This window comes from Glycine soja, chromosome 6 (assembly GCF_004193775.1).
Source record: "Glycine soja cultivar W05 chromosome 6, ASM419377v2, whole genome shotgun sequence".
Classification (NCBI taxonomy): Eukaryota; Viridiplantae; Streptophyta; class Magnoliopsida; order Fabales; family Fabaceae; genus Glycine; species Glycine soja.
The window spans coordinates 18,313,314-18,385,402 of NC_041007.1; the positions used below are offsets into that span (position 1 = coordinate 18,313,314).

General features: G+C 35.0%; 5 protein-coding genes, 2 long non-coding RNA genes and 1 pseudogene across 10 annotated transcripts in view; 1 reads left to right on the forward strand and 7 right to left on the reverse strand.

The window, feature by feature from the left end:
• Positions 1-99, reverse strand: part of LOC114415923 — a 460-nt gene extending 361 nt beyond the window's left edge. Inside the window, exon 1 of the mRNA XM_028380785.1 lies at positions 1-99. This exon is cut by the window's left edge and continues 9 nt beyond it. Within this exon, the coding sequence (XP_028236586.1) occupies positions 1-99 (99 nt within the window).
• A 2,192-nt stretch (positions 100-2,291) lies between these two features.
• On the reverse strand, positions 2,292-3,998 carry LOC114415925. The gene is made up of 3 exons (XM_028380787.1): positions 2,957-3,998; positions 2,699-2,734; positions 2,292-2,614 (listed from the first exon to the last, which is right to left on the reverse strand). Exons 1-3 carry the CDS (start codon positions 3,996-3,998, stop codon positions 2,292-2,294), a joined length of 1,401 nt encoding a protein of 466 aa, XP_028236588.1.
• A 5,978-nt stretch (positions 3,999-9,976) lies between these two features.
• Positions 9,977-12,200, reverse strand: LOC114416597 (exocyst complex component EXO70B1-like). Its single transcript, XM_028381521.1, has 3 exons — positions 12,045-12,200; positions 11,746-11,810; positions 9,977-11,582 (listed from the first exon to the last, which is right to left on the reverse strand). The coding sequence occupies exons 2-3, from the start codon at positions 11,750-11,752 to the stop codon at positions 10,159-10,161; spliced, it is 1,431 nt and encodes a 476-aa protein (XP_028237322.1). The 5' UTR covers positions 11,753-11,810; positions 12,045-12,200; the 3' UTR covers positions 9,977-10,158.
• A 2,654-nt stretch (positions 12,201-14,854) lies between these two features.
• LOC114416598 lies at positions 14,855-16,157 on the reverse strand. Of its 3 annotated transcripts, none has more exons than XR_003667506.1 (4): positions 15,823-16,157; positions 15,577-15,694; positions 15,331-15,482; positions 14,855-15,085 (listed from the first exon to the last, which is right to left on the reverse strand). It is a non-coding gene; the product is annotated as an uncharacterized LOC114416598 (long non-coding RNA). The 3 variants fall into 3 exon arrangements; XR_003667505.1 differs by having other exon boundaries at positions 15,893-16,156; XR_003667504.1 differs by having other exon boundaries at positions 15,809-16,156.
• Positions 16,158-16,506: 349 nt separating this feature from the next.
• Positions 16,507-23,357, reverse strand: LOC114415926 (annotated as a pseudogene).
• A 117-nt stretch (positions 23,358-23,474) lies between these two features.
• On the reverse strand, positions 23,475-24,982 carry LOC114416599. The gene is made up of 5 exons (XR_003667507.1): positions 24,845-24,982; positions 24,286-24,360; positions 24,085-24,190; positions 23,886-23,957; positions 23,475-23,811 (listed from the first exon to the last, which is right to left on the reverse strand). It is a non-coding gene; the product is annotated as an uncharacterized LOC114416599 (long non-coding RNA).
• A 2,626-nt stretch (positions 24,983-27,608) lies between these two features.
• On the reverse strand, positions 27,609-29,997 carry LOC114416600 (exocyst complex component EXO70B1-like). 2 transcript variants are annotated; one of them, XM_028381523.1, is made up of 2 exons: positions 29,833-29,975; positions 27,609-29,458 (listed from the first exon to the last, which is right to left on the reverse strand). In XM_028381523.1, exon 2 carries the CDS (start codon positions 29,434-29,436, stop codon positions 27,913-27,915), a length of 1,524 nt encoding a protein of 507 aa, XP_028237324.1. In that variant the 5' UTR covers positions 29,437-29,458; positions 29,833-29,975; the 3' UTR covers positions 27,609-27,912. The 2 variants fall into 2 exon arrangements, with proteins under 2 accessions (XP_028237324.1, XP_028237323.1); XM_028381522.1 differs by having other exon boundaries at positions 27,609-29,997.
• Positions 29,998-53,889: 23,892 nt separating this feature from the next.
• Positions 53,890-54,990, forward strand: LOC114415927 (uncharacterized mitochondrial protein AtMg00810-like). The gene has a single exon (XM_028380789.1). The coding sequence runs from the start codon at positions 53,890-53,892 to the stop codon at positions 54,988-54,990; it is 1,101 nt and encodes a 366-aa protein (XP_028236590.1).
• Positions 54,991-72,089: the final 17,099 nt, after the last annotated feature.

Below are 72,089 nucleotides of genomic sequence, written 5' to 3' on the forward strand. Positions count from 1 at the left end.
CGGAGTGACTCTCAGAAATACATGATCACCTATAGCAAATTCAAGATCCTTTCTTCTCTTATCATAGTAGCTCTTCTGCCTACTTTGGGCTGCTCTCATCCTTTCTTGGATCAACTTAACCTTTTCAGTGGTCTGCTAAACTACCTCAGGTCCTAAGGTAATGCTCTCACTGGAATCTACCCAACATAAAGGTGTCCTACATCTTCTACCATATAATGCCTCGTAAGGCGCCATACCTATACTAGAGTGAAAACTATTGTTGTATGTAAACTCTAAAAAGGGTAAGAAACTATCCCAACTACCCCTCTGCTCTAACACACAGGCTCTCAAGAGGTCCTCTAAGGATTGGATGGTGCGCTCAGTTTGACCGTCAGTCTGTGGGTGGTAAGCAGAACTCAACCTAAGCTTGGTCCCCAAGGCTTTATGAAGACTCTCCCAAAATCTAGAGGTAAATCTGGGATCTCTATCAAAGACTATGCCAGAAGGAACACCGTGTAGTCTAACTATCTCACTGACGTACAAGCTAGTCAACCTCTCTAAAGAATATCTGATGTTAATTGGAATGAAGTGAGCAGATTTGGTCAACCTGTCTACAATAACCCAAATGGAATCTAAACCTTTGGGGGTTCTAAGTAACCCCACCACGAAATCCATGGAGATGCTATCCCACTTCCACTCAGGTATCTCTAAAGGTTGCAACTTCCCTGAAGGCTTCTGGTGTTCTATCTTAGCTTTCTGACACACTAGGCATGCAAGGACAAACTCATTAACTTCTTTCTTCAGACCCGGCCACCAAAAAATCTGCCTAAGGTCCTGGTACATCTTAGTCGCTCCCGGGTGGATACTCAGACTACTTCTATGGCCCTCTTCCAAAATCGTTCTTCTAAGTTTGGGTACACTAGGAACACACACCCTATCTTGAAACCTCAAGACTCCATCAGTTCCCACTCTAAAACTATTCTCTCTCCTTGTGACTATGGACTCTAACTGGGCTGACAAGAATGGGTCAGACTTCTGACCCTCACGGATCTCGCTCAAGAGTTCGCTGGTGACTCTCAACATACCCAACTTAATGCTACTAGAGGTGATCTCACATGCCAAACTCATGTCTCTAAACTGCTCTAAGAGGTCCAACTCTCTAACCATCAAAGCAGACATTTGAAGGGATTTCCTACTTAAGGCATCTGCTACTACATTGGCTTTACTTGGGTGATAGCTAAGCTCAAAATCGTAATCCTTAAGGAACTCTAACCATCTCCTCTGCCTCATGTTAAGCTCTTTTTGATCAAACAAATATCTAAGGCTCTTATGGTCACTAAACACCTCAAATTTAGATCCATAAAGGTAATGCCTCCAAAGCTTAAGAGCAAAAACTACGGCTGCTAACTCAAGATCGTGTGTGGGATAATTTCTTTCATGTATCTTAAGCTGTCGAGAAGCATAGGCCACTACCTGTCCCCGTTGCATAAGCACTCCACCCAAACCCATCTTGGACACATCACAATACACCACAAAAGGTTCACTCGGGTCAGGTAACACTAAAACTGGTGTAGTGGTTAACCTTTCCTTAAAGGTACAGAAACTTCTCTCACACTGGGCATCCCACACAAAAACTTGACCCTTACAAGTAAGCTTAGTCAAAGGTAAGGCAAGCTTAGAAAAACCCTCTATGAATCTACGATAGTATCCTGCTAAGCCAAGAAAGCTTCTAATCTCAAACATTGACTTAGGACTCTCCCAACTCATCACCGCCTCTACCTTGGAAAGATCTACTGGTATCCCTCCCTTAGATATAATGTGCCCTAAGAAGCTCACCTCCTCTAGCCAAAAATCACACTTGGAAAACTTAGCATACAGTCTATTGTCTTTAAGGGTTTGCAACACAACTCTCAAATGCTCCTCATGTTCCTCTCTAGTCTTAGAATACACTAAGATATCATCTATGAAGACCACTACAAAACTATCTAGGTAGGGGTGAAAGATCCTATTCATATAATCCATGAACACACCAGGGGCGTTGGTCACACCAAAAGGCATAACCAAGTACTCATAATGACCGTAACGGGTCCTAAAGGCAGTCTTCCGAACATCTCAGGCTTCACTCTAATCTGGTGGTAACCTGATCTAAGATCTATCTTACTGAATACACAAGCCCCTACTAATTGGTCCATCAAGTCATCTATCCTAGGCAAAGGGTACCTATTCTTAATCGTTACCTTATTCAACTGACGATAATCTACACATAGCCTCATGGTCCCATCCTTCTTCTTAACTAACAACACCGGTGCTCCCTAGGGTGACACACTAGGCCTCACAAACTGTTTCTCTAAGAGTTCCTCTAACTGTTTCTTAAGCTCACTTAACTCTACAGGGGACATCCTATAAGGTGTTATGGATATGGGTCCAGTACCGGGCACTAGGTCTATCGAGAACTCGACCTCTCTCTCAGGTGGTAATCCTGACACCTCCTCAAACACCTCTGGAAACTCTCTCACCAATGGTATATCACTCACAGGGGTTTTGGTCTCAACACTCATACTAGCTAAGATCATGTATACCTGTGCATCCTCCCTTAAAGATGCCTCAACTTGGTTAGCAGACAAAAACATATCACCTTCACTCACACCAGACTCAGGAAAGACAATAGATTTCTCAAAACAATTTAATAAGACATGATTGGAAGATAACCAGTGCATACCAAGAATAACATCAATCTGACTCAAAGGTAGAACAACTAAGTCAATAAGAAATTGTCTATCAAAAAATAAGACAGGACATTGCAAACACACATCGGAAGTTAAAACAGACCCACTAGTAGGTGTATTCACAATCAAGTCAAATTTCAAGGAAGACACAGGCAAGGTAAGTTTTTCAACACAGACACGAGAAATAAATGAATGGGTCGCACCTGAATCATACAATACAACCAAGGGAACTTGACTTATGAAACACATACCTTGGATGAGTTCATCAGACTGTGCGGCATCAGCACCACTAAGAGCAAACACTCTCCCTATGGTCCTTGGTCGTCCACTTTGGTTATTCAGACTTCCACTCCTCTTCTCCCTCCTCGGATATGGGCAACTGGTACTGAGGTGGCCCTTACCTTGGTAGTTAAAGCAAGTCACCTCTCTATCTGTGCACTCACGAGCAATATGCCCAAGTCGACCACATTTCCCACACCTGAGTGGTGTAGTAACAATAGCAGGAGCACCACTACCACCACTACTTCTACCCGCAGACTGAGACACCCTGTTAATTGGCTGAGAACTCCCACCAACTAGTTGAAGTCCTCCACTGGTCCTCTGTCCTCCAGAATGGTTTCCATATTTCCCGGGAGGGGCAGAATATGGCTTAGCACGATTGTGAGTCACAAGCTTCTTATCTTTCCCATGACTAGCATTGGCATTCCTGTAAAAAGCAATCTTCTCCCGCTGATCTTCATCAAAGATTCTACACATGTTGGTCAACTGTGCAAAGTTATGAATACTGTGATAATTTACCATCATCTTTACTTCTGGTCGAAGGCCATTGACAAATTTCACGCATTTGGACCTCTCCCCAGCTTCCCCCTGATAATGAGGAAAATACCTTACAAGGTTCTCAAACCTCGTCGCACACTCTGCCACCGTCATACTTTCCTGTTTCAGCTCGAGAAACTCCATCTCCTTCCTATTCTTCACATCTTCTGGAAAATACTTCTCCAGAAAAGTTTGTCTGAAAGTCTCCCATTGGACAACAACACCACCTGCTCCCTCTAAACGTGGGCGAGTGTTCTCCCACCAGTACTCCGCCTCATCTACTAGCATGTGAGTAGCAAACAACACCTTTTGATGGTCCTGACACTCCATCACCCGGAAGATCTTCTCAATCTCCCTCAGCCAAGCCTCAGCACCCTCAGGATCATAACCCCCTTTGAAAATAGGTGAGTTGTTCCTCTGAAAGCGATCTAACCCATGGTACATAGTTGCTCCTCCACCGCCTCCCTGATTGGCCATAACTTGCGCCAAGTTGTTCAAGGCCTCGGTAAGAAGTCATTCTCGCTCATTTCTCGCAGCCATTACTTCCTATGTCATGCAAGAAACAAAACTTTGAAGAAAAAAAAAATAAAAATATACCAACACAATAGAGTACACCTCTAATCAAACAAAACAAACACAACACATCAGAGTACACAAGGAAACACAGAAAGCTCATAACACACATGGCCGAAAGGTTCGACCTGCTCTGATACCACTAAATGCGACACCCTCTACCCTTACAATTATAACTAACTAATTAAATAAATCATACAAAATTTATTTAAAAGATTATAAACACATAATAATAAAAGAAGGAAAAAAAAACATGCAAAATTAATTAATAATTTTTCTTTTTAAACACATTTAATTTAAATCAATTCAAAAGGATAAAGGTTCACATCCACTTAGTGAAAACATAATAGATTTTTTTTTTAATAAAAGGTAAGATTATCTCGGCTCAAAACAAGGCCGTCCACTCTAAATAAATAATAAAAAGAAACTAAAGTAGAAAAGTATAACGCAATTATTTTATTCAGTAAATCATAACATGTGAAAATCATAATATGCGAAGTAAAATCCTATGCCCCAATGTCACACTTATCAGAGCATATCCCTATCACAGACTAATTCTCTCCATCTCTAGCATGTGACTCATCATATGAGGGCTCACCTGAAACAAAGTGGCAATCAGCCCAAACACAAACACACACCGGGAGTGAGTTATCACATTCGTATATAATAAAACATTAGAGCATGTGAAACATATAATACTTAAAGCTGAATTTATATAAATAACATTACTGCACAAAATCGCACACATTATTCACACCCATTCAAGTTTACACACTCCATAAAATAACATCAACCACAATTGTTAACTCAATGAAATTCAAACACAAGCGTTATGCAACAAAAATTATACCAAGACTCAAGCCTATATGCAATGTGGTACCATGTCAGTGAAAAACAACATTGGGGCGCTTAGGAGTACATGACAAAGCACACCACACAATGGGTATACTCGGTCACTCTCACTAAGTAACATCATAAGGTGACCAGTCAGGGTTACTCTGTTTTGCGAGAATGCCCCAACCACATGGGATCAACATGGGTTTAAAGGAGCACTCAAGCCGAGGATCTTTACCCCCAAGGCCTAGACTCCGAAGAATCCGTTTGGGCCTCACCTTCCTGATTCAGGTCCAACCCCTAAAATATTTTTTTTTTGCACGCAGACACTGTTTATGAGTTATATAATACCCACGACCTCACACTTATATTTCAAACATATTTAACAAATTGCGATATAGTTTAACCCTTCAGGATCCTAACTAGGAATCCTACAATTTCCTTTAACACTGCGCATAAAAGTTCTCTCAAGGAAAACACTGGTCGGGTTACTGTATAACTCATAACTCACATGACAAGTAATATCACTACAAATATCAATCACACACTCATTCACAACCATATTTCATGTCTAGAGTTTAACATTTCACACTTTAACTAATTACAAAATATACTCAACAATTAAATAACAATATATCATAACAATAATAACATACAATATTTAACTTCAAGGCTTATAAACAGATAACTATAAAATACACGTAACATATATATATATATATATATATATATATATATATATATATAACATATAAAAAGTATTAAATATATATTAATATAAAATAATCACAATAATATCAAATATATCATTAAGTAAATATAAATTATATATAACAATAAAATATATACTCTTATTGATTTCTATGAACAACATGTATACCTATATTCTAAATATATTTCAACTAAGTTACCAACATCAAGAAAATTCCTAATTACAACGTGAATACAACTTTAGTTAATTTCTTTAAATGATTTTAGCCAGTTCAATTATCCAATAATCCCTACACATATGAATTTCATGACAATCCCTACACATATGAATTTCCTGACGAGAAATCACCCACATGAAATAAAATATAAAGTTTGTAAAAAAAAAAACAGTATCAATATATATGTACACGTATACACTGCGGTGTGAAAAAAAATAAAAAAAAATAAAAAGAACAAGATTGAAAGGCCAACATATTTGATATAAACAAAATCACCACCACACAATTTTTATGCTAATTATAAAGAATTCTAATTTCTAAGGTACACACCTAACACAGGAACACATCAATTCTACAACAAACTCGCAACAGAACACCAATTGGTTCATCAAACACACTCAATCCGCGATTAAACATGAAAACATAATTAAATTCATAAACACCCCAAAATAACCCAAAAATTGATCCTCTAGGGATCCCTACACATGTTCATTCTAATCCCCAAGCGTGAGTAACTCATTCCTTACCTTGATGTAGTCGCTTAAATATTCTCTGTTAGCAATGGTGGCGTCTTTGGTGCTCTCTAGAGCTCCTCCTCTGGTTGCTCTGTTAGGGTTCTTATGCGTCAGAAAAGAAGAAAGGAACAGAATGTGTTTTCTAAAAAACTGCTCTAGGTTAACATTTGACTTATATAGTGGGAATTTATGACCTAATAATTTTTTATTTTATTTTTACTTATTTATTTATTTATTAATTTATTAATTTCTTATTTACTTATTAAAGTTACGGCTATTACACCTCGCAAGGAGACAATAAAATTGAGGCTTCAATCCCTTCTTTTTCTCCCTAACGTTTGTATATCCTAGTAGAGAAAACATAGGGAAAACTTGAGGAATCTCATGGAATCTCTAGAGACTCGACTATTGCTGCTAGACTACACACGTGAGGCCACTTAGATGTGACAGATAAGTTTATCGCAATTGGTGTTAGAATGAACATGTGTAGGGATTTTTAGAGGATCAAATTGAGATTTATTTTGGGATGTTTAATGTATTATAATTTTGACTTTATGATTATAATCACGAGATTATGTTTGACGGGCTAATTCATGCCCTAATGTGAATTGGTTGATAAAATTAAGTGTTCTTGGTGTTTTCGTGTTTTTGAACCTGTGATTTTAATTCCTTTGATTTTGATATGATTATGTGAAATTATTTAAGGGGTTTTACTCCCTATGTTGTGAGAAAAAATTGTGTATAATTCGTTTGTGTTTTGGACAAGATTTACTAGATTAACGTGAGAATTAGATTGTTGGAAACATTCTTTGTCATGTTTTGGCCTCATAAGCTTATTTCGTGTTGGTGATTATAACACACACACACGCACGCACGCACACACACACACACATTCAAATAATAAATTTAAATTAAAGGAAATTAATATATTAAGATTTAACGATAAATACCTTCAATGCATTTTTAGTTTAATTATTTACTAACTCTTTTTAATTGAAAATAATATAGTCTGATTTAATATATACATGTTTTGTGTCATGTAAATATTAATATTGTGTGATGTTTATTTAATTCATGAGGTGTGATAACATGTTGTATTGGAATTATACCATTGTAATTCAGATTCGTCATATGTGATAAATTGAGTATGTGTTGAATTGTAAGATACATGTGTATTGAGATTTTGTGCGCATTGAGTTATGAGCTATAAATTGTTCAATCACACAACTATAAGAATCTTTAAGGGCGACGAGTTAATGCGTGATGAGTATTGTGATGGGATCTACTGTGGGAACCCGACGAGTTGAATCACTTTAAGGCGCAACAAGTTAAAATGATTTTGAAAACAATTGAGTGGTTATGTGTATTGCATAGTTTTAAACTCCAGTGGCACATGTGTGATTTTAAATGCCTATTTTAATGATACAATTAGTCATATGAACATAACATATTGATATTATTACTATGTGATATGTATATGATGCATGAGGCGTGATAACGTGATGTCTTGAGATTATGAAAGTGTGACGAACTATGTATAAGTGACAAGTTGAGTATGTGTTAAATTATGAGATCACTTGTGTATTGGGATATTGTGTGCATTGAGTTGAGCTATGAATCGTGCAATCACACGACTGTATGACCCTTTAAAGGCGACGAGTTAATACTCGATGAATATTATGATGTGATCCATTGTAGAAATCCGACGAGTTGAATCACTTTGAGGCGTGTTAACTCATTGACAAGTACACCAAATTATCACAAATAGTAAAATTAAAGCAGAAGTCCAAGTGTCGAATCCACATGAATTTTGTTTATACTTAAGAAGGTGAATATATAATTTTTCAAGCAATAAATAAATTGATTTAAAAGGTTGCGAAGAAAACAATAAATTAAATTGGCAGAGCATTAAATTAAAATAAACAAGGTAAGAAATTAAACATGAATTTAAATTAATTAATCAAAAATAAAAAAGATGAGAAAAACCAATATTATAGAAGTTAAATTCAGAAGATGAGAATTTTGGAAACTTAGCCTACCAATGCTACTCTTGATGCAATATTAATGATTTTTCTCTAATTATGTTTATTCTAATTTTACACCTGCATCTACTCATATACTCTAACCAAGATCCCTCGAGGGGAGAGCCTAACTTATCTATTTTTTCTCCCAAATTCATTTGCTGAGATAAAATAGTTAAATTGCATTAAGAGTAAAGATGTATTCCAAGCTAAATAACAGTCATATAGGAAATTGCTATGCTGGATCTAATGTGTGCATGCACCATTTGTACAACATGTGGCAAAGGCAATACATGAACAATGACCATGATGATTATCGTTCTTGGATTTAACCAATCTTAAACATGGAAACAAATTAAAGAGGAATCCTTACATAGCAGGGCCGTGTACAGACATTTTGGGGCCTAAGGCGAAAATGTTAAAGAGGTCTTTTTTTTACAAGAATTTTAAAGAGACTTAGTATATTATATAAAATATCAATTTTTATATTAATCTTCTAGCATTTTTAGCTGCAAAATCATTTATCAGAGTTTTATAATCAAGCAATTCTAACACTTCACTTTCACCATTGTCAGTATTATCTCTAGGTGGTTGTTCTACACCGTTATCAGTATTATCTATAGGTAGTTGGTCTATAACATTTTCCTCGTTGTCAGTATGATCTATCAGTGGTTGTTCTATCACATTTTCACCTATTGAACTTGCTTCTGCGTCATTTTTATGAATAATAACAAATTTATCAAGGGCACCACGTTGAGATTCAATTAGCTTTTCAACTTTTTGTTTTTTCTTCAATTTTTCATAACCAGATTCATACTTTCTATTTGACATTTTCTTTTGTAAATAATCAAAATAAAAAAATTAACTAAATATTAAAGAAATCTAAATAAACTAAACTCTAAAATAAATATAGAAAATGATGATCGATGAACAGAACGATAGAACCTGGAATTGGAAACAGACAGAGATTTTGTTGTTTAGATGTTGTGTCAGGCGCAAGGGTGCTACGTGATACGTGTTGTATTGCTGCGTACCCAGAGTCATGCCCGTGAAATGAATCGTTCCACCAATCCACCGAGATGGAGATGAAAGGCTCTGTACGCGGGACGCCGGGATGTATGTGGTTTATAGGCATTCAGAATCCAGAGAGGTTGAGCCGCACCGACAAAGTTTGATCAATAGACAATAGGTTTCCTTCAAGTGAAGACGAAGAATAGATTTTTTTTTTATGAACAGAAGATAAGGAGATGAAAAAACGTGAAAAATACAGTCTGGAGAGTGAGATATGTTAGTTAGGAAATTGAGATGGGTTAAAGGAAAGTTAATAGGGATTTACTTTTTTGGGATAAATAAAATACTTTAAATGACAATAATTGTAATATTGGTTAATTTTTAAAAAGATGATATTGATTGACTAATTTTTAGGGAAGAGAGAGATTCTAAATTATTTTATTTTGATCAGTTAAAATTTGTTAATAGTTAGTAATAAAAAAAATTTAAGGACCTAAAAAATTTTTTTTTTGGGTCTTAGACTGATGCCTAATTTGCCTAAGACATTGCATGGCCCTGTTACACAGTTGGGATTTTGTGTTGAGACATACAGTGGAATAAATGTACGACAATGGCACAAATCCTTTGAGAAACAAATTGTGTCTCCTTTGAATAAATGTACAACTATGTTTGCAATGAATGATGATGATATTTTTGTATTCTAAATCAATGCAAACTTGTGTCTCCTTTCCGTCTCTTCTGGCATCAGATTCATCTACTCTCTTACAAGAAACAAATTGTTGAGTCTATCTTGAACGTCAAACATTCCATACTCAATGTGCTCATAAGCTTGGTTACCAAGAAAATCCTGCAACCTCCCAATGAAGTTTCCATATGCTGGCAACAACATCTTTTCTATGGATTCTATTATTTTTCTCCTTAGCTCCTCAGTGAAGACAAACCACGTAGACTGAATGTTGCATATATCGTCAAAGTGTCCGTTGAAGGAACGAAGCTTGTTTTTCATTAACTGTGCCGCAACATTAGGCTCTGACTCATTGATGTCCAGCTTCAAAATATCCAAGATCTTATTCCATGAGTTTCTCAGATAGAGTTGAAGGTTTTCTTTGATACTAGTTGTGTTTTTTTTAATCCAGTCATTTCCAAGAATATGTCTCAATCCACGCTGCATTGCCCTTCGTTGTATGTAGCTTCGATTGTTGATGATGAAAACGTAACCCAAAATAGGATCATGGTAATTTTGGGAGTTGGCTTCCAAACTGCTGTCTAACAGGTCTGTTATCAGTGGAAACTTTCTTTCTTCATCAGTCATGGGGTTCAAAGAACCTCGCCAATCCTTATCTATTTTGTCAGCGTAGTCCAACACATCAAGGGTAATCTGATGAACCCTGCCGCCGGGAACAATGGCTTTCTCCTTAACACCGTAAGTAAGAGTTAACAATTCCCCGAACTTACGTATTCCGTGTAATGCTGAGTAAATGTTCAAATCCATCAACAACTTGTCCCGCAATGCAGGGTAACTGGCCAAACTCTTCCGAAACCTGAACCTATGTATTCCGGGTAATGCAGGGTACTTATCCTCAAGGGGAATGGACCCTTCAAAGACGCATTCACAGAGTCTTCTTTCATTGGGTAATAGTATCCTATCAGCTAAGCACAAAGCTTTTATAAAAAACTCGGTCTTAATCGTGTTGCCAATTTTGAGCTCTATCAACGCTGATAGTATCTCACTCAGAAACTCCCTCCGCCAAGTAATGTACACGTCAATGCATTCCTCCCTTAACCCTGCTGTCACCATCAGCCTTACACATTCACGAAGGTCATTGATAATAACTGATGGCAGAGAATCCACCACCAAGTTGTCATCGCAATGCAATTGCAGATCTGGAGTCTGGACAAGACTAGCTTTGAGGTATTCCTCAGCATGCTTGAAAATTGTTAAAATAACATTTTCATTCTCCTTCTTTAGGGCCTCTATGCAACCCATGAACTGTGTCACAATACTATTGTTATCACTATCATTAATTCTTTGTTGTGATTCAGTGACTAACAATCCTAGATCCTCAATTTGTGGAGGGGAATCAGCCTCTTGTGCCACAGATACAATAGCCTGGGGGGAATCCACTTGAGTAACACTAGAACTAGGTTTAGCATCTCTCAGAGGAGTTTTCTTTGAACCAAACATCCTCTCTCAATCTCTCTCTAAAAAAACAGTGATCTAGATCCTCAATTTGTGGAGGGGAATCAGCCTCTTGTGCCACAGATACAATAGCCTGGGGGGAATCCACTTGAGTAACACTAGAACTAGGTTTAGCATCTCTCAGAGGAGTTTTCTTTGAACCAAACATCCTCTCTCAATCTCTCTCTAAAAAAACAGTGATCTTGTGTATCAATTAGGTCCTGGAACTTCAAAACAAGCAAAAATCCAAAGATCAAATTCAAGTTCTTTAGCATAAACCCTCCACTAAAAATTGAATTTTGAAATTAAGATGAATCCAAATTCATATCAATTAAAGTGGAATTACGTAAATTGAAGTTCAAAGAAATGTATAATCGCAGAACTGAAAGTGAAAACTAGATAAGAATGATAAAAAGAAAGGCCAGAACAGAACATAGTTGTAGAAAGAGAAAGGAAGGTACCTGCTGATGAAAAAAATGTAATTACACGAAGGAAGGAGGGAAGTATAGACAACGAATATGAGGCTAAGAGGGTTGGATGGTTTCAACGCGGAAGCTCTGCAAAATCCCGTTGAAAATTCACGTGATTGCTCACCGCTGATGTATGCGCTCGTTTGAATTAATATGACAGTTGTCAGCGATGACATTTTCTTTAAATCATCAATATTATATTATTAGTCAGTAACCCGTGCATACGCACGAGTTACTCGATTAATCAAACTTCAAAGGTTGATGTTCATGTGAATTTGAAACCCGTGCATACGCACGAGTTACTCGATTAACCAAACTTCAATGGGATTACTTGATTTAGGGACTTCAAAGGTTGATGTTTATGCGAATTTAAAATCTGTGCATACGCATAGAATACTTGATTAAGGAAACTTGATGTTCATGCAAAACAATTGTTTCAGATGACAAACTTAACAAACTATATTAAGATGAATCTCATAAGGCTCAAACATAGTAAACAAAATAAATGTTTAAAACTAAAAGGGTTAAAAAGTAAAAAGAAAGTGTAATTAAATATAGAATTGAAATTTCAAATAAGTCAAATAATTTTTTTTATAAATGATAGCATGTCAATTATAATATAAATTACTCCATATTTACATTTTTCAGGTCACATAACAATTGTTAATTTACACTTAAACACTGAATTTCAAACACCTCAACAATGACCACAGTATTTCCTCTAATTACCTGCAATAAAAGAGAAAAATTATCAATTTTAAATCCATGTTCATGTTCTATTAACTGCAGTGTCTTACCAACTTAAATTTAAAAGACAATGCAAAAGAATAGGTCTCACCACCATTCCTATGGGATTTTTCTCATTGTCATTCACTTCACCACCAAAAAATTCAAGTGAAAGATGGGAGGAAAGCTAATGTCTTAAAATCCCGTGAAAAAACATGAAACAAACAATAATAACTAAATAATAATGATAACACATAATAATAATAATAATAATAATAATAATAATAATAATAATAAAATAAATTAATTAATTAAATACAAAAAGAGAAAGTAAGGAAAATTTCTACTTTTTATTGCACTAGCAACGTGATTTGTCTCTCGTGTGAATCTCAGTATTAAAGTTGGTAGAGTATTTTCAATTATAATAAATAAGAAATTCAGAGTATAATTTGTTTTCACTCATAAATATAAAGAGAAATAACTAAAATACACAGAAAATAAAAAATATATTATGTACATAAAAATGCAGGAAGCAATCAGCAAGATAAAAATAAAAAAAATATTAATTAACTGAAAAAGAAAAAGGTGATTTAAAAAATAAAACATAAAAAAGGATATATAATAAGTTGAAAAGTTAATAAGATAAAAAAATAAACACACTTGCTAAAGTTAAATCAACAACACATAATAATAATAATAATAATAATAATAATAATAATAATAATAATAATAATAACAAAATAAATAAATAAATTAATTAATTAAATACAAAAAGAGAAAGTAAGGAAAATTTCTAATTTTCATTGCATTATCGACGTGATTTGTCTCCTGTGTGAATCTCAGCATTAAAGTTGATAGAGTATTTTCAATTACAATAAATAAAAAAATTCAGAGTATAATTTGTTTTCACCCATAAATATAAAGAGAAATAACTAAAATACACAGAAAATCAAAAATATATTATGTAAATAAAAATGCAGGAAGCAATCAGCAAGATAAAAATAGAAACATTATTAATTAACTGAAAAAGAAAAAGGTGACTAACCCTTTATTCTTTTTATATAAAAATTTTCAAACCCCACCAGAAAAAGAAAAACTACTTGACATATCCTATTTTATACATCCAGTTTACCAAAACATGGGTTTTCAATTTAATTATAACCCATTAAGTATTGTAATCAAGTGACACAGGCATCCTCTTGATGATTTCATTTTCATCCAGAAAAGGGAAAACTACATTGCAATATGAAACTCTCTTTCACTCTCAGAGATCAAATTAACTTATATATGATCAATACAACATATATTGTAAAATAGCAATTATATATAATATTTTGTTTATTTCTTATTTCGCTGATCTTACTATTACACCCTTCATCCACAATTTCTGTAATTTGGCCAAAGGTGACGCACGGTAGACAACAAGTTATCAAACCTGCATTATTGATAATTACGAATTAATCATTGAATCATGTAAGAAATCAATTTTAATTTTTTATTGAATTGTATTGTACTAATTATGTAGCAAAAAAAATGTACAACTTAGGAGCGAGAGATGATGTTTCTATTTCCTCAATGTCTCGGAGCTACATATATTATATTATATCGATCATATAAATACATATAGATATAGATTTTACATGTCTTGAGGTCTTCTCCACAGCCACAAAATTTTCCCTTGTCAATATATTTATACCTACCCAACAGATTGGATAATTATTCTTAAAGAAAGAAATGAAAGAAAAGAAGCACTATTAATTAATGAAATAAGACAAAATGAAAGTTTGTTAGAGAAAAGAATATATATAGACAACAATAGGATATTGTAAAGTGGCTGGAAAAAGGCCAATTCTTATTCTCTGACATTAAGCCAAATAGATAATAAATAATGCATTGTGAATGTGAAATGCAGGAAAAATAGCATGTCTGATAAAATTCTTACTTTCTTTCCCACCCATTATTTTTTATTGATCGAACTATAAACTGGTTGTGTGTTTCAAGCTGTTTATTTTTTATTATCTTGTTAGAAAATTAGACTAAGGTTTCAAATCAATCGAACTATGACTATTTTTTTTTATTAATGCAATCTGTTTTCAAAATATTACATGAGACATTTATATTGAAGCTAGAGAAATTAAATGATTTCTATGATTCTATTCCTCCATTCTCTTGTTCTCCAAAAGAGGGACAACGGCGAGTATGATTCTGAGTCATCATAGACTTCACACTCTTCCTTTGCTTGCTCTTGGCTTTTCCCCCAAATAACAGCATAAAAACCAATAACCGCTATGGCTGCTCCAAGCACACTGTACATAAACAAAACCATACTTACATAATTGTATTCCTTCTAAGATTAAAGTATTTTTAAGTTGCATTCACACACATGCAAACAAAAGGTCCCCCTTTCATAATTGTAGTCCTTAGACTAAAGTATTTTTTAAATTGCATTCATTCACACGAAAACAAAATGCTCTCATTAATAAAATCATAAGTCCATAAGTTGACACACCTCCAATTTTTCTTATGATTGAGACATGAAAGAAACGTATACCTTCCAAGATAGATAGAGCCACCAAGAAAGCCAATTCCCATGATGACTGCAAAGATGATTCCAATTGGCTTAAACATTGCAACATAGAGAGGGCCCTTCTTGCTCATGACCCATATATGAACAATAATTCGAAGGGATACACCAAAAATTGCCTACATTCAGAAGCAGATCAAGTTAATCGAAATTCAGAGTAAGAAATAGAAGACTCATGCTGATATAGGAAATAGTATCACTATTTATTCTTACTTGCAATGCAATAGCTATCAAATTCACATCAAATCCTAATCTCAAAGCTTTTGGATCCGTTACCGAAATCAGTCAAGGTGGGATAGATAGAAAAAAGAAGTGGCAACCTTATTGTCTCCTGCATTAAAAACAAAAAAAAAAAAGAAAAAAGAAGCAAGTGAAACAATGGAACAATTTTGAAACATAAAGAAATTACTTAATTGCTGGTAATTTTAATTAAAAAAAATATCACCTTTGAAATCTTACATATGTTGGTAGCATCTATTATATCTTACTGTATATGTTGTATATGTTCTCGTATAAGGCTCAGAGATACCCGAGACGCAAAGCAACAAAGATCTTTATGGATTCCATCAGCCATCCTCTAACGTGAAAGAAACCGTGCATAACCAATATATCCAACTAAAACATGGAAGAATGTGCAGAACCTATATATCAAAATGAATAAAGAAGAAGAAGAAAAATATAGCAGCAATACAAATAAATCAATGATATAAACAGTGTTTGAGTAGATGACATAAACTATACAGGAATGAGAACCGAATGAGGACCAATCCATATACAGAATCTACACATACTAATCTAAAAGCTATAATTGTTTGAAGGGTGCGTGAGAAAATTCCTTGCTCTTTAACTAAGGCAAAAATTTCACAGCATCATTCGACCTCGTTTTCAAACTGAAATACTAATTTAACTACTTACAAACACAAACCAAATTAAACATCAATTTTTTGTCGGATAAGAGGTAAATTAAATATCTAAGTTTAAATTTGTGTGTAAACTTATGAGTATTAATTACTATCTATCTATAAATTCAATTGTATAAATATTATCAGCAATGCTATGTAGCACGAAAGTTTTCTGCACAAACACTATAAGAAAATAAAAGCTGAAATGTGATTGGTTGAGTTTAGATGAACAATTTTGTAATCAAATCCTTTGACACAAATTAACGGTGGGGAGCAGTGGTAAAACATTTCGTGCTAGAACGAATTCGTACTGATAAACATTTTCCAAATATTATATAGTGAGATATAATGGAACTTTGGAAATTAATGATAGCAAGCTAAGATTTAGTGAAACTTACCATGGCAGAGAGAGGTGAGAAATACATAACAATGTTTAAGCCTGCTCCCATAACACCAACACCACCACCACGAGCTTCTCTTTGCAATGCTAATTGAGTACCACGAGCTTCTCTTTGCAATGCTAATTGAGTATGTCGAAATTGCCACATCCAAAATCACAGCCAAAATGACAGTTCTACCCTGAAATCAGATTCAAATTAATCTATCACCACTTAACAATAAACTGGATTTTGTAAGGTGAATTAATTAGAAATTGGCTTATATAGTTATAATATAATTAATTCATTAATATAGTACATATTGATTTTCTCTGCTAATAAAACTAAGAATATTAATGATTAACATTTGTTGTTAAAAAAAAGAAATATATACTACACACCCTTATCCCTTTTGGAGCATATATGAGAAATAGAATAACATAGATTGTCTCCACCACAATGCCAAAGCCATCGACAGTAGCCACGAGGTACTCTCTAGCCTTTATGATTCCATAGTAAGTCCATAAGGAACAATTAAGCAATGTGCAAATGTAAGGAAGGCTTGAGAAATCTTCCGTAGATCCGTGCTTCTTTATTTTCCAAAACGTAGGTCTGCATCCTTTTGTTTAATTTATGTATCATCCAGTAGCAATAAATATGAGATATATTATAATCTAGAATGCAAATTAAGCAATGAAAAGTGAACTCTGCAATATTAGTTGATAGACTATTTACTAATAAACAAAAATTTGTATTTTGAATATTTGTTTATTATCACCTACATGATGTGCTGGTGCTTCCAAATGATAGAATAAGTGTGGAAGTTTCTGGTGGGGTCGAACCAGAGATAGAACATGTATTTGAAGACAGGGATAAATCATGTTCTTCCATGAATAATCAATGCTAAAGCAACCTAAAAGAAGAAGAAAAAACATACACACATACAAAAAAGTCTACAGTATCACTGTATTAGCTCATATGAAGAAGGAAATAAACTAATACACTACTAAAAAAACTATTTTCTACGACATTGTATTTACGACGGTCTTTAAAGAACCGCCTTTATAGTATATTAATGACATTTAGGTAAATATCATGAATATTTTAAAGACGGTCATCCTGAAACCGTGTTTGAATACTTGAAAACAAGGACGTTTTCCTAAAACCACGTTGTTATTTTTATTTTCTCACTTTCTCTCTCTTCTCTTTTATCGGGTAGTGTAGTGACTCTTTCTCTCATTCTGTCGTTCCTGCTTCTTCGTCTCCTCAACTTCTTCTCTCGTGCTGAGGGAGCTCACACGTGGCAGCTCAACTTCTTCATCGTGTCAGTCTCTTTGTCTTTTTCTTCTCACACTCACGCCTCAAACCTCACTCTCTTTGATCCGCTTGCGGTAGCGTGAGAGAGATAGAGGCAATGGCATATAGCCTGAGCTGGCCATCACCCACATCTAGGTTTTTTCATTCATTATCTTGCCCCTCACATTCGACCCCACAACCGCTGTTTCATATTCTGCCTTCAAATCTTTCTCACCAACCAATTACAAAGGTACTCTCTCTCTCTCTCTCTGTATATGATACTGATTTCTACCTCCGTAATCTGATGCTAGTCCTTTTATACGGTCTCTATGTATCTCGATGTGTACATGCATGAAATAAATTGAAAAAAAATGAACTTGTTTGACCTATAATTCATTCACACATAAATTTCTCAACAATTCTTTGTACCCAAATAAAAATTCTGGGTTGTCTTTTATTATTTTGATTCATAACTTGATCTATCTGTAATCTATTATTTATTTTGGGTGAATGAGTGAATTTTGGTTGATAAGCTCTTCAAACTTTGCTTTGAATTCGTTCAGAGATCTCGTTGATAGGAAAAGTTGATATGGTTTTGTTTGAATCTTCTCACCAATTCATAACCCCTTATTTTTTTTTTTGGGTCCTAGGCTGTTTTCTGGATTTCTTGGTGGTTGTTTTTGAAAGTGGTTTTGTGGGTTTTTTTTCTTTTTTTCCCTCGTGCCTTCTTGCCCTGACCCACTTTCACTGATTATTCATGTGCTTGTCGTTTGCTATGTTGTTTTTGGGGTAAAATATGGCCGTGACTGTGAGCAATCTTAAGCCTTTTTTTTTTTGCTTTGTATCTTACAAGGATTTTCTTTCTTCTGGAGTTCTCTGGATCTTTCATTTCTGGATACTTTCTCTCTCATTAACTTTGTTAGTTTCGAATTTATTGGTGAATTGGTGGGATTGTATTTTGTTTGCTTTAGTTCTGTGGTGTTTAGTAGTATCCAAACTTTTTGAATCCATCTTTTACCCCTTTTCATTGTTGTTTTTATGTTTTTTTAACCTTCCAAACTTTTACATACAAAAAACAAAACTTCTTGTTTTACCCTTCTACAGTTTGAACTTCTTCAGGATTGTTTTGATGTTTTCATTCCAAAGAAAAATAAACTTACATGGTCTGGTTTTCACTGCAGCATATCATTGAAATCCTTTTGGGATTGGAACTTGATATGATCATTTGTAGTTAGCGTGTTTGGATTTTAAGAAGCTAAACCAACTGGTAGTAGCTAGCGTGTTTGGATCTTATATTTTCTCTTAGTTAAAATGCTAATGTGAGAACAAAAATTCAAAAGAATTTATTTACCTTCTAAATGAACTTGAACTCTTGCCTTCCTTGGGAATATTTGTTTTCCAAGTTCTTTTCTGCATATAAGTAGATTTAAAAGAATGAAATATAGGTAAAAGAAATTCTCATTCCCGTTGGGTCCCTTGATTCTCTCAGGTGCCCTGCATGCAGGAATTATAAGGTATATTGTTTGCTAAAAATGATAATTATTTTTTGGGCTTTTTTTAATGAACATTTAAACTAATAACTATTATCTCACTGAAATTTTAATGCAGCCTCACTACGTGGGAGAGAGCACACTTGACCCTCTTAAGTAAGTAGTGTTTCAACTTTCAACCAATTTCAGGTGTTTAAGAGTGTGCGCATGATAGCAACTTTAAGAAAATATATTATGTTATTGATATTTGTTATAATTAGTGTTGAGATATAATTCTGATATGATTGTTTCCTTATTTACATTAGGATTGTTTCCTTATTTATGTTGTTGATTTAGTTTTCTAGTTACTATTTTTTATTTAATTGATTAATATTTAGCTTGATTATTATTGTCCCTACAATTAAGGGATTAGATTATTACTGTAATTAAACATTGGTTATTATAAATAAACAGCCAAGGGGACATTCATGTCCTTTACTGCATACTTGATCACTTTGGCTCTAGGTAGAGCCAAGGTAAGAAAATATGTATATTCTTATATTATTAAGTCTTTTATTACTCTTTTCCTTCTAAAATTATGTTATTAAGATATTTTATACATGTCAAGAAAAATCATAAATAAATAAAAAAATAATAACTAATAATTTTATAAAATTATTCTTATATTATCGTTAATTCAATTATAAATTTTATCATCTATCATTAATATTATAAGGATAGAAGTAAAAAAAATATTTTATTATCTGTCATGTTCTTTGTGAGACAACTGCATATTAGTCAGCACTATCAGTGGCGATATTGGCTATTTCCACTGTTAGTTTTTGGTCTCCTAGTCAAAGAATAATTAATCTTTCTACTCCTGCTGAAGTTGGGGGATGCTCGTGCTGAAGTTCCAGAAAAGAAAGCCAAAGAAAAATATATAGCACCTCACTTGAGAGCTCGTGCTGGCAATGAACCTGAAGAACATACTCAAATTCGAATACGTGTGCGAGGTAGGGAGGAGGGGCTTGTTTTAACTTTTTCATTTCTAACTTTATATCATTGATTTTTTTTTTCTTTCTACTTGAACTTGTTTCTTCAGGCCTTCTTAACAGGCTTTCTGAATCTAATGTTGAGTCAATTACTGGGGAATTGTCCTTGATCTTTCAGGTATGTCACTCATAGTCTTGCAAATGAATGCTTGTTTTATATCTTGTAACAAAATTTATATGCTTTTGTTTTGAAATGGATAAAAGGAGAGGTGAGAAAGAGGATGAAAATGATTCTAGGAAGGGTTAAAAATTATCCTTTTATTCCTGCTATTGCACTTAAATTTTCGTAATTGAAAAGAGATTTTCTTTTTAAATTATCTGTGAGGCCATGCCCATTTCTAAAGATTACTCTTATAGAAGGAATTTGTTGTAGTTTGCCTTGTCAAATTTGAATTAGTTAGGAAGTAAAGTACAAAGATCTTTTGCTAATTCCAGCATGGAGGTTAAAGTCACTTCAGGGCATAGATTGATAACTTTCATGAATTAGAACCAGATTGGTAGATTTTTTTTTTATTGAATTGAATCATCTTGGTTATCTTCTCCACAAAAAGAATGAGTGATCATTGTAAAATCATTTGTGCTGCTACTCTCTCCCTACTAGTTATGCTTTAAATTGAATCATATAGGATATTGGGAACTGCTGGTGCAACGATTGTTCAAAGGAGTTACTATTCCAACTACTTGATTTGTGGACTCAACATACATATTATATGCCTACTTTCATTTTCTCAGATCTTGACTGAGGAAGTCTTGGCATCATGTTCTAGTGGTCCTCGTGGCAATCAACAGTTAAGGATTTTTGCCTTACTATTTTACTCTTACCTCCCTCAGTGATCTTGCTAAATCCTTGATTTTTTTGTTTTTTGTATTGGAGGCAATTTGTTGAGCTCTATTTTGGTTTTAGGGGAATGTCAGAAAATAAATGAAGATATTATTATTGTCAAGATTGAGCTCTATTCTGTGTAGTTTAGAATAATTAATCTTGGGTGTCAAGATTGAGATCATTGTTATTATTGTAAACATTGTGTAGGGATTTAGAAAGTATTATTTGATCTTTGGATATGGCAAATTCTTCCTCCTTGATCTTGTGTTAAAAATAATTAAAAATAATATTCAATTTAAAGACGGTGCTTACATCAGCACCGTCTTTGAAAGTTGCTCACTTTCAAAGACGGTGTTTTTGGGACCCGTCGTTGAAATTTTTAAGCTTCGACGACATCACATTCAACGACGTTCGAAAAACGTCGTTGTATCTCCTATTTGACCGTCGTAGAATCGCTTTTTTCCAGTAGTGATAATTTGAATTAGTCTATTTTTCTTATAGTAAAAGCAAGGTAAATGAGTATACAAAAAAAAAAAGATAAGAAACATGATAATAGCACAAAACAATTTTTTAATTTGGAAAAAAATAGAAAATATATTGGAATATGGACAAAATTTAAATACAATAAAAGTATTATTTTGTGATCAGAATTAGAGTTTTACTTCACTAATCTAATCGGTGTGTTGACATTTATTACGAACCTATATTACCCAAATTATCCAGGTAAAACTGTAATTTAGATTAAAAAAAAATACTGATGGGTCATCAACTTTTATAAGTTTATGTTGACATTTGTTAATTTATGTTGAGCAGGAACATGAGAAAGATGTTGCCCAAATAATACCTTAAAGCTTACACAGGAGAAAGAAACATGAGAATTGAGATGATGCTGCCTCCATCAAATTAACAAAGAACAGACAATATTTATATATGAAGCACCCCTTTTTGGGGCATTAATCAAGATTGGTCACCAACTTGGCAAAACCGTGAAAGAATGATCACCTATGACTCCAACAAAGAAACTTGCATCTGCCATGATATTTTGCAGACCAAGAAGCAATAAGGTTATTTTCCAAATGGGGTGGTTTCAAGACATTGTTGGGTTAGTGAAAGGGTTTCATTTTTTATCTAGCAATCAAAATCTTAATCGAGGGTTGTGAGAGGATTTATCAGCATTGCATAACCACTGCATTGTCATATAAAAGTTTGCCTCGTCATACAGATGTCCATGGAATTAATAATGAAAATGAGATGCTCCCTATCAAACTTGGTAGAGAAGAATACTTATTCACATATAATAATCCCCCTTATCATTTCATTCACCCAGTATGCGTTCTGCCCAAATTCAGTTATTTTATTTTTCACATTTAGCATGGGGATCATTCTGATTTTAGTTTGATTTAGTCATTTATATTGAAAACAAACCTGAACAGCAGATATACTGATGGCCCCATCCATAACTCCAGGACGAATTCCTAGACCCTGAAACCAAATGACAAAGTGACAGAAAAACAGTAAGCCAAGGTGCAGAGCATGGATGTCATTTTTATTTTGTCAATAATAAAGTGATCAAGATAGATTAGTTCAAACATAAAAACTCAAGTGTAAGTTTCCCTGCATATAGCAAAGCTTTTCACATAGAATTTTGCAAGCAATACCTTTCTCCATAAGTCAATACCTGCCTTTCTATATCCTCTGATGCAATCATCTGCAAAAGCAATGAGTTTTGAAACACATGACGTACTATATGAAATCAAACCAACCCAATTCCCCTTTCTAGATGTGACAAAGAAATCCATAATAGATCATAATATAGAAGGAAGCAAAGATGCAAGAGAGACACATTATTTTTAATTCAGGTGCGGAGGGAAGAGTAAATGAAAGAAATTCCATATCATTCAAACTACCAGTGAGAGTTAGAGAGAGCATACTCTGGACTCTAAATTCATTACAACTGCATACTCCGTGGATGTCTTGGCATGGTCAAGCTGTACCTGTGTAACTGCCATTGCAGGAAGCCTATATTTAATTTGGCACATACCAGGATTCACAGCAAGAGAAAAAAAGCAACCCAGATTAAACCTTGTCCCGGTGATGCAATTGCTATTAATTCTCTGGCTGCTAAATCCACAGCTTTTGGCACAAAATCAGAGGCCTATATCGATGCATAAGAAAAAGCACTCAATTTTGATAAAAATAAATAAAGATTTGGTTAGAGGAATGAAATTGAAATTAAGGCAGATTAATAAAAATAAATAAAGATTTTAGGTATTAGATAATGTTTATCCATGTAGCACTATATATTAATGCTGCCTGAATTGTATATACTCAAGGAAATACATTTTATTTGGAAGTTGAAAACTACAAATGAACAACCTCTATTGCCATACACCCTCCTTGACCAAGATTTGGTTGCATTGGATGTGCTGCATCACCTCTGTATAATCATATGTTCTCATGTTTCTGATATGAGTGCAATCACTTCATCACACCAATTACCAAAGAGATCCAAAAGCCTATTCTTCTTACCTGCTGTAACTCAGACAAATGAATTTGTTTCAATTACAATAACAATTGATACACACAACAAAAGGTAAACATACCTTTTGGGAAAGGGTCACTTGAAGGGGGTTCCCCATGGAAAGCATACCACTGCATCTTGCCATGGCCAACATCTGAAGCAACAAAGTACTGGTTCAAGCCCAAGAACACCGATACCTTCATGTAATCACCAAAACAGAAACTTTAAATAGTAGAACAGTTTATAACATTGTCCCAACATTTTATTTGGGAATGAAGTACCCTACCTAACGGTATCAATATATGGGGGCACATAGCTTGTTAATCCACTATAGCATGTGAAACCCGAGTAATTTGCTTCTTGCCGCCCAAAGAGTTTTGAACGCACCTAAGAAAAAAAAAGAATAGATTGAATGGTAAAAGCAAGAAAAAGAAGAAACTCATTTGTTAATAAAGCTAGAAGGGAAGGATGGTATATTTTACTTCTGACCATATTCCATCTGCTCTTATTAAAATATCACCTTCATGTTGCTCTCCATTTTCAAGGATCACTCTAACCTGATGTGAATGAAAAGATTATTCAAAATTGGAAAACCACTAACATAAGTCTTAATCAATCAGAAATTAGTTGTGCAGAGAAACTTAAACCTTGTTAGGTTCCTGAATAAAATATTAAGCATCAAATTTTGATGCTGCAAAAGAAAAATGAACAGTAAAACAATTTCCAACACAAACAACAAAGCCACAGACACCCTGATCCAAATAAAAATCACAAAAAACACAAAAAGATACTGTGAGGTGCAGAGCTTGCATGCAAATTCAGATAATTAAGAATTGAGGAAAATGCATAAAAACTCATAGACTTTCCCATAAAAGTCTGAACAAAATAAAAAAATATGAGTTTTAGAAAAAAAACAACAACGAAGCATAAAAAAACACAAAAAATCAGACAAAAAACGGTGATGATCATGCTTTCTAGGCATTATAAATGAAGTAGTCGGTAAAAGACATTGATTCGTGTCAATGAAGTATGAATACTCACAATCTGCAGCTTGACGGTTTTTCCTTCCAGCTCCACGATTCTGATTTTCTGAAAATAAAATAAAAATGAGTGTTGGGCCATAAATAGAAATAACAAAAGAGAAGAAGAGTGATAATTACGAAATCAACTCCAATAGTACTTACGTGGCTGTCGACCTAGGAGTCATCCTGAAACGAAATGAAGAAACAAAGGAACTGAACAAAAAGAGAGATTAGGAGAAGCAAATAAAGTGATGACTCCCAGCGAATCTGAGAAGCAAGCAAGATTTTCCAACGGAAGAGTCGCCGATTAGGAGAAGCTTGATCAGATAATCGTTGAAACCAAACCAAACCCCAAATTAAACTCGGAGGCTAAATTTATAGTCTAAAGCCAAGCACAGAAAGGGAAACTCGGTTGAGTGCAGGAACGACGGCGAGATAATGCATGGCTACCCAACCCATCCTCAAAGCCAAACCAAAATCGTAAAAAAAATAAAAATAGAATGAAGATGAGAAGAGAAACAAAACAGAAAATGCTCAGACTTTGTGTAAAGAAGAGAAGAGATGAAGAGAGAGAAAACATCTTAACGTGGCAGAAAAAAGGCAACACAGCAGGCAGGTGGCACAAATCAAAGCAACAGGTGACACAAAACCAAAGCAAAGCTGGAGGGCTATAAAATGACCAAAAAAACAAAAAATTGGACAGCTGTCAATCTCTCAGCCATGGGTATTTTAGTATATTCCACATACTTCGTATATAGATATTGATATTGATTAGGCTTAATTTTAAAATTCGTTTCTTATTTTACAAATTTCACTCAATTCGTTTATTATTTTTTAATTCAGTATCTTACATAAAAAAATAAAACTTATATATATATATATATATATATATATTAATTTATTCAAAAATAAAATTTAATTTTATATATTTTATTTTAAAAGATAATATATAAGATAATAAAAATATAATAAATTAAAAAAAAATTTAAACTATTTTCACATCAATAAATATTACCAACTACCCAAATAGACAAATAGGTACAGTGATAAAAGAGTTTGTTTCTTATTTTAAAAATAAAGACCATGATTCTTACTTTAAAGGTTAAAATTAGCTCTAAACTAAGATAATGTATTTTAAGATATAAGATAACTTAAATAATGAATTAAAAAATAGAAATATCGATTTAGTGTAATAAACAAATAAGGATCAAATTTTACAATTAAGCCTTTTATATAAAGTCAGTGCATAATTTTTTTTTCACTTTTTATATTTACAATATCATTTTAATATAATTAATACATACATAATTTTCATATATTATATTTACAATATCATTATATTATTTTTAAGTGATATATAAAGTTTTCAGTTATTTTATTTTTATACCTGCGCATTACCCTGGATGACAATCTAGTTTATAATTTACAATAAACAAATGTATGAAGATCGCAAAACTTAAATTTTAGTATTCAAGTAGAAACTTACACAGTTAACCCGAAGAAAATCTGGTGGATTACTAATTTTAAAGCTAATGACAAGATTATTTTACGGGTACCATATATTTGATAATGATAATACTGAGAATTTTAAAAATACAGCCTAATAAACAATATTAACATATCTATATGATTTAGGGGTTGCTCTTATTCATTACAGAGGTAGTGAATGAAAAAAAGAATTGAAGAAGAGTATAATCTTTTAACATACGGAATTTTGGAAAACCATCAATCTATATTGACCAAAGTAAAAGTCTCTTTATATCATAAAATGAACAAAGTTGAGGAAGAAAGAAATTTGAGGGATTAAGAATTATTGATAGAGTTCAAAAGTCCGCAGAGTTGAATTCAGAGACGCTAACATGTCAACTCCACTGCTTTAGTTTCAGATTTTATAAAATTAACGTATACAACAAGTATTTGAAGACCTCAATTTGATAAACAGCTAGAAATTGATGAATTGAACATCACCAATTTTAAATTTTAAACTCTTCCCAATAAAATATAAAACTTAACACCCTCCAGAGAAATCATTTTGGCACGGGAGTTATTCAAAGCTGAAGCAGAATGGTTAACATTGTAGGCGTAACAAATTGTTCTAAAACTACTCTATTTTTGTAAATTGTTTTTTTTATTACTTTCATAGAAAAAAGTCATATAATTGCAATATTTATGGCATCCTTATTGACTGGAAATTGATTTTTTTTTTTGCTCCTCTTGACTAGGAAATTTTTTCAGATTTGTCATTGCCAAAGTTTAAAATGATACCACTTCAAGTCTGCCGGTGCTTAACAACAAAAAAAGCTTAAAATGATGGAAATACTGGGAGCAGAGATTAATATATTTGCTATCTAAATATCCAAAGTTTTTTATTTTTTACTAAGCATGCTTTATGGAGATTGTGGACTTTATGTCATGTGTACTTGAAGTGCTTTGCTTTGCTCTAACCTCACGTTTTAAGATTCCACTAAGTGTGATAGGTTCTATTGTTTCAGTTATCATGTTGTATCGAAATAAATCAGTTCGTAGGAATTTTTCACTGAGCCCTCATGATATGTTGTTGGTTTTGATGGTTGCATATTTGTTCTAATGTCTCCTTTTTCAGACAATGAAAGCATGCACATAAAATCAGGAATGTTAAGCTTAAATTTCAATAATGCATTTGGATTAATGGCACAGATTAAATAGGCCACTTGAACGGTAATGGTACAACTCTTGATGTGCTACCTTTACTCGGAAAGACACCTATGTTAACCCTTACTACCAAATAACAGTCATACAGGAAATTGCTATATATACAGGATTTAATGCGTGCATGCACCATTTGTACAACATGTGGCAAAGGCAATACATGAACAATCACCATGATGATTATCGTTCTTGGATTTAACCAATCTTAAACATGGAAACAAATTAAAGAGGAATCCTTACACAGTTGGGATTTTGTGTTGAGACATACAGTGGAATAAATGTACAACAATGGCACAAATCCTTTGCAACTATGTTTGCAATGAATGATGATGATATTTTTGTATTCTAAATCAATGCAAACTTGTGTCTCCTTTCCTTCTCTTCTGGCATCAGATTCATCTACTCTCTTACAAGAAACAAATTGTTGAGTCTATCTTGAATGTCAAACATTCCATACTCAATGTGCTCATAAGCTTGGTTACCAATAAAATCCTGCAACCTCCCAATGAAGTTTCCATATTCTGGCAACAAGATCTTTTCTATGGATTGTATTATTTTTCTCCTTAGCTCCTTAGTGAAGACAAACCACGTAGACTGAATGTTGCATATATCGTCGAAGTGTTCGTTGAAGGAACGAAGCTTGTTTTTCATTAACTGTGCCGCAACATTAGGCTCTGACTCATTGATGTCCAGCTTCAAAATATCCAAGATCTTATTCCATGAGCTTCTCAGATAGAGTTGAAGGTTTTCTTTGATACTAGTTGTGTTTTTTCGAATCCAGTCATTTCCAAGAATGTGTCTCAATCCACCCCGCATTGCCCTTCGCCGTATGTAGCTTCGATTGTTGATGATGAAAACGTAACTCAAAATAGGATCATGGTAATTTTGGGAGTTGGCTTCCAAACTGCTGTCTAACAGGTTTGTTATCATGGCTATGTTATTCAGTGGAAACTTTCCTTCCAAACTGCAGTCTAACAGGTCTGTTAACTGTTCATCTATAATCCCAGCGTAGTCCAGCACATCAAGGGTAATCTGATGAACCCTGCCGCCGGGAACAATGGCTTTCTCCTTAACACCGTAAGTAAGACTTAACAATTCCCCGAACTTACTTCCATGTATTCTTCCGGGCAATCCAGGATAACTGTCCAACTTCTTCCGAAACCCGAACCTATGTATTCCGGGTAATGCAGGGTACTTATCCTCAAGGGGAATGGACCCTTCAAAGACGCATTCACATAGTCTTCTTTCATTGGGTAATAATATCCTATCAGCTACGCACAAAGCTTTTATATAAAACCGGGCAATTTTGAGCTTTATCAACCATGATAGCATCTCACCCAGAAACTCCCTCCGCCAAGTAATGTACACGTCAATGCATTCCTCCTTTAACCCTGCTGTCACCATCAGCCTTACACATTCACGAAGGTCATTGATAATAACTGATGGCAGAGAATCCACCACCAAGTTGTCATCACAATGCAATTGCAGCACTGGAGTCTGGACAAGACTAGCTTTGAGGTATTCCTCAGCATGCTTGAAAATTGTGAAAATAACTTTCTCTTTCTCCTTCTTAAGCGCCTCTATGCAACCCATGAACTGTGTCACAATACTATTGTTATCACTATCATTATTTCTTTGTTGTGATTCAGTGACTTGGAATCCTAGATCCTCAATTTCTGGAGAGGAAATAGCTTCCTGTGCCATGATAACAATAGCTTGGGACGTATCTACTTGAGTAGTGCTAGAACTGGTTCTGGTTCCCTGTGATTCTGAATGTGAACCAAATTCAATGACTACATGATGATGATTTTGATCTTGGAGTCCATGATACCCACTTCTCGCAGCAACCAAAGAGGAACGAAGAATGACGAGGGAATAACTGAAACTTCCTCCAACAATGACTAACCATGACTTTATTTTCATGAGTTGTATTGTTAGGACTCCACTGAAAAAGTGTAAGAGATCAACCTCAAAACCAAAATGACTCAATCTTGATACAGCCAAAGACATGATTGCAAATGCAGCACATGAAACAAGGCTATATGCGTCTGGTTTCCCTTTCACTTCTTTATCGAAGAAAAAAGCATACACAGAAGTGATCATCAAAATAAAAAAGGCCATGTGAGCTTCCACCCGAGGAGAGGTGGAGCACTCCCAAACCTTTGCAAACAAGACAGTAAGGCAGATAATGAAACTAAAACCAATGTAAAGTAATATCTTCCACCATGTCCACTTTCCAAATAGATTATTGAAAGAAGAGCTGAAAGCGTAACAGAGCAGTCCAACAACAGATGAAAAGAAACACACAAATCTCCATACCTTTGGCTTCTGCAGCCAACTCTGAATATTGATCATGATCAACATGAAGACCATGCCTCTTTCTCAAGCTAGCAAAGTTTGTATTCTGGAAAATAGAAGCTGATAGCCACCACCAGTTTTAACTCGGGATAAGATAAATCCTTCATCTTTTCATAGAAATTTCAAGGAAAGGGAATGGAAAGAGAAAGCTACGGTTGACTTAGTGCTTTGCATGATGAGGACGAATTAATATGTGTAACATCCATTTTTCATGAAATATATTAAAAATAATTTTATTTTAAATAAATAGAATTTTAAGAAAATAACAAATTTTTTGTAATTAAATAAATAAGAAAAATAGTTTAATTAATTATAATAATAATTTTAGGGAAACTAAAATAAATATATGTTTTTTAAAAAATATATTTTTATTTATTCATTTGAGAGGGACTAAAATAGATTTTCTTCATATAAAATGATAAAATAAAAAAAATAAACAATATTTCCAAAATATCTTAGTTATAAATAGAGACGTAATATGTCACTTTTTATGTTTACTACAAGTCTCCGCGCTCTCTCTTCCCCTCAAATCCGTTTTCCCTTCTTCCTTTCTCAAAATTCTTTCTTTTTCCGCATATACTAAAACTTGTCTCAGTGAAACCGTTGGATCCTTGTGAAATTTGAACTTGTGGTTCGGTACTTATTTTTTCACATACCTACCGTTGGGATTTTTGAGATAATATCTGTGGTGGAAGAAATGTTCCTCGCACTGAACTTTCTCTTTTCCTGTAGACACCTAAAACCTGTCCCAGTAAAATTATGATCCCGGACTTGTCAACCGTTGGATCATCATGAAATTTGAACACCACCTTTGGAACCCATTTTGTCACATTCTCACTGGTGGGATTTTTGAAATAATGTTTTTGTAGAGATAAATTAGTTTCACACTTTGACAGTAAAATGGAGGCTACAATCTTTTCCCATTCTCTCTAACGCTTGGAAATCCTAACAGAGCAAACAGAGGAAAAACTTGAGGAATCTTATGAAACTACTAAAAATGTTGCTATCATTGTTAGACTACACACGTGAGCTTGCTTAGAGGTAACAAATGAGTTTATTGCAATTGGGATTAGAATGAACATGTGTAAGGATCCTTAGGGGATCAAATTAAGGTTTATTTTGAAATGTTTATTGTATTGTACATGTTTGATTATATTTGCGAGATTGTTATATTGGGATCATGAAATTGTGATTGAAATTTTGTGTAAGTGATAATTTGAATTCGTGATGAATTGTGAGATAACATGTTGCATTAAGATCATAAAATTGTTATTGAGATGAAGTATAAGTGCAAAATTGAACATGTGTTAATTTGTGATATACATGTAAACATGAGATTTGGTTGTGAATAAGTGTGTGATTAATACTTGATGATGCAATACTTGTGTTGTGAGCTGTGAATTATACAATAACCCAACTAGTGTTTACCTTGAGAAAAGTGTTTATGCGTAGTGTTAAAGGGAAAATGTAGGATTCCTACTTAGCAACCTAAAGTGTTAAATTGTAGCACAAGGTGTTAAACGTGTTTCAAACATGAATGTGAGGTCGTGGGTATTGTATAATTCATGAGTAGTATCTATGTGCAAAAATTGTTTTAGGGGTTGGACCTGAACTAAGAAAGTGAGGCCCTAACAGATTCTTCGAAGTCTAGGCCTTGAGGGTAAAGACACTCGATTTAAATGCTCCTTTAAGCCTATGTTGATCCCATATGGTTGGAGCATTCTCGCAAAACAGAATGATCCTGACTAGTCACCTTATGATTTTACTTAATAAGAATGACCTAACATACCCATTGTGGTGTGTCTTGTTATGTACTCCTAAGCGCCCCAGGTTGGTTTTTCATTGACATGGTACCACATTGCATATAGGCTTGAGTCTTAGTATAATTGTTGCATAATGTTTGCTAATTGTTTATTATGAAATTGATGAGTGTTATTACGTCTTGACCTGAGTGTGTGATTCATGTGTAATGTGATTGGTGATTGAAAACTGAATTTTGAATGATAAAGTGGTAAAGTGACGTTGATTGTATTAAGTTGAACTATGTTATAAATACTTCTATAATTTATTTTGATTACGTTTTTGTTTATTTGTATTTTTTTAGAAATGTGATAACTCACTTCCTATGTGCTATTTGTGTTTGAATCCTGTGATGATCTCGAACCTTGTGTTCGTGGGAGCAGATAACTAGGTATATGACTTTAAAAAACCTCGTGTTCGAGGACGCTGAAACACAATGTTTTGTTAGGATTGACATTGGGGATGAGTTTTATTTTAATTGCATGATGTTATTTTATTTTACCTCACTAATTTAACAAAATTTCTTTTATAAACTTTGACGGTCTTGTTTTGAGCCAGATATGCTTTTAATAAGTTTTATTTGATAATAGTGAAATGAATGTAAATCTTTTACTTACATAAATTTGTTTATCTTTATTTTTATATTTTTTATTTATTTATATGTATGTCGGGATAGAGGAATTCATACTATAAATAAAGATAAACCGGTCGTCAGGTCTACCTCCATAATTTGACCAGTTCAATCCTAAGTTGCTGATGTCATTAGGTGCCAGCTACGTTGCTGATATCATGAGGTTTAAATACATTTGCAATTGGCTAAATTTTACCCTATTTTTTTCAGTTTAATTCCTTATGTTTTGAAAGGTTGAATTGTGTTTGTTAAAGTCTTTTCACAAATATTTTATAAAGACACAATGAAGGAAGACAAACAAAGCAACTCACAAATTTGAACACTTTCAACAACACAAACCAAAGGTATGGTCCTATGGATGAAGTATAGTTTTGTAAATCTGGTTTTGAAAAATTTGGTAAACACTGCAGAGTTAGCTGCAAACAGGTTGAATCCAAGATCGAGATTAATTGTTTTGTAAAAATGGATAATGTGATCGAAGAGAATCTTCAGGATTATCCTAAAAAGTTTGAGTTGTTGAAAAGTGATACTAAAAAATTGTACAAAATTAATGATAAGTAAAAGAGAGCATTAAGAACTTGCAGAAAGTAATGAACAAAATGGGAAAAAGAATTATAAGCAATGAACAATATTCAAAGGTAAGGTTAGCTTTCCCTTTTGGCCTTCATCTCTCACTTACAAGAAACGAACAGTGGAGTCTATTTTGGATGTCCAATACTCTATCATCAATGTAGTCATAAACACACTTACCATGTGTGTCTTGGAACCTCCCAGTGAGGTTTTCATATGCTGGCAAAAGGTGTATCTTATTGATCTTATTGTTTATCCTTAGCTGCTAGCTCATCCAGCACAAATCATATATGTTGACTGAGCATTGCATATGTCATAAAAAGTGTCGTTGAACTTGATGATATCATAAATTAATTAGATGAAGATATGTTATTTTTTCAAACAAAAGTTATTTTGAATTTTAAAGCCTTTTCACAACACTTTTGAATGTTTTGTCTATTATTTAATTTTATCTTTCAATGTATAAATTACAACAAAGGTCACAGAACGTAAATTTTAGTATTCTAGTAGAAGTTTACACTGTTAATCAAAAAAGAAAATCTGGGTAGATGACCAAATTTTTAAGTTAAGACATCATTATTTTACCGGTATTATATATGATAATGATATAACATTGAGCTATGTTAAAATACAGCTATGTTAAAACTTTTCTTCTTTATCAACCATGGTGCCAAACAAACCATTCCAATCCCGAATTGTCATATCAGTATAATCCAACACATCAAGGCTAATCTGATGAAGCCTGCCACAAGGAACAGTGATTTTCTCATAAGATAGATACACAAGACCCCCAAGTTGCCCAAACTCTTCAGAATCCTGAACCAATCTATTCTAGGTAATTCAGGGTAAATGTCCAAACTCATCAGAGATCCGAATCTATCTATTCTGGGTAATGAACGTGAAACGTCCAAACTCTTCAAAAAATCAAACCAATCAGTTTCGGGTAATGCAGGGTAACTGCCCTCTATTCTGGGTAATGCAGGGTACTTGTCCTAGAAACTGCACCACGATACGATTGCCTTGTTGTGATTGAGTGACTAGGAATTCTAGATCCTCTTGTTCTGTAATAAAAGATCCAAGCAATTCCTCTTGAATAGCACTAAAACTGGTTGTTAGTGATTTTGAATGCGAACCAAATTCAATTACTACATGATCTTGGTCTTTGAATTCATGATACCTACTTGTTAGAGCATCCACTACATGATTTTGGTCTTGGAATTCATGATAAGCATCCAAAGTGGAACAAAAGAATAATGAGAGAATAACTGAAACTTCCCCCAACAATGAATAACCATAATTTAATTTTGATGAGTTGTAATGTTAGAACTCCCCTGAAAAAGTACAGGAGATCAATCTTAAATCCCAAGTGACTCAGTCGTGTCGAGGCTAAAGACATAGTAGCAAATGTAGCACTAGAAACCAAGCTATATGAACAACCAAATAAGAAGCTATGCTAACGCGCTAAAAGGTAAAAGGTAAGGGATAAACTCTTTTGCTTTATTCATTCATGCATTAACATATTTATACATGAAATTAATACTAGCTGCAGAAGGAATGATATTTTGTTACAAGCCAAGATGCTGTCCCCCGATACCCAACACAACTAACAACCTCACTCATAATCATGCAAGTGTGTGGGCCTCGTGTGAGTGCGTGCAGATTTGCGTTTGGGCCCTTGGTGTTCATCTATACGTGGCTCCTGTGTAATGGGTTGCAGTGGTGAATTGCTATCAATACCCCCAGTCCGAAAACAGACCTTGTCCTCAAGGTCATAAATGTCTTTAAGCTGTGGCCAATACTTCCAGGTGTAACATCCCAATTTTTCGTAAATAAATTTAAAAAGCTTTTTAGTAAATAAATAAATAAATAAATAAATATAGAGCAAATAATAGACTGAGTACCCTAGGTATAAATAGTTATGTTAAGTCAGCTGCCTCCTTTTTTGCTTCATTTTCGTTTTTCCCCTTCTCCTCTCAAAACCCTTTTTTTTTTCCCGCAGCCCACCAAACCTGTCTCAGAAACACGACGATCTCGAACCCGTTCACCGTTGGATCGTCGTGAAATTTGAGTATCATGTTCGCAACCCAATTCCGAACATTCTCACCGTTGAGAATTTCAAAATAATATCTGAGCTTAGAGGAAAACCCTTCGTATTGTAGCATTTTAATTTCCCGCAGAAACCCAAAACTGTCTCGGGAAAACTACGATCCCAGTTTCGTTAGCCGTTGGATTTTGATGAAATTTGGATATGTTGTTCGAAATTCAATTCCGCACGCTTCCACCGTTGGGATTTGCGAGATAATATTCGTGGAGGGAGAAAAAGGAATCGCATGAAGACAGTACAAGTGGAGGTTTCAATCTCTTCTCCGTCTCTGTGACATTTGGGAATTCTATCGGAGCAGTCGGATGAATAATTGAAAGAATTTCAGGGAACCGCTAGAGATGTTGCTATCGCTGGCTGAAGACACGTGAGTCCGCTCAGAGGTAAGGGATGAGTTATTCACAGTTGGAGATTAGTGAGAACATGTGTAGGGATCCTTAGAGGATTAAATTGGGGTTTTATTTTGGGATGTTTGTTAAATTGCAATTTTTCCTTTATGATTATAAATAAAATATTGATGTCCTAATGAAAATTGCTTGATAAATTATGTTCTTGATATTTGTATATTTCGACCTATGATTTTGATATAATTGTGTAATATTATTTAAGGAGTTTTAGTCCTCATGTTGTGATAGTCTTTTATATAAATTGTTATATTGAGGATATGAAATGATGATTCAAATTGTGAGTATGTGATGAATTGTAGAATAACATGTTGCTTTGAGATTATAATATTGTTATTGAGATTGAGTATAAGTGTAAAGTTGAACATGTGTTAATTTGTGAGATACATGTGAACATGTGATGGTGGATTGTGACACTATAAGATGTGAAATTGTGAATGAGTTCTAGTTGTGGATAAGTGTGTAGTTAACACTTGATGTGAAATCACTTGTGTTGTAAGCTATGAATTGTACAATAACCCGACCAGCGTTATCTTGAGAAAAATGTTGATGCGCAGTGTTAAAGAGAAAATGTAGGTTTCCTATTTAGGAACCAGTGTTAAATCGTAGCGCAATTGTGTTGAACGTGTTTAAAGCACGAGTGTAAGGTCGTGGGTATTGTATAATTCATGAGCAGTGTCTGCATGCAAAAATTATTTTAGGGGTTGGACCTGAATCAGGAGGGAGAGGCCCTGACGGACTCTTCGGAGTGTAGGCCTTGGGGGTCACCGGGTTTGAGTCTCCTTTAAGCCTATGCTGATCCCATATGGTTGGAACATTCTCGCAAAACATCGTGACCCTGACTGGTCTCCCTATGATCTTACTTAGTGAGAGTGACCTGACAAACCTATTGTGTGGTGTGTCTTGTTATGTACTCCTAAGCGCCCCAGGGTGGTTTTTCACTGACATGGTATCACATTGCATATAGGATTGAGTCTTAGCATAACTATTGCATATGCTTGCTAATTGATGTGTTATTATATCTTGATCGAAGTGTGAGATTCTTGTGTAATGTGATTGATAATTGAAAAGTGAATTTTGAATGATGAAGTGGTGAAGTTACGTGAGCTATGTTTAAGCAAGTGGTATCTCATTTATATAATATGTATATTTAATTGTCTTGTTTCTCTATTAGCTAGGAATGTGATAACTCACTCCCTATGTGTTGTTGTGTTTGGATCCTGTGATGATCTTGAACTTGTGTTTGGGGGAGCAGATGAATAGGTGGATGATTATGAATAATCTCATGCTAGAAGACACGGGAACACAACGCTCTGATAAGATGTGACATTAGGATATAGGTTCTATATTAATTGTATGAAGCTTAGACAACCTTGTTGAGTCGAGAATACTTTATTATTTATTTGGACAAGTTTGAATATGATGTAGAAGAAAATGAATGTGAGCCTTTTTCCCCTTTGAAAGACTTGTTTAAAACAATGTTTTAAAATTACTTTTAATTAATATTTGAATTTTTTTATTCCTTATTAGTATATATGTGAGGGGTAGAGGGTGTCACACCAGGTGGTATCTTCAGGTGCTAACCCGACCCATTGGACCAAGACCTGTGGAGTGGGTGGCTGAGTGGACTCATCCATTTTCCAGTCCAACAACTGTAGTGGGCGCACTATTGGATGATTAGCAGTGCTAAATGGTGGCAAAGTAGGTACGTCCAGTGGAATGGGACCATGATGGGCTTTCAGGAGGGAGACATGAAAGACTGGGTGGATCTTCGAAGTGGGTGGCAGCTGTAGGCGGTATGCGACATTGCCCACCCGTGCCTGAATCCTGTAAGGTCCATAGAACCTTTTGGAGAGCTTAGTATAGGCTGGTTGGAGCGAGGTCTGACGATAAGGGCATAAACGGATGTAAACCCAATCACCAATGTTATACGTGAGATCTTGCCTGTGTGAATCAGCTATGCGTTTCATGGACGCCTGGTACTTTTGTAGCTTGCGTGTGAGGGTTTGGTGAATGACATCCCGCGAAGTGCGTATAGCGTCTACTGCTTCCACAGTTGAAGTTCCAGTAGAATAGAAAGGTGGAGCTGGTGGTGGTGTGCCATACATAATCTCGAAGGGTGAAAAGCCAGTACCACTGTTGACGGAAGTATTATAGGACCATTCAGCTAGCGACAGAAACTTGAACCATTGTTGACGATGATCATGGACGCATGCACGTAAATACTGTTCGAGCACACGGTTAATAACTTCCATTTGGCTGTCTGTTTGCGGATGATACGCTGTACTGAAACGCAGCTTGGTTCCACTGATACGAAAAAGCTCTCGCCAAAATCCACTAATGAAGATGGGATCCCTGTCTGAAATGATGCTACGGGGAAAACCATGGTGCTTGCAGACAGTATCCATGAACAATAAAGCAACCTTATGCGCAGTGTAGTGTGTTGGCAATGGTCCAAAGTGAGTGCCTTTGGAGTATCGGTCGACAACGACCATGATGGTGGTGTACCCTTGCGAAGCCGGGAGACCCGTGATAAAGTCCATGGATAGATCACTCCAAAGTGATGAAGGAGGTGGTAATGGTTGCAAAAGGCCTGGTGGTTTACATGTCTCCGTCTTGATTTGCTGGCAAGTAACGCACGCAACGATATATTGACGAATATCTTGGCGCATATTGGGCCACCAGAAATGTTGTTGAATACGATGGAGCATTTTTTAAACACCCATGTGACTGCCTAACGGGGTGTTGCGATATTCGTCGAGGAGCACCTTGGAGAGATCATGACCAGCAGGGAGCCATATCTTTCCCCGAAATAGTAACCTATTATGTTTAACAGTGAAGCCGGGGTGGCCAGTAGGACTTTGTTGGACCTTAAGAAGCAACCTTAATTCACGTAATTCCACCACTTTGTCATTCAAAGTTCACTTTTCATCCATCAATTACACTTTTCAATCATCAATCACATTACACAAAAATCACATTCTCTGATCAAGACATAATAACACATCAATTTCATAATAAACAATTAGCAAGCGCATGAGACAGTTATGCTAAGACTCAAGCCTATATGCAATGTGGTACCATGTCAGTGAAAAACCACCCTGGGGCGCTTAGGAGTACATAACAAGACACACCACACAATGAGTTTGCCAGGTCACTCTCACTAAGTAAGATCATAGGGAGACCAGTCAGAGTCACGATGTTTTGCGAGAATGCTCCAACCATATGGGATCAGCATAGGCTTAAAGGAGCACTCAAACCCAATGACCCCTAAGGCCTACACTCCGAAGAGTCCGTCAGGGCCTCTCCCTCCTGATTCAAGTCCAACCCCTAAAATCATTTTAGCACATAGACACTGCTAGTGAATTATACAATACCCACGACCTCACACTCGTGTCTTAAGAACGTACAACATATTGCGCTACAATTTAACACTGGTTCCTAAATAGGAACCTACACTTTCTCTTTAACACTGGTTCCTAAATAGGAAACCTACATTTTCTCTTTAACACTGCGCATTTACACTTTTCTCAAGATAACACTGGTCGGATTATTGTACAATTCACAGCTTACAACACAAATAATGTCACATCAAGAGTTAATCACACACTTATTCACAACCAAAACCCATTCACAATTTCACATCTCATAATGTCACAATCCACCGTCACATGTTTTCACATATCTCACAATTCAACACCTGTTCTACTTTACACTTTTACTCAATCTCAATAACAATATTATAATCTCAAGGCAACATATCATTCCACAATTCATCACATATTTCATTTATAAGCACTGCTCATGAATTATACAATACCACGACCTCAAACTCATGTTTCAAACATGTTTAACACAATTGCGCTACAATTTAACACTGGTTCCTAACTAGGAACCTACACTTTCTCTTTAACACTGCGCATAAACACTGGTCGGATTATTGTATAATTCATAGCTCACGATATAATTAATGTAACATCAAATGTTAACACATCCACTTATTCACAATCGAATATCATGTCCATACTTTAACATCTCATAACATCACATCAACCATCTCATAACATTCCCAATGATATTCATAAGGTACAACATACACATGTTCATAAAATTTAACCATAATATTCTCAAACTCCAACACTTAATAATTTTTGCAATCATACTATAACACTCTACAATATTATTTACATAAATTATTAATATAAATAACTACCTCTATATATATAAACTAGCATACATCATATTAAATCACAAATTTCAAAGTAAGCTTTCAATGCACAAATTCTAAATAATTATATGAACACTTTGGTCAGTTTCAATTATGATATTAATTTTTTAAATTATATATAAAAACCTAAACAACAAGAAAAAGAGAAAATACCAAATCAATATCTCTCTCTAAATTTCTCCTTACTTTATTTTATCAATTCATATTAATTAGAAAAAGTACTCAATTTATAGGGTTCACGCTCAACACAATAGCATATCAATTAATTGATATATAATTTACTGTAATAATTATAAGGATAAAATGAAATTACAAAAACATCCAAAAACTCATTCCAATTGATATCTCTAAGGATCCCTACACATGTTCTCATTAGTTCCCAATTGTGAATAACTCATCCCTTACCTCTAAGCGGACTCACGTGTCTTCCGTCAACGATAGCGGCATCTATAGCGGTTCCCTGAGATTCCTCAAGTTTTTCCTCCGACTGCTCCGATAGAATTCTCGAACGTCAGAGAAACGGAGAAGAGATTGAAGCCTCCGCTTGTACTGTCTTCATGCGATTCCTTTTTCTCCAACCACGAATATTATCTCAAAAATCCCAACGGTGAGAGTGTGAGAAATTGAATTTTGAGCAACATATCCAAATTTCATGAAAATCCAACGGTTAAAGAAACCGGGATCGTAGTTTTACCGAGACAGTTTTGGGTTTCTGCGGGAAAATAAAAAGCTACAATGCGAAGGGTTTTCCTCTAAGCTCAGACATTATTTTACAATTCCCAACGGTGAGAATGCTAGAAATTTGGTTTTGAACATGGTGATCAAATTTCACGACGATCCAACGGTCAATAAGTCCGAGATCATCTTTTTTCTGAGACAGATTTTGTAGGCTGCGGGAAAAAGAAAGAGTTTTGAGAGGAGAAGGGAAAAAACGAAAATGAGAGGCAGAGGAGGCTGAGGAGTCAGTCTGAAAAACCTAGCATGTTGCTATTTATAGCTAGGGGCATTTACGACCTATTATTTACTCTATTTATTTATTTTTATTATTATTACTAAAAAATTCTTAAATTTATTTATGAAAAAATGGGATGTTACAGGGTCTGGAGCAACACCTTGCAAGGATACTATGTGGCCGAGATAATTCAGTTGATGTTCGGTGAAAGTACACTTGGAAAGGCGGAGATAGAAGGAGCGCTGTGAGAGCGTAACCAAGATGGCCTACAAGTGTTGAAGGTGCGCATGAAATGAAGGGCTGTAGACGAGAATGTCATCAAAGAAGACAACAATGAACTTTCGTAGAAATGGCCGGAGAAGGTCGTTCATGGTGGCCTGAAATGTCGAGGGTGCATTTGTCAGACCAAATGGCATCACCTTGAATTCAAAGTGACCATGGTGGGTGCGGAACGCAGTTTTGGGAATGTCCTCTTCATTCATTCGAATTTGATGGAACCCTTGACGGAGGTCCAACTTCGAGAACCACAATGTTGTTCCTATCTCATCAAGTAGCTCATCTATCATAGGCATTGGAAATCTATCTTTGATGGTAATTGCATTTAGAGCACGATAGTTAACACAACACCTCTAGCTCCCATATTTCTTCTTCACCAATAATACCGGAGAAGAAAATGGACTATGGCTATGGCGGATCATGTCCGTGTCCAACATGGCGGCGACTTGCCTCTCGAGCTCATTTTTCTGGGAATAGGGGTACCGATAAGGTTGTACATTAACGGGGTTGGTGTTTGGCTGTAAATGGATGTGGTAGGTAATGGTGCATGGTGGGGGCAGATGGGTGGGTTCCTGGAAAATACCTGCGTATCGCTAAAGAAGACGATCCAGTGCAGGGTGGGTGTGAATAGTGGGAGTGGGTGTGATGTTGGTAGAGGGGGGGTGGGGGTAGTGGCACGGGTTAGTTTGTATAAGGCAGAGATGCTATGGGTTTGGGCCAAACGTTTAACCTGTTGGGCCAAAGCTGGACTGGGATGTATGGGTACATCTGCACGTAGCGCAATGGGTTGGTTCTCGTATGTGAAGCGCATCGTCAATGAGGAATAGTCCGTGGTGATCGGCCCTAGCTGTTTCAACCACTGAACTCCGAGCACTATGTCTACACCACCTATAGGCAATTGAAACAAATCAAGAAAAGTGTGGCCCTGGACTAGGATAGGTACCTCGGGACACTTGGTGTCACAATCAATGGTGTTGCCATTGCCTATCATGACTCGCATGGCCGCTGTGGGAACCTGAGCCAGGTGGAGGAAAGAGGCGAGGCGAGTCTGTATGAAATTGTGGGTGCTGCCACCATCCACGAGAATGATTACCTGATGGTGTGCTACGGTGCCATAAAGACGAATTGTCTCCGGTGCCGGCATTTCCGCCAAAGTGTTGAGGCTGATCTAAGGGCCCTGAAGTGAGGCCAGAGGATCACCATGGTCATCGGTGTGCGAGTGTGGGTTAGTTGGTGGAAGATCTGTGCAGTCGTCATCATCATCGTCTGCAATGAGTAAATGGAGGCGAGGGTGGCAACGGTTGTCGAGAATCCACTTCTCGTCACAATGATAACATAACCCCTTGTCACGGCGAACAACAAGTTCTTCCGTGGAAAGTCGCTTAACTGAAGGGCGTATCGGGGTGAGAACGATGGAAGGAACCGCAGTGGGTGGTGGCGAACCAAAAGGGGTATAGGATGTGCGGGAATGGCAACGGCGGTGCTGAATCTTTTCTTCCTACAACTTGGCAAGCGCCACGGCTTGCGGTATGGACATAGGTTGCAGAGCCTGGACTTCGCGGCGGAGGTCCGGGTAAAGGCCCGAAATAAAACAGCTCAGTAGCACCGTGGGGGATAGACCAATGATCCAATTTGCTAAACGTTCAAACCCAGTGAGGTAATCATTCATTGAACCTCGCTGTTGAAGCATGAATAGTGCCCCCTTGTGGATCATCGTAAAATGTCGGAGCAAATCTGGACTCTAAAGCTTGGAGTAGTGTAGGCCAGGAGGAGATGAACCCGTTGCGGGTCATCTATTGGTACCAGGATAGCGTCGGACCGTCCATGTAGAATGAAGCCACGGTGATACGCTCCTGGTCTGGTAAGCCCTGATAGTCAAAGAATTGGCAGATTTTAAAAATCCAGCCAACTAGATCTTGGTCGTCGAATCTAGGTACATTGAGCTTTATGTGTGGTTTGTAAGTGTGTGGAGAAGGGATGGGGTTGTGGTGCGGGGAATGTTGCAGGGAAGATTATTGGATGGTGAGGGCAACGAGGTGTTTGAGCATGGCGTCCATTTTTGTATTCATGGAGGTTTTGGGTTTGGGCGAGGGTCGTGTGATCTTGGGTGAGGGTGGCCTGAGCTTGGGTGAGTTTGGCGACGTCCTCCTCGAGGCATTCAAGTGTGGATTGACGGGTGTTATGGTCTGGCATGGCTGGCTGGTGGGTGGGTGGCAGGTCAGACCAAGTTGGTACGAACAACCAAATAAGAAGCTATGCTAACGCGCTAAAAGCTAAAAGGTAAGGGATAAACTCTTCTGCTTTATTCATTCATGCATTAATGTATTTATACATGAAATTAATACTAGCTGCAGAAGGAATGATATTCTGTTACAAGCCAAGATGCTGTCCCCCGATACCCGACACAGCTAACAACCTCACTCATAATCGTGCAAGTATGTGGGCCTCGTGTGAGTGCGTGCAGATTTGCGTGTGGGCCTTTGGTGTTCATCTGTACATGGCTCCTGTGTAATGGGTTGCAGTGGTGAATTGCTATCACTATCTGCATCAGGTGTCCTTTTCACTTCTTTATCAGAGAAAATGGAGTACACAGAAGTGATCATCAAAATAAAAAAGGCCACATGTGCTTCCAGCCGGGGAGAGCTGGAGCGTGCCTTTGTGAACAAGGTGACAAGGCAGATAAAGAAACTAAATATAATATAAAGTAATATTTTCCACCACGTCCATTTTGCAAATAAATGATCTAAAGAGGATATGAAAGTGTAACAGTGCAGTCCAACAACAGATGAAAAGAAACATACAAATCTCCATACCTTCGGGCTTCAGCTTTTGCAGCCATTTGATGGCCATGAGCTCCATGTTCTTTCTCAAGCAAGCAAGGTTTGCATTCAGGAACAGAGAAGCTGATAGCCACCAGTTTTGACTTTAGATCAACCCTTCACATTTGATAGACATTTCAATGAAAAGGAAGGGAAAGCTACATTTCTATTAAAAATTGGGGGTGGTGGTTGGAAATGTGTACATTTGTAAGTTTCTTCTTGTGTATTTTCTCTTACCTAAAGAATCTTCTGACATAGTTAATTAAAATATCATGTAACTTTCATCCTAATTAACTCTCCTGAAGTTTGAACAATTTTATTTACAATATAAAGTATGACAAGATTTTGTATTATGTTATTTTGTTTTCCATGTCTTTTGTTCTACTTGGACTCGGTAACCACCTTACTCGGTGGTCGGCCGTGTAATCTACTTAGATACCAAATATCTAGGAGATTTAAATAAGGTAAGAGAAAGACTTTTTCTCTTAGTCAAAAGATAAATATATAATCTTAATATCAGAAAGTATCTTTTATTAGGGGAAAGATAAGATAAATATCATATTTTTCTATTTACATTATCTTGAAGAAGAAGATTGAGATTAGATAATCCAATCTCTCTCTATATATATGAGACCATTGATACTCAAGTAAAACATTTTGATTCCAACTCATATACTATCGTGTGCATACCTTTGCGCCTCTAACTTTAGTGTTAGAGTGTCTTTGCAGGTATCCCCCCTCCCTTACCGTGAGCAACTTCTTGTCAAATCCGGTAAGAACATTTGGTGCCCATCGTGGGATGAGGGAAAACTTCTCCTTCGACCACATTATCATCAATGGCGGCAAATGGAAACAACACCTTTGTAGCCAACCAGATAGTACCACCATTGGGGCAGGCAACCAACTGGTTTGGCATGCCCGCCATAGGAACCCTTGAAAATGAGATCCCAACAACCATGGTGAAGATCCCGTGTCAGGTGCCTAACGATCATTCCTTGATTGTCACCCTGCAAAAAGAGATGAATGCCATGGAGTAGCAGAATACTCAGAGATGGAAAACCTCCAAAAGGAGAATGTTGTCCTTTGGGAACAATACTAGAAGCTCCCGCAGGACAACAACATGCATTTGATCTCGGCAGCTGGCACCCATCAGACTCATATGCCTGAGATCGATGAAGCCGACAAGACGTAGAGGGAAAGAACTCCGTCGGTCACTCAGCCGATCCATAGAGTCGAGCATTGGCTCCACCCTTTTGTAGATGATATCATGTAAACACATCTACCACCTGGATGGAAAACGTTGACAATGGATAAATACGACGGACTCTCGAACCCAGATGAACACATGGATGCATTTGTCACCCAGATGAACCTATTCACGAATGACAGCGTCATCATGTCCCGAGTATTCCCGATAACCCCAAGGGGAGCAACACTTCATTGGTATACCTGTCTACTGAAAAAATTGATAGACTCCTTGTAATGCAGATTACACGTTTCGGAGCCCAAGATGCAACAAGCCGCTTGTACCACCTAACTGTAGTGGCTCTTGCAAACATTCGGCAAGACGAGGAAGAGTCACTATATTACTTCATGGAGAGAACTTAAACTACAATTTTAAAAAAAAAAACGTGAATTTGAATAGCCAATTGATAATCTTTGATCCAAGCTTCTCCATCATTCTCAACTATGGGCAATTTGACATATTCTTAGTTCTTGTTGGGACCATGAATATGTTGATGGTTTTAAAATTCCAGCTTATTGTCTCAGATGAACATGTTGGGTTAATATTTTATGTTCATCAAACATTCCTTAAGCTTTTTAAATGAATTAAGGAACCATCGAAAGTCGAGGCTATTCATTGACGTTTACAATAAGTGACTTAAAGTGATCATTTCAAAACAAATCCAAAATTTCCAAGTTAGAGGAGGCAAAGGAAAACATGAAGCTTTAAGGATAAAGGAAATGTTGCGGTATAATTGATGTCTGATTTTCAGAGTAATATAGGTTCTGTCCTATTGTCTTTGACGCTTGTGGATATTATAAATTGCAATTTAAAATGTTAGCAAGTTCACTTCCTAAGAATTTTCTGTTTCAGGTTTTAATAACTCTTACAAAAAAGGATTTCTCTTAGGCGTGTTTTGTATTGTGGGCAAAGTTTTAAAATTTTAACTCCATTGTTCATCAATTTCTAGCTCGTAACAAATTGAAGGCCTTAGCTAAACATACATAGCGTACATATTAATTTACAACACATAAAATATGAAACAAACAGCAGTGGACTTTTGAACTCCATATGGCATATATGATAGAGCTATATGCCGATATCAATAATTTTAACCAATAATCTCAGCTTTTTCTTCCCTAACTTTATGCATTTTTATGATAAACTGAGACATTTATTTTGCCTAATAGATTAAAGGTTTCTTCTTCTTTCACAATTCAAGGTACCTCCATTACTTGTTTTTAACTGCCACTACCTTGGTATATGAATCAGAGCAATTAATCCTTACATCTTAAATATGTTTCCTAAATATGTAGTAATATTAGTTATTAGATAGTATTTTAACAATGGTCAATATATCATTAATATTAATCATATTTAATACCTTGTAAAATAATTGTGTTATTAGCTCAAAAATTGGTCATCTATATAGATTTACTTATATTTTCTGATTAACCGTGAAAATTTCCACTACAATTAGTACTAAAATTTACCTCAGGCAATCTTAAATATGAATGCATTGATTTTTTTGGAATTTATAAATTGTAAGACAAAATTAAACGTGAGAGAAACATTCTAAAGAATGTATGAAAGGCTTAGAAAACAAAATAGCGTATATGGATCTTTTGGCTGACCAAAAAAAAAAAAAAAAAGAAAAAGCATATCTGGATCTAATTAATTTTCGAAATCTTTAAGTTGATAAACTAAAAACAGGTTTGTAAATAAAATTTGTTGGTTTAATTTGAGGAAAAAACATAGGAGAGAAGAAAAAAATAAATAGAGATGAACGTAGGTTTTAAGTTGAAACTGCTGAAGCAATTTATTATTGAATAAATCTCATATTTAAATACATTTAAATAACTGTTTGATAATTCAAAAACAAAATAAAAAAACTAATTTAAAATTCAAAATCAACTTATTCACTAATAGCTCAATAACAAATTCTTATCAATTGACTAATTCAAATTAAAAATAAAAAAATCTTGACAACATCTAAGGCAAGTTCAATAACACTCCTTTCTTTTTCATAAATTCAACCTGTTGATTTACATTGCTGAAAAACTACTGCTTCCTTCACATGTGATTATGAGTCTTGGCATTTTCAGCTTTTAGGTTCTTAGACTTTAAACATTGCTCATTTTGCTCAATTATTTCATCTTTCTCTCTTAATTGTATCTTCTTGTTTGTATGCTCTTGTGCAATAGCTGCAATTTTTTCTTTTAGTTGAACTACTTTGGGACGTAGGGGCTGCTATTTTAGAATTTGCTTATTTTTCTTTAGTTTTTGTGAGACAATTCAGTGATATTTTATTTTATTGGAAAAAAAATTTGTTCATTCTCCAATGGATTTAAAGCAAAACTTTTTCCTCTCACTTTTATTACTTTGAGAATATCCTTGTTTTTAAATTTACGATATGTTTATACGCTCTCTCCTCCTCCCAAATTCGTTCTCCCTTCTTCCTTTCCAAAATCTTATCGTTTTCCTACATACACCAAAACCTATTCTTGTAAAACTATAATATTGGACTCGTTAACCATTAGATTGTCCTTAAATTTGGACACCACTTTAGGAACTCATTTTCTCAAATTCTCACCATTGGGATTTGTGAAATAATGGCTTTAGAGAGGAAAATGTCCCTTGCACAATTAAAGACAATAAAATTGAGGCTCTAGTCCCTTCTCCTTCTCTCTAACGCTTCTAAACCCTAGCAGAGCAAACAAAAGGAAAACTTGCGAAATCTCAGGGAATCGCTAGAGACTACTCCAATATTGCTGCCAGACTACACACGTGAGCTCACTTGGATGTGAGAGATAAGTTTATCGCAATTAGGGTTAGAAAGAACATGTGTAAGGATCTTTAGAGGATCAAATTGAGATTTATTTTGGGACGTTTACTGTATTGTAATTCTGCATTTATGATTATAATCACGAGATTGTTATGTTTGACAGGCTAATTGATGCCCTAATGCGAATTGGTTGATAAAATTAAGTGCTCTTAGTGTTTTCATGTTTTTGAACCTGTGATTTTGATTCCTTTGATTTTGAAATAATTATGTGAAATTGTTTGAGGGGTTTTACTCCCTATATTGTGAGAAACATTTTTGTGTAATTCGTTTGTGTTTTGGACAAGATTTACTAAATTAACATGAGAATTAGATTGTTGGAAACATTCTTTGTCATGTTTTGGCCTCATAAGCTTATTTCGTGTTGGTGATTATAACACACACACATGAATTGTTAAAATAAATTGGGAATTAATAGTTCAAATAATAAATTTAAATGAAAGAAAATTAATATATTAAGATTTAACGATAAATATCTTCAATGCATTTTTAGTTTAATTATTTATTAACTCTTTTTAATTGAAAATAATATAGTCCGATTTAATACGCATGTTTTGTGCCATGTAAATATTAATATTGTGTGATGTTTATATAATTCATGAGGTGTGATAACATGTTGTGTTGGAATTATAACATTGTAATTCAAATTCGGTGTATGTGATAAATTGAGTATGTGTTGAATTGTAAGATACATGTGTATTGAGATTTTGTGTGCATTGAGTTATGAGCTATAAATTGTTCGATCACACAACTGTAAGACCCTTTAAGGGTGACGAGTTAATGCGTGATGAGTATTGTGATGAGATACACTGTGAGAACTCGACGAGTTGAATCACTTTGAGGCGCGACAAGTTAAAATGATTTTGAAAACAATTGAGTGGTTGTGCGTATTGCATAGTTTAAACTCTAGTGGCACATATATGAGATGATTAATCATATGAATATAACATATTAATATTATTATTGAGTGATATGTATATGATGCATGAGGCGTGATAACATGATGTCTTGGGATTATGAAAGTGTGATGAACTATGTATAAGTGACAAGTTGAGTATGTGTTAAATTGTGAGATCACTTGTGTATTGAGATGTTGTGTGCATTGAGTTGTGAGCTATGAACCATACAATCACACGACTGTAAGACCCTTTAAAGGCAACGAGTTAATACACGATGAATATTATGATGTGATCCATTGTTGGAACCCGACGAGTTGAATCACTTTGGGGCGTGTTAACTCATTAACAAGTGCACCAAATTGTCACACGTAGTAAAGTTAAAGTGGAAGTCCGAGTGTCGAATCCACATGGACTTTGTTTGTACTTAAGTAGGTGAATATATAATTTTTCAAGCAATAAATAAATTGGTTTAAAAGATTGCAAAGAAAACAACAAATTAAATTGGCAGAGAATTAAATTAAAATAAAAAGGTAAGAAATTAAACATGAATTTAAATTAATTAATTAAAAACAAAAAAGATGAGAAAAACCAATATTATAGAAGTTAAATTTAGAATATGAGAATGTTGAAAACTTAGCCTACCAGAGCTACTCTTGATGTAATATTAATGATTTTTCTCTAATTATGTTTATTCCAATTTTACACCTACATCTACTCATATACTCTAACCAAGATCCCTCGAGTGAAAGAGCCTAACTTATCTATGTTTTCTCCCAAATTCATTTGCTGAGATAAAATAGTTAAATTGCATTAAGATTAGAGATGTATAACAGGCTAAATATAATCAACCTATCCCTAGTGATAAAGTTATTTAGATACACTTTCTCAGTTCTATTAGAAAATAATCCTTTCCAACGCTACCCTTAAAACTTACCATGCAAAAGTAATATTCATAAAAGATATGAAGAGAAATTACATCAAAAGCAGTTGGCTGCTAAGTTCCCAACAAAGGGGGGCAGGGGGAGGTTAGCCTCTCATTGTCATAGGAGGTTTTACAATTTCAAGAAGGGAATATTTAGTAAAGGGGGAACTTGAGAAAGGGAAAGATGGGAAGGAATGACTTTTAATGCTTGTTTCTCCTTCTTCTAGCCTTTGTCTTCTATAAGGAATTGTATTATCTTGAATTTTCTGTGTGTGTTTTTTTTCCTTTTTCTCTCTCTTTTTTTATAGGTGGAAATTAGTTTAATTTTCACGCAACCTTCGCGCTAAGCACACTTGCCGCATTTAGTGAGTATGGCGGTATCCGCGCTTAACATGTGTCTCGCGCTAAGCGTGCCTTTACTTTCTTGTATTAGTCTGCTTTCCTAAATTAGTCCTGCGTCCTAACGCTAAGCGTGTTGTGCCCGCTGAGCCTGTGCATCGCTTTGAGTGCCTAGGACACGCTAAGCGCGTATCTTCAGATGACCAATTTGCTCTTTTGGGCTTTACTTTATTTTTCTGCTCCAATTATTCACTAAACATCATAAATTCATCAACTTTTAATATTTTCTGCACAAAAACTTAAACGATATTAAAATTCCAATTATTTTCACAAAAAGGAAGAAATAAGAGAGAAAAATTACTAATTCTTAAATAATTTAATCCCAAAATATACCTATACATAGTAGTTATCAAGGCACAACATATTAAAATTATTTTGAGAATAATTGAGGAGTCATATGTTTCGTATAACTCATAGATAGAGTCTATGTGTTAAAATGTTTTATGGGTTGGACCTGAATCAGGAGGGAGAGGCCCTAACGGGCTCTTCGGAATCTAGGGCTTGGGGGTAAATACACCTGGTTTGAGGGCTCCTTTAAGCCAGTGCCGATCCCACATGGTTAGAACATTCTCGCAAAACAACGTGATCCTGATTGGTCTCCCTATGATTTTACCTAGTGAGAATGACTTGACTTACAGTGTGTGGTTTGTCTTCTCATGTACTCTCCTAGGTGTCCGACGAGGTTTTTCGCTGACATGGTACTGTATTGCATATAGGATTGAGTCTTAGTATATCTATTGGATAACACCTGTGTAATTATTATAGCAAGCAACAAACATAATATATGATTAAAAAAATACTAAAATTTTGGTGTACAAAAAATAATATATACAATACTAATAATCATCATCACTATTATTATCTTCATCAATATAATCACTTTCTTCATCTTTTATCACGATTAAGGGGTTGAAGTTAGTTACTAGGAGTTATTAGAAGTTAGGTGAATAGTTACTTAGTTATGTTACTAGAAGTTATTGAAGTTAGTTACTAGGAGTTACTAGAAGTTGGTTACTCAAGTTGGTTATTCTCTATATTTGTATAAATAAATCACCTTTCTAATACTTTGATGAATGAATTCGAAAACTATCGTTCATTTCTTTCATTCTTGATATGGTATCTTACATTGTTCTTCTGCCAAAGCAATCTGGGATGATCTTCAAGAACGTTTCGAGCAACGAAATGGTCCTTTAATTTTTTAACTTAAGCATGAATTGATCACTCTGCAACAAGGTTCCATGTCTGTTTCCTCTTTCTACTCCAAGCTTCGTTCTCTGTGGGAGTCATTATCAGAACTGAAGCCCTCACATAGTTCCACATGTGGAGGAATTAAACCTTGGTGCGATTTTAAACAAATGGAGTATGCTATGCAGTTCTTGATGGGGTTGAACGAATCCTTCTCTACTATCAGAGGTCAAATTTTATCCATGGATCCCTTTTCCTCAATAACTAATGTTTTTTCCTTAGTTGTTCAAGAAGAAAAGCAAAAGGAAGTCGGTGCTTCCACCTCTGCTAGTGAAGTTTCGCATGCTTTTGCCTTGAAGCCTTCTTCTGTTGCACACAATCATCCTACCAATCGCTTCAAATGATCTTCCAAGAATCGCCCCTTGTGTGCTCATTGTGGTATGTTGGGTCATACTCAGGATCGTTGCTTCAAGTTGCATGGTTATCCTCCAAATTATAAGAGGACTAGTTTTTCCTCAGAAGTCAAGAAACATTCTTCATCTTCTGAACCACCACACAAGGTTGCTCAACAAGTATTTGTTGATATGTCTCACTCACCATCTTCCTCTAGTGACTCAGGTTCCCAATTTCAACTTACTGCCCTGCAATATAGCCAATTGATGAATCTTTTAGAAAGTCATGCTACCAATGCTATCATCCCTCAAGGTGTTTCTTCTGCCAGTGGTATGATCCTTTCTACATCCACTTCTAATTTTCTTCATGATTGTTGGCTTTTAGATTCTGGTGCCAGCATTCATATTTCTTGTTCCCTTCATCATTTTCGATCTTACCAACTTGTTTCTGGTAAAACTGTCACTTTGCCTAACAATGATGTTATACCTATCATTGCCATTGGTTCGGTTTGCTTAACCAATACCTTACTCTTGCATAATGTTGCCTACATTCCTAAATTCAAATTCAATTTAATTTCAGTTAGTGCTCTTCTAACCAATCCTAATTTGTCCATTTCTTTTTCCCAAAATGCATTTGATATTCAGGAGAACCAAACTTGCAAGAGGATTGGTAGAGGGGCTCTCATCCAAGGCCTTTATGTCTTAGATCTCAAGGACACTCTTGATTGCAAATTTACTTTTCCTGTTATCAATTCTCATACAAATTCCATTCCTTGTAAAAATGCTCATATTTGGCATTCTAGATTTGGTCATATCTCAGACAAAGTTTTTAAACATTTGAATAATAAAATTGGTCTGCACCTTTCTCCTAATTTCTCTTCTTCTAATTGTTCTGTTTGACCTCTTGCTAAATTTAGAAGATAATCTTTTCCTAACTCTAACCATTTATCTAAATTACCATTTGACTTAATTCACTATGATATATGGGGTCCCTATGCTCACCCTACCTATGAGGGAAGGAGAGTTTTCCTTACATTGGTTGATGATTGCTCAAGATTCACTTGGCTATTTCTGCTTAAGAACAAATCTGAAGTTTCAATCTATGTGCAACAATTTTTCACCATGGTTCAGACTCAGTTTGGTGTATCTATCAAATGCCTCATGTCTGATAATGCTAAGGAACTCGCCCTCACTCCGTTTTTGGCTTCCATGGGCAGTCTTCATCAATTTTCCTGTGTTGAAAGGCCAGAACAAAATTCAATAGCGAAAAGGAAGCATCAATATCTGCTCAATGTAGCAAGAGCTTTGTTTTTTCAGTCTAAAGTTCCTATCTCATTCGGGGGTGATTGTGTTACCACTACATGTTTTGTTATCAATAGAACCCCTTCACCATTACTGCAACACTGCTCACCCTACAATATTTTGTTCAAAAAGGAACCTAACTATCATGCCTTAAGAAGTTTTGGCTGTTTAGCATTTGCTTCCACTCTTCCATCATCAAGGAACAAGTTTTCTCCTCGAGCAGTGCTTGCCATTTTTGTTGGCTATCCCCAAGGTTATAAAGGATACAAATTGTATAGCCTAGACACTAAGAAATTTTTTGTGTCTAGAGATGGTGTCTTTCATGAATCCATTTTTCCTTTTCAAACCATTTCACAGCCTCAAGTCATTCCGAATCCTTTACTTGATTTGGTTATTCCCATTCCCATAACTAATACCTTACCTAACCCTGACCAGACTAGTAGCCAATCACCACAACCAACTAATCGCTTTAACCATGACCCAACTGATTCATCCTCAATCCCTGGCTCAGATCATCCTCACACTTTGCCCTCTGTCACCTTAAGAAGGAGTACACGCCACTCTAAGCATCCCTTATACTTGTCTGATAATGTAATATCACAATCTCAGGCTGCATATGCCATCCAACATCATTGTTCCCTATTGCCTCTTAGCCCTCCTTACAGAACTTTCATTAATCACATCTCCTTTGTCTATGAACCTCAGTTCTATCATCAAGTTGTTCCTTATCTTGAATGGCGTCGAGCAATGCATGAGGAAATCCAAGCTCTTGAAGCAAATTCCACTTGGACACTTGTTCCATTACCACCTGGTAAGCATTGTATAGGATGTCGATGGGTGTATAAAGTTAAATACAAAATGGATGGCTCTGTAGATAGATACAAAGCATGATTGGTTGCCAAAGGTTATACACAACAAGCTGGGATCGATTTCTCTTATACATTCTCTCCAGTAGCCAAACTTATCACTGTGAGAGTTCTACTTTGTGTTGCTGCAGCTAGAAACTAGTGCCTTCTACAATTGGATGTTAACAGTGCTTTTTTGAATGGCGATTTGTTTGAAGAAGTTTATATGGAACTTCCCAAGGGATACAAGTCATCCAATCCTTCATTGGTATGCAAATTGAACAAATCATTATGTGGCCTAAAACAAGCCTCTAGACATGATTACTCCCTTTTTACCATTGGCTCAGGCAATTCCTTAGTCATTTTACTAGTATATGTAGATGACATCATCCTGTCAGGGCCTAATATTGCCTCCGTACAAGCTATTCAGACCAAATTACAGTCTTTGTTTCAATTGAAGATCCTTGGCTCTTTGAAATATTTTCCTGGCTTAGAAATAGCCAAATCCAGTAAAGGTATCTCACTATCCCAGCGAAAGTATGCTCTATCTCTTTTGGAAGATACAGGTTTCTTGGCCTGCAAACCTTCCAATTTACCAATGGATCCCAATCTGAAACTCAATCTTCTTGATGGAGACTTACTCCCTGATCCATCAATGTACAAAAGATTAATTGGTAGATTGCTTTATTTGACCATCTCACGGCCTGATATCACCTTTGCTGTGAATCGCTTAAGTCAGTTTATGAAAGCACCTAGAGTTCCTCACCTACATGTTGTTCATCATCTTCTGCAATATATCAAATCTGCTCCTGGACAAGGTTTGTTTTTCCCTGCTCAGAACTCTCTCAACCTCACTGCCTTTGCGGATGCTGATTGGGCCAGTTGTGTTGATACCAGAAGATCCACTTCTGACTTTTGTGTCTTTTTGGGAAACAACCTTCTTTCTTGGCATTCTAAGAAACAACCCACTATTTCAAAATCATCCACTGAAGCTGAATATCGTGTCTTGTCTTCTGTTACTAGTGAAATTGTTTGGTTAAGCAAGTTACTTCTTCACTTTGAAGTTGATGTGCCCTCTGTTATGTTATTTTGTGATAACAAATCTGCTATAAGTCTTGCTTCAAACCCTGCTCATCATGAACGATCCAAGCACATTGACATTGATCATCATTTCATTAGAGAATATGTTCAGTCCAAAGTAGTCAAGCTTGTCCATGTCAAGAGCCAACACCAGGTTGCAGATGTTTTTACAAAAGCACTTCCAAGCCCGATTTTTGGTAAATTCATTGCCAAGTTGGGAATGATTAACATCTATTCGCCAACTTGAGGGGGGGTATCATGATTAAGCGATTGAAGTTAGTTACTAGGAGTTATTAGAAGTTAGGTGAATAGTTACTTAGTTATGTTACTAGAAGTTATTGATGTTAGTTACTAGGAGTTACTAGAAGTTGGTTACTCAAGTTGGTTATTCTCTATATTTGTATAAATAAATCACCTTTGTAATACTTTGATGAATGAATTCGAAATCTATCATTCATTTCTTTCATTCTTGATATCTTTTGTTAAATCAATACTCTTCTTTGCGGTCAACAACTTCTGAAGGTATCACTAGTTTTCCATCAACTATGGGACGGGCTAAATCATTCCTATCCAAAGACAATCCTCAATCATTATGTATGAAATTAGATGTAAAGGGAATCGAGCCAATATCATCATTTTCTTGACAAACCTAGGTGTAGTTTTCTCAGGCACATCATACAAGTCTCGAGGCTTTGTTTTCTCAACAACTAACCAATTAGGATCTTTGGTATCTTTAACATAATATACTTGTTGAGATTGACTGGTCAAGACATATGGCTCATTAGTTCTCATTTTACGACTACTATTAATAAGAAAGAATCCATATTTGTCAATAGGATACATCCAACGATATTGCATTGGCCCAGCAATCCTTGCCTGCCTCATCTACTAAGTGAATGGGCAAATGGACCATTATGTCAAAAAAAAAGGAGAAAATATTTTCTCTAACTTGCATAAGGTTAGAACTATTGTTCTTTGTAGCAAGTCCAAGGTCTCCAAACTCAATGTCTTAGAGCATAACTTTCTAAAAAAGAAACTAAATTAAATTAATGCCTCACAAACTTCATTTCGTAGAACACCGCGTATTGAAGTGGGAAATAACGATGTAAAACCACATGAGAATCATGACATTTCATGCCAAATATTTTTCCATCTTGGACATCTATGCATCGAGAAATGTATATTGGATGAATAATTATCAAGAACCTTTAAAGCAACTAAAAATTGACAAAAGGTGCGTTTTTCCTGTGATGACATAGTATAACATGCATGTTGGATGTTAATATTAACAACAAAATATTAATATTATTTGATAAATTATAAGTTCATAATATTTGTTAATATTGGCAAAAAAATATTTTAATATTTTTATTAAACAAATATGTAATACATTTTAATATTTTTATTTAATTTTAAGTCTTTTGTATTATTTTTTAATTTATAAAACAAATAATAATCTTTAACATTAATAAAAGATATAAAAATATTAAATATAGAGAATATTAAATAAAACAATATCAAAAAATATAAAAATATTAAATAAAACACAAATTAGAAAAAATATATTAATTCATTAAATAATTAAAATAAAAAACTATTTATGATTTTAAAAAATATGCAAAAAATTGAAGTCAGAAAATAATTTAAGACTTGAATTAAAAAACCGTTATTATTTTAAGTTGTGTGACAGGATACTCTTAGGACTTTAAAGTCGTACAAAAAAAACTCTTACAACTTTAAAGTCATATTTTTTAAAAAAATAAAAATTTAAAGTTATAATTTTTTTTTAGGATTTCAATAAAAAAAAGTCATAAAACAATTTACGGCTTTTTCAATTAAAAAGTCATAAGTTACCTACGACTTATTCCTTTTCGGATATTAATTTTAATTTTACCCCATATGATAAATTTTTAAAAAAGACCCCTTTTAGTCGTTTGCTGGAGTATTGACTAACCATTGAGTATGGGACATTTTCTAATTATTATTTACTTTTTAAAGTTTACAATGAAAATTATAAAATGACAAAATATTATTTTATTTTCAAATTATTGAAATAAAAAGGTAAATTGAAAACAAGATTATAATTTTATTCAAATTATATCAACTAAAACAAAAACAAAACAAAGCAAACCCTTAGCCCTCCCATCTTATCCAAAATGCGAAAATATTTTCAACCCGTGATGCTATCAACGTATGCTACCAAATATTTTCAAGAGAAATGATTGTTAAAAAAGAAAAATTCACGAATAATGCTTTTCTTTTTTAAAAAAAAAAATCTCTTTACAACTCCCTCCTCTTCCCCCCACTATCTATTTTTTTATTTAAAAAAAATTTCAGTCCCTTTTGTTTCTAATTTCCAATAATAAACTGAAAGTTCAAGAAGGTAGCTAATTATATGAGAACTGAAACACTAACAGTAACTTAAAATTTGTATTAACAAAGTCATGTTTTTGAAAGGCACATTCCGATCACATACTTATAATCCATGAAGCATATTCTAATTTTATCTATCTAGCTTAAATCTTATAATAAACACCTCTCCCTATCTTTTCTCTAAGATATGGTTGTAACTAAAAGAAGAAATATTGCCACACACACACAAAAAAAAAGAAGAAATATAGCTTGTAAGAGGCTAACACATGAGTCACGTACACTTTCAATGATGATGAAGACTATGTACTTCGATCAAATTCTTCAAGTAAAAATTACGAGCAAGACAAGCATGATAAGTTTGCTATTATAAATGATCTTTGAGTCACGGAAAAGAAAGAAAGATAACTCTTGAAAATTATTCAAAATAATGCTAATATACATGTTGTTAATAAATGATTGGGATGGTTTTGTGAGTGAGAGTAAGATATATATTGTGTGTATTAATAATCTAGACAACTTTTTAATGCAAGAAACAATTTAGTTAAAAACAATGTACCCGTGTAACATGTGAGGTCTTTCTTTTTCATGGGAAATTGGCTTCATTTTCTTGATCTATCTACATCTTAAAAAAAAATTCTCAATAAAATCCACTCTTGCTTAAAAAAAATAAAACTAGTTAGTGATTAATTGTGTTGTAAATGTATCATTTGATGCTAGTAAGTTAAATTTGGAGAATTGGTTAATTTCAATTGTAAATTGTATATATATTATTTGTGAATTGATCTATTCTTTTAGGCGTGAAAAAAAATTGAGATATAATTTTTTCATTAAATATTCGGGCTTTCTTGATTTATTACATTTATAGTTTATATTAGACATAAGTTTAACTTATATTTCATTTCTTATTTTTATGATTAATCGTTGTAACTGATAGATGGTGAAATCATCAATATTAAATTCTAAAAGAATCTATAATGATCCATCCATACATTACTCTCTTGAGAAAGAAGTGAAGGAGTCTTACCTAATAGTGCATTTCATGCCTCATAATTGACCAATGTAGAACAAGTTGAATCAAATGCAGGTACCTTTATAGAATAATCTTTGGTAAAAACATTATTATTAAAAATGTTATAACTTATTTATTTTAGGCAAGCATGCCGTAAAGAAGGGATGTGGGCATACAATAAATGCAAAATTTTAAAAGAAAAAGGAAAAATTATGGCAAAAAGAAAAAGTATTAACATCTAATTTGCCAAAAAGTATGTATTTGCGGAAAACATACAAAATATTTCAAGTCAGAGGCATAAGTATGTATTTGCCAAAAAGCTTCTTTACAAGTTAATGGTTGGAGTGAAATTAGTAAAGATGATGTAGATGAAATGTGGCGACATATGAAGGTTAGTATATAATTAGGTCAATTATATTCAATTTATCTATATATTTGAATATTAGTTATATCTTCAAATTGCTTTGATAATGTATCTTGATAGTATTCAATTTCTACTTTTTCTAATGAAAGCATGTGATATAAGGATGGATGCTTTTAGTTTATCTAATGAGGTGAAAGAATATGCAATGAAGCAAATTCAATCTCAATACAAGAATAAGTTTTATCATTTACATTAAGCTTATCTTAAAGAAAAAGGTAGGCCAAAATATGTATCTCCAGACGATTGGAATTGACTAATTAAAAACAAGTGGAGTGGTTAAAAATGTCAGGTAAAGTTATTTTATTATTTTGAACTTAATTTATTAATAGGTTTATACTTATAATATAAAATTATTTATACTTTGATGTAGGAAAAAAAAACTTGACAAATAAAGCTAATGGAAGCAAACAAGAAATAAAATCAATTATTGGCACAAAATCAATTGTGCAAAAGGCATCTAAAATGGTAACATCTTTCAATATTTTATATTAATTTGCTTATAAGTTATATACTAATAAATCATTTTTTATTTTGTGATTGTTTTTATATGATATATGAAAGGTTGGTGAAATTTGTAAAGGCATTATGCATTAGATTATATTATTTTTATATTATTTAAATTGTTCTTTTACTATGTTTAATTTTAATAGAAAGAAAATTCAATATCTGGTGAATGGCCAGATGCTATGGAAGTTTGGAAGGCCACGCATATGATATGTAATGGAACTTGGTGCATTCCAAAAGGAGAAGAAATCATGGTAAAGAAAAATTTCATTTTAAAGTCTTGATGTCAATATTAGAATGTCTTATGACATGAGAGTGACTGACTCACAAGAGAATGAGTCTTACGACGAATAGGATCTTTGATGGGGCATTACTGGGTCACTATAAATATCATAAGGTTAGATGAGTGGGGGGGGCGACTACACTGTTCTATGTGCCAAAACAAAGGAAATGGGAAGGCAAAGGTGGGCGGATAGGCTTTTGAAGTCTTAGGCTTGACACGATTAGGAATGCTTCTCCAACCTCATTAGTAGCTCTGTATAAGACTCATACTCTAGAGTAAGCAAAGAATAAGGCACGCACGTTAGCACTCCTGCAAGAAAACAACCTTACTCAACAAGTGCACCTTTGTTAGTAAGTTGTTTCCACTCATTGAAGATTCTATCTACAAAAAAAGGTCAATGGGGGATACTCAAGTTGCTCTCACGGACACCATCTACGAGAAGGTGAGGTCGTCTTTCTTTTCAGCCACCATACGGTTCGTTCGCCTTAATCCCAAATATGATGAAATAGGATGAATTGAGATGGTATTTTGTAAGTACATAATTATCTTGAATAAATTCACTATTTCTTTATTTTCCAATTGCTTGGAAAATACATTCCTTCCCCCTTTCCTTCACCCCCAGCTGAAGTGTAGTCTTCGCCGGTCTCCAGGTTATCAACAAGATAAAACCTATCACGTGGCTACGAGCTCTTTCCTTACTCAGACAGACCCCAAGCGGGCACAATGGCAAGACTTTGATGTGGGGTTCGAAAGATAGGCTTGCAACGGATTCAACCGATCGATTCCCCGTGGAATAACTTTCTTTTTTTTTTAAGGAGTCGTCATTTTCTATCAGGAACGCGGAGAAGGGGTGCCTCCTCATGAAGGGGGTTGTAGTGACTAGGCCGGTGCGACTGTTTACCAAAAGCACAGGTCTCTGCAATGTCGTAAGACCATGTATAGGGGCTGACGCCTGCCCAGTGTCGTAAGGTCAAGGAAGTTGGTAACCTCCCCGCGGGTAAAAAAGAAACCTTTTTATCTCATGCCTTTTTATTTATTTATAAGATTCTCCTTGGAATAACCTTTGGAGAGAAGAACTTCCTCCATTTTTCGTTCAATCTCTATTTAAAGCAAGAGAAACCCCATCCCTCTCTTTCCTTTTTTCACCCCCATCCATGTTGTCCCCGTGTGACACCCTCTACCCCGACAAACATATAAATAAATAAAACATATAAAAATATTGATCAACAAATTCACGTGGATAAAAGATTCACATTCACTTCACTATTACCAAATAAGACTTATTAAAAACATATTCGGCTCAAAACAAGGCCGTCAAAGTTTACAAAAAATGTTTTGTTAAATCAATGAGGTAAAATAAAATAAAATAACATCATGCAATTAAAATAAAAACTCATCCCCAATGTCACATCATATCAGAGCATTGTGTCCCAACATCCTCTAGCACGAGGTTCTTTAAAGTCATCCACCTAGTCATCTGCTCCCACAAATACAAGGTTCGAGATCATCACAAGATCCAAACACAGATAACACACAGGGAGTGAGTTATCACAAAAAAAAAAATAACAAAACAAATAAACAAGACGTAATTAAAATAAATTAGGGAAATATTTATAACATAAATCAACTTAATACAACCCACGTCACTTCACCACTTTATCTTTAAAATTCATTTTTCAATCATTAATCACATTACACATGAATCTCGTACTCAAGTCAAGACGCAATAACACTTCACCACTTTATCTTTAAAATTTGTTTTTCAATCATTAATCACATTAAACATGAATCTTGCACTCGAGTCAAGATGCAATAACACTCATCAATTTCATAATAAATAATTAGCAAGTGTTATGCAACAATTATACTAAGACTCAAGCCTACATGCAATGTGGTACCATGTCAATGAAAAACCATCCCGGGACGCTTAGGAGTACATAACAAGACACACCACACAATGGGTATGTCAGGTCACTCTCACTAAGTAAAATCATAAGGTGATCAGTCAAGGTCACTCCGTTTTGCGAGAATGCTCCAACCATATGAGATCAACATGGGCTTAAAGGAGCACTCAAACTGAGTGTCTTTACCCCCAAGGCCTAGACTCCGAAGAATCTGTTAGGGCCTCACCTTCCTGATTTAGGTCCAACCCCTAAAACAATTTTTGCAAGCAGACACTGCTCATGAATTACAATACCCATGACCTTGCACTCGTGTTTCAAACACGTTTAACACATTACGCTACAATTTAACACTGATTCCTAACTAGGAACCTACACTTTCTCTTTAACACTGCACATAAACATTTTTCTCATTATAAACACTAATCGGGTTATTGTATAATTCATAGCTCACAACACAATTACATCAAGTGTTAAACACACACACACACACACACACACACACACACACACACACACTTATTTACAACCAAACATCATGCCCACAATTTAACATCTCTTAATGTTACAATCCACCATCACAGTTTTACATGTATCTCACAAATTAACACATGTTCAATTTTGTACTTATACTTGATTTCAACAATAATATTATAAGCAGACATTGCTCATAAATTATATAATACCCACGACCTCACACTCGTGTTTCAAACACGTTTAACACATTGTGTTACAATTTAACACTGGTTCCTAACTAGGAAACCTACATTTTCCCTTTAACATTGTGCATTAACATTTTTCTCAAGATAAACATTGGTCGGGTTATTGTATAATTCACAGCTCACAACACAAGTAATGTCACATCAAGTGTTAACCACACACTTATTCACAACTAAAACTCATGTTCACAACTTCACATCCCATTATGTCACAATCAAACCATCTTATGTTTACGTGTATCTCGCAATTTAACACGTTCAACTTTGCACTTATACTCAATCTCCATAACAATATTATAATCTCAAAGTAATATATTATTCTACAATTCATCATATATTCAATTTATCACTTATATACAATTTCAATCATAATTTCATAATCCCAATATAACTATTTATTATGTTAATCTTATTCAAAACACAAACAAATTATACAAAAATATTTTTTAATCCACGGGGAGTAAAACCCCTCAAACAATTTCACATAATCATACAAGAAAAATTTCAATACAATAAACATCCCAAAATAAATCCCAATTTGATCCTTTAAGAACCCCTACACATGTTCATTATAACTCCAATTGTGATAAACTCATCTCTTACCTCTAAGCGGGCTCACGTGTATATTTTGATAGCGATAGCGGCATTTTTAACACTTTCTTGAGATTTCTCAAGCTTTTCCTCTGATTGTTCTGATAGGGTTTCCAAGCGTTAGAGAGAGGAGAAGGGATTGAAACCTCCATTCCATTGTCTACGTGCAATGAGTATTTCTCCCTCCACAGACATTATTTTGCAAATCCCAACGGTGAAAATGTGAGAAAATGAATCGGAAACCACATATCAAACTTTTACAACAATCCAACGGTTAACGGGTCCGGAATCGTAGTTTTACTGAGACAATTTTGGGTTTCTACGGGAAAAGAAAGAGCTATGATGCAAAGGGTATTTCTCTCAGCATCGACATGATTTCGTAATTCACAACCGCAAGAATGTTTGGAAATGAGTTCTGAATCTAGTGCTCAAATTTCAAGATGATCCAACGGTGAATGAGTCCGAGATCATCATTGCGGGAAAACGAGAGGGTTTTGGGAGGAGGAGAAGAGAAAACGAAATTGAGAGGAAGAGGAGGAGTAGGAAGTATCGTCAGTCTGAAAACTGACCTATGATGCCTTTATTTATAGTTAGGGTACTCACAGCCTATTATTTACTCTATTTTTCTTTGTTTATTATTTTATAAACAAATACTCTCTTTTATTTCCTATCAAATGAATAAATAAAATATCATTTTTATTTTCCTTCAAATTATTATTTTAATAAAGTTATATATCCTTATTTATTTATAAAAATCTCAATATTTTTCTAAAACTCTATTTATTTTTAAATAAAAGTTATTTTAATTTATATATGAAAAATGGGATGTTACATGAAGATTTTAATGTCATCATGAAAATTATACATATTTTTTGAACATTGTACAAGAAGCTTTGGAGAATGTGGGTGATATATATCAAGAGGAAATTTCAAAAGCTCCTGTACCACTTGTTGAACACTTTGCCATGGTATTAGAAAGAAAGTCAAACCATTCTTTAGGTGTTGGTAGTGCACCAATAACAAAGAAGTTTTCACATAAACAAATTATTCAAAATCAACTTGAGAATGCACAAAATCAAGCAAATAATTTGGAGTTAGAAGTGCAAAAGTTGACAAGTATTACAAAAAAGCAAGAGGATGTCATTATCCAACTTTATATTAAAGTACAATACCAACGAGAGTTGATTAAAACTAACTGAGAACAAATGAAGCAAAATCTTGAAAATAAAGTGAAACGCCAAATTGTAGACATGTTGGAAGAATTATTGACCTCTGAATCACCTACTAACTCAAGTGCTCAGGTTAGTAACATAAAGCTCTTTTATTGAATATTTTCTTTTATAACTTATTATGTGATTATTTCCCTAAAACCAAAATACCAGTTATTTGATTTTTATCTGATTTATTCTTTTTTATATTTATTTGCAAGATTGAAACTTATGAAGATACTACTTTTTATTGTTATGTCAAGACTTTAATATTATAAGTTATGTAATTGGTTTTATTATTTTTATGAGAATCTAAATGTTGCATAGTGTATTTGATTTACGTATTTTTGGATATTATTTTTTTAGTTTATCGTTCAACATGTAATGACTTTGTTTATTTTAATGTAAACTTTGATTTATTTGAATTTTTATTACTTTTATTTTAATGATATTTATTTTAGAATTTAAAAATAATTTTCAATGCATTATTGGTATATTTAAAAAATAATATAGTGATAATAGAATAATATTTTATTTGAAAATAGTAATAAAAATCATACTAATTGCAATTAGTAACTAGTTGTGATGAAAAATTAACACTAATAATAGCATTTTGTCATTATAAACTCATCGAACATTGGTGATGATTATATAAAAATACTAGGGACGATATTTGTTTTCACAATAAAATAGTATTTTTGTAACAACAAAAAACATCGTCACTATTATAACAGTGACTCGCATATTAGTGACGTTCGGTAAAAAATCAAAATATTATCACTAAATATTTCTAGAACATAAATTTTGGTTTATTTTGGGTTGTTTTATGAATTTCAATTCTATTCATATTCTTTTATTTGTTAATTGACTGTGTTTGTTAGACTAATTAATGTCCCGATGTGAAATTGTTGTGAAATCGATATGTTCTTGTGTTCGAGTGTGAAACCTAGAAATTAGGCCTTTTCTAATTAGCATGAATTGCTGAAATTAAGTAAGGAGAGATTTATCATAAGAGGAAGTGAGATATTGATTTTGTATTTTTTTACTTTTCGTACTTTTTAGGGTTTTTATTATATATAGTTTAGAAGTAATATTATAATTTGGAATTAAAATAGGCTAACAAAATGACATTCTCGATTATTATTTTAGTTTTAATACATAGTATGAGTTTATATATTGTTTCATATTGTTATTCTTTAAAATTGACCAAAGTCTATTTAACTATAATATTCTTCGAAAGTTTTAGTGAATCCTTGGTGTAGTTTTGTTTGTTTATATTTCACTTTGTATATTCATGATTAGAATATTTGTGTGTTTAGTTATTTATATACTGTGTGTGTTTATATATGTAATACTATTTATATATTATGAATTGTGATTGAGATTGAATATAAGTGACAAGTTGAACATGTGTTAATTTGTGAGATACACATGGACATGTGATGGTGGATTGTGATGCTGGGAGATGTTAAATTGTGGACATGGGATATGATCGTGAATAAGTGTGTGATTAATACTTGATGTGATATTACTTGTGTCTTGAGTTATGAATTATACAGTAACACAACTGATGTTTATCTTGAGAAATATGTTTATGCACGAGATGTTAAAAGGAAAGTGTAGAGTTCCAAGTTAGGAACCTAAGGTGTTAAATTGTAGTGCAATGCGCGAGGCGTTAAAAGGAAAGTGTAGGATTCTAAGTTAGGAACCTGAGGTGTTAAATTGTAGTCAATGTGCGAGGTGTTAAAAGGAAAGTGTAGGGTTCCAAGTTAGGAACCTGAGGTGTTAAATTGTAGTGTAATGTGTGAGGTGTTAAAAGGAAAGTGTAAGGTTCCAAGTTAGGAACCTGAGGTGTTAAATCATAGCACATTGCATGAGGTGTTAAAAGGAAAGTGTAGGGTTCCAAATTAAGAACCTGAAGTGTTAAATTGTAGCATATTGTGTTAAACGTGTTTGAAAAATAAGTGTAAGGTCGTGGGTATTGTATAATTCATGAATAGTGTCAACATGCAAAAATTGTTTTAGGGGTTGGACTTGAATTAGCAAGGTAAGACCCTAATGGATTCTTCGAAGTTTAGGCCTTTGGGGTAAATACGCTTGATTTGAGTGCTCCTTTAAGCCTATGCTGATCTCATACGATTGGAGCATTCTTGCAAAACAGAGTGACCTTCACTGGTCACCTTATGATTTCACTTAGTGAGAGTAACCTGACATACCCATTGTGTGGCGTGTCTTGCTATGTACTCCTAGGCGCCTTAGTTTTTTTCCACTGACATGGTACCACATTGCATATAGGATTGAGCCTTAGTGTATATGTTGCATAACACTTATGTAGTGATCATTGTGACTTGCTACGTGATGGTGTGTAATAAATTGTGTAAGTGTGAGATGTTGTGTTGTACTTGAAATTTGTTGTTCTGAACACATGATTAATGTGAAAGTGTGTAATGTGATTTTGTGATTAAATCCTTGGGACAAGTGAATTTAGGTAATGAGTGGTAAAATGATGTGAATTATGCTAAGTTAAACTTGTTATACTTATACTATATATGTGTGTGTCTTCGTTTATCTCTACCTGTTTAGGAATGTGATAACTCACTCCTCGTGTGTTATTTGTGTTTGGATCCTATAATGATTTCGAACCTTGTGTTCGTGAGAGTAGATGATTAGGTGGATTTCTTTAAGGAATCTCGTGCTGGAGGACATCGGGACACAATGCTCTGATAGGATATAACATTGGGGCATGAGTTTCTGTTTTAATTTGTGTTTTAATTGCATGATGTTCCAAACATGTCATTTTACTTTACTTTATTCTGCTACTTAACTTGAGTTCTTTTGTAAACAGGAACGGCCTTGTTTTGAACTAGAAATATTTCTGAGAAGTTTTATTTGATAATAGTGAAGCGAATGTTGACCTTTTACTCATGTGAATTTACTTACGATTTTATTGAATAAAATTGATTTAATTAGATTTTGCATTTTATATATTTTTTCCATTTATATGCATGTTGGGATAGAGGGTGTCTAATTTTTGCATGAGATTCTATCATCAATTGCGTCAGAAGAGCTTAACACAAAGGACATAGACAAGGTGACAAAGATGCAGTATTGGATAAAAGCTTTGTTCATAGTTGATAGGATACCATTACCCAATGAAAGGAGACCCTGTGAATGTATTTAAAGACCCTTCACCACTCATAATAAAAGTGGTCAGGTCGTGGAAGAGTTGGGGTATTCTTCCTTCATTGGGCAGACTGTATGTGTCAAGGTTTGAGAAGAGTTTGGGCATTTGGGGAGACTTGTTAAATCCTACTTATGGTGTTAACGAGAAAGCCATTGTTCCCAGTGGCAGGCTTCATCAGATTACCCTCGGTGTGTTGAACTACTCTTCAGATGATATGTAAGAATTGGCAGGCCCTTTTCGACTTGGAGGAAGATAAGGAGGGAATGTTTTCACTTATTGGGCACATAGCCTTGATGATAGACCTGTTAGACAGCAGATTGGAAGCCATCTCCAAAAATTACAATAACCCTATACTGGGTTATGTTTTCATCATCAACAATATGTAATGATCTCAGATAAAGGAAAGCTTCTAGAAGGAAAAAATGACTCAATTGAGACAGCTCAACAGAGGGGAATATTTGTCAAATCTACCATATCCACTATGGGTAACAGAAAAAGTGTGAGAGAGAGAAAACCCAACTCTAGGTGGGTGGATTATGTAACCAACTAATAGTGGTATTTAGAGGGGAGAGAATGTGTAATGAGGGGGCGGTGGTAATGTGTGAACATTTCTCTTTCTTCTTCTTTTTCTCTCTGTGACTATTGTACTCAGTCCTTCTAATTGTACACACTATACTCTTAGAGGTTGCTTCTCATTTTCAGTACGGGAATAAAACGAGTACATTCTATAATTTCCAGTATTTCCCTTTCATTGGTGCTTTCATTGAGCCATGGCAGATAACACGCGAATGAAGGAGCTCAGTGTTGATGTCAAGCGCAACGCAGAGACGATTCAGAATGTGCAAGCTCAAATGTCTCGATTGGAGCTCACGAACAAAAGCTTGCTAGATCGGTTAGAAGGAATGCAGCAAAGTAACGATTCCAAGTTCAATTTCATCTCATCGGCACTTGATTCTTTGCTCCAGAACAAGACGATTCTGGCATCTCCCCATGGCGCTGCGAGCTCACAGAAATTGCCATTTCAGGTACGCAATATCAAGCTGAAATTTCCCAGATTTGATGGTAAGAACGTCCTCGAGTGGATTTTTCGTGCTGAGTAATTTTTTAATTATTATGGGACTGTTGATAACGAGAGATTGACCACTACCTCAGTTCATCTGGATCAAGATGTAGTACCTTGGTTCCAAATGATGCAGAAAACAAACCCATTCACTTCCTGGAAAGACTTTACCAGAGCCCTTGAGCTTGATTATGGCCCATCCATATATGAATGCCCTAGAGCAACACTCTTCAAATTAACCCAGACTGGTTCTATTGCTGAATACTACTTGCAATTCACTGCCCTGTCGAACAGAGTCTATGGCATTAGTAATGAAACTCTCATAGATTGCTTCATTAGTGGATTGAACCCAGAAATTCGTAGGGATGTCCTGATACACTCACCCATTAACTTGGTTAAGGCTGTATCCTTAGCTAAAGTCTATGAGGAAAAATACACCCAAACACAAACCCATAATAACTCTAAACCACCAAAAAGCCCAAACACAAACCCACAACAACCCAATAGAACTCTCTTCAGTCCAAACAAAAATGAAACCAACCACAAAATAGGAAACCCACCTTTACTACAAACACCCCCCACCAGACCAATGTACCCTAACCAAAAGAACCCCAATATCAAACGAATTTCAGCAGCCGAAATTCAACTTAGAAGGGACAAAGGATTATGCTACTGGTGTGATGAAAAATTCTCAACGGCTCACAAGTGCCCCAACAAGCAGATCATGATGTTACTATTTGATGATACAGAGAATTCTGAGGACAGTAAAAGTGGTGTAGTACCACCAGACAAGGGTGAAGCATCAGTGGAAAGTGAGCACGTTGAGCATCACTTGTCATTAAATGCGCTGAATGGTTCTACTAGTGTTGGAACATTGAGGTTTCAAGGTCAAATTGGAAAAATTTATGTGCAGATTTTAGTTGATGGAGGAAGTTCTGATAACTTCATTCAACCTAGAATTGCAAAATTCCTTAAGTTACCAGTACAACCAGCACCAGGTTTTAAAGTTTTAGTGGGCAATGGCCAATATTTGACAGTTGAAGGGGTCATTACTGAGTTACCAGTGCTGATACAAGGGCACAAACTGACTATACCAGTGTTTCTTCTTCCAGTTGCTGGGGCAGATTTGATTCTAGGCACAACTTGGTTGGCTACCTTGGGTCCACATGTAGCAGATTATGCAGACATGACAATCAAGTTCATTCACCATAGGAAGTTTGTAACATTTCAGGGAGAAAAAGCTCATACACCAAAGCATGCTCAGTTGCATTGTTTGAGAAGAATGCAAACTACTGGTTCTATTGCAGAGTGTTTTGCAGTACAAATGATGAAGATAGAGGAAGAGGTGGACGTGTTGAAGGGTCTACCAGATGACATTGCACCAGAATTAGCTATTTTGCTGCACACTTACAGAGTTGTGTTTGATACTTTAGTGGGTCTGCCACCACAGAGAAAATAGAATCATGCTATACCTTTGAAAGAAGGCTCAAATCCAATCAAGGTTAAACCTTGCAGGTATCCTCATAGCCAAAAAGAACAAATTGAAAGGATGGTAATTGAAATGCTAGAACAGGGAATAATTCAGCCTAGTAATAGTCCTTTTTCATCACCTATTCTTTTAGTAAAAAAAAAGGATGGTAGTTGGAGATTTTGTATAGACTATAGGGCCTTGAATGCTTTAACTATAAAAGATAGTTTCCCTATGCCTACTGTGGACGAGCTGTTAGATGAACTATTTGGTGAAAGTATTTTTCTAAACTGGATTTAAGGTCTGGTTATCACCAAATACTAGTCCAACCTGAGGATAGACATAAAACAGCCTTTAGAACTCACCATGGCCATTATGAGTGGTTGGTAATGCCATTTGGTTTAACCAATGCTCTGGCTTCTTTTCAATGTTTGATGAACCATATTTTCCAACATGCTTTAAGGAAATATGTGTTAGTGTTTTTTGATGATATATTGGTATATAGTTCCAGATAGCATGAACCCTTATGCCATCTAGAGGCTGTATTGAAAGCGTTGAAAGAAAATGTTTTGTTTGCTAAGTTGTCTAAATGCTCTTTTGGTGTATTGGAGATAGAGTACTTAGGACATATAGTTTCAGGTGAAGGAGTTGCTATGGATGCTACTAAGGTGCAGGCAGTTTTAGAGTGGCCTACACCACTCAATATCAAGCAGTTGAGAGGTTTCTTAGGCCTCACTGGTTACTATCGAAGGTTTATCAAAGGATATGCAAAGCTTGCTGCACCATTGATAGATTTACTTAAAAAAGAAGCATTCAAGTGAACACCAGAGGCAGAGACAACATTTGTTCAATTGAAGAAAGTCATGACTTCAGCTCCAGTGTTAGCTCTTCCTAATTTCCAGCTGCCCTTCATTCTGGAAACTGATGCGTCCGGTACTGGTATTGGAGCAGTATTACATCAGAATGGCCATCCAATAGCATTTTTTTCCAAGAAGCTTGCACCTAGAGTGCAAAAGAAATCTGCCTACTTTAGAGAGATGTTAGCAATTGCTGAAGCTATAGCTAAGGTCAGACACTACTTGCTGGGACACAAATTTATTATCAGAACTGATCAAAAAAGCTTGAGATCATTGATGGAACAACCCCTACAGACACCTGAACAACATGAGTGGTTACACAGGTTTTTGGGATATGATTTTGTGATTGAATACAAGGCCGGAAAGGAGAATCTAGTTGTTGATTCTTTGTCACAAATGATGATGTTGTCTTGGTCTGAACCTCAAGCTAGTATACTGCAGAAGATTGAACAAGCCACTGCAGAGAATGTTGCATTGCAGGAACTGATACAGTTGTGTAAACAACAACCAGAATCATAGAGAAATTACTCAATCAAGGGTAATTTGTTGTATTGAAAGAATCGGGTAGTAATTCCTGAGGAAAAAGAATTGATTCAAATGCTGCTGAAAGAATTTCATAACTCTCCCATAGAAGGGCATGTTGGGATAAAAAGAACTACAGCTAGAATTGTAAGCTAATTCTACTGGCCATCATTGAAGAAGGATGTAAACAACTTTGTGCAGAGTTGTGACATCTGTCAGAGAGCTAAAACAATAACTTCTCTACCTGCAGGATTATTGCAACCACTACCCATTCCATCACAAGTGTGGGAAGATAGTGCTATGGACTTCATAACCGGTTTACCTACTTCTCATGGGTTCAACACCATCTTGGTTGTCATTGACAGACTTACAAAATTTTCCCATTTCATTCCTATGAAGAGTGATTACACCAGCAAATCTGTGGCAGAGGTTTTTATGAACCAGATTGTGAAATTGCATGGTATTTTGAAGTCTATAACTTCTGACAAAGACAAAGTCTTTACTAGCCAATTTTGGAAGAATTTATTCCAATTATAGGGCACGACATTGGCTATGAGCTCAGCTTATCACCCACAAACGGATGGTCAATCCGAAGTATTAAACAAATGTTTAGAGACGTTTTTGAGGTGCTTCACATTTGAGAATCCAAAGGGGTGGTACAAGGCGCTAGCATGGGCAAAATATTGGTACAATACAGCTTATCACATGAGTATTCAAATGACACCATTCAAAGCTTTGTATGGTATAGATCCACCTACTTTGGTGAGATATCAACCAGAAATCACTGATGTTCCAACTGTGCAGGAGCAATTGACTGCTAGAGATGAACTTTTGAGACAATTGAAGGATAATTTGATGAAAGCTCAGACATATATGAAGAATCAGGCTGATAAGAAAAGACAATATGTCAATCTACAGGTGGGAGACTTGGTTCTAGTTAAACTACAACCATACAAACAACATTCAGCTGCTCTTAGAAAGAATCATAAGCTCGGAATGCGCTTCTTTGGCCGCTTTAAAATTCTGGCCAGAGTAGGAGCAATGGCTTACAAGTTAGAGTTACCTGTAGAAGCTAGAATACACAATGTCTTCCATGTCTCTCAGCTGAAGTTGTTTACAGGAACACTAGGAGAACAATACTTGCCTTTACCTTTAACTACAACAGAAAGTGGACCAATTATCATGCCTAGTAAGCTACTGCAGGCCAGAACTCTGCTAAAAGGCAACCAGAAAGTACCTCAGG

Excerpts from the sequence above, each read along its gene's own strand:
- LOC114416600 (XM_028381522.1), bottom strand. The coding sequence starts at position 29,886 with ATGGTCTTCATGTTGATCATGATCAATATTCAGAGTTGGCTGCAGAAG.
- LOC114415925 (XM_028380787.1), bottom strand. The coding sequence starts at position 3,998 with ATGGCCAATCAGGGAGGCGGTGGAGGAGCAACTATGTACCATGGGTTA. Across the intron at positions 2,735-2,956 it reads GTCTGATGAACTCATCCAAG|TTGTTCTACCTTTGAGTCAG; the intron begins GTATGTGTTTCA and ends TTATTGACTTAG. Across the intron at positions 2,615-2,698 it reads TCAGATTGATGTTATTCTTG|GTGATATGTTTTTGTCTGCT; the intron begins GTATGCACTGGT and ends GTGTGAGTGAAG.
- LOC114415927 (XM_028380789.1), top strand. The coding sequence starts at position 53,890 with ATGGAACTTCCCAAGGGATACAAGTCATCCAATCCTTCATTGGTATGC.